General features: G+C 40.7%; 1 protein-coding gene across 1 annotated transcript; it reads right to left on the bottom strand.

Moving 5' to 3' along the window:
* Window positions 1–25347: 25347 nt before the first annotated feature.
* On the bottom strand, window positions 25348–42664 carry LOC149224275 (uncharacterized). The gene is made up of 3 exons (XM_089388138.1): window positions 42587–42664; window positions 42342–42481; window positions 25348–25767 (listed from the first exon to the last, which is right to left on the bottom strand). Exons 1-3 carry the CDS (start codon window positions 42662–42664, stop codon window positions 25353–25355), a joined length of 633 nt encoding a protein of 210 aa, XP_089244264.1. The 3' UTR covers window positions 25348–25352.
* Between the last annotated feature and the right edge of the window lie 29425 nt (window positions 42665–72089).

Below are 72089 nucleotides of genomic sequence, written 5' to 3'. Positions count from 1 at the left end.
AACAACATGCAAAAAGTTGATAGGCCAGACACCTTTCCGGTTAGTCTACGGCAAGGAAGTCGTCATGCCCATGGAGTACATTGTACCTAGTTTACAAATAGCAGCGGCGACAGGCATGGCAGACCATGCGGCTTTGGAAGAGAGGATCGCGCAACTGCAGGAACTGGAGGAGGAGCGATTTCTGGCAGGATTTCATCAGCAAGTACAAAAGCAGCGAGAGAAGGCTTGGCATGATCGTCACATCAAGATGCACACATTCAAAGAAAATGATCTAGTATTACTATATGACAGCAAGTTCGACAAATTCCTTGGTAAGCTCCGCATGCACTGGTTGGGACCTTATTTAGTCAAAGAAGTTACAGATGGAGGCACGGTTGAGCTTGCTAAGCTCAATAGAGACCCCTTCTCGGGAAGAGTAAATGGCAGTTGGTGAGCCCCAGTATTGTAGCAATAATGCTGCAACTCCTGGAACTCCCTTCTTTAATTTTATCAACCCGGTAGTTCGTAACAAACTTGGAAGCGACGGTGCTTTATGCACAAGTACTAGCTTTTGCCGCAGCTGTCACTTGGTCAGCTGGCACAAGTCCACTAGGAGCTTAAGCCAGCTTCTATGAGCTCTTAGAAGAAGCTTTTTAATTGATGGACGAAAGCTAACTCGAAGGAAGTTAATCTAATTATGAAAAGAGATTGAAAAACTAAAGGAAAATGCAAACCCTAGCAAACCCTAATTCTACCAGTTAGTCCTACTGATGCAAAGGAGAGAATGCAAACTAATAAAAGGGATGCCATTGACTTCTAGGAAGGTAAAATGCATGTGTCTAAGTTATCACTATCTGAAGAAAACATCTTTTTGTATTTTTGAATAAGTTGTTAGAATTATCATGCATGTGCTTTTAACTGTTTTTGACTGTGCAGAGGTGGATTGGCAAGAGGAAATGCTTGGAGGAGGTCGGGAAGGTTCAGAGAGGGCCTAAGGGGTCCCTAGCACCCTTCCAGAGAGTTTCATAGAGTTTGGCTATCAAGAAACCTCATTCGTGAGCTTCTACAGGAAGTCTGCAGGGGTTCTACAGGATGTTCAGGAATTTCTACAGGATGTTCTGTAATTTTTCTACAGGATGTTCAGAAATGGGATTTTGGAGCATGGATGGAGGGAAAAAGATGGAGGAATGGGTATGGAGGTGAGATAAGGGTGTGAGGAGGTCCAAGACTTGGTGGATGGAGCTAAGGAATGGCGAGGATGGTTCGATTTGTTCAAGGGAGAGTGAAGCAATGTCGCACAACAATTAGGGTTATGTGAGCAAATGTGGCAAACGTGAGGTAAGGATTCTAAGTAGAGGGTGGAGTGGATGGTTCTGATGGAGAATAAGCAGGTGGAGTGGTACAGGTGCTCTGCAAGTTTTTTTTCCAATCTGAACCAACAAAGACTTGTAAATTCAAAGACTTAGTTACGTTGACCTAATTTGCTAGCTGTCAATAAAGAGAATGAACAGAAGTGTGACCTGCAATGAAACCATGTATTTTAACTCATGCAACTAAGCAAACGAAAGTCTGAACTTGTAACCAACTTCTACACATGAAGATCAAACACTATTGATTGCATGGCAAAGAAAAATCAGTGTTTTTGTGGGCATCAAAGTCATCCTAGTCACAGCTCCTGATCCCACTGAGGGAGAGGTGAAACCACAGATGTTTGATGGCCCTTTTCTTGAAGCTTTCTCTATTAACAACTTATCAACTAAATATGAGCATGAAAATCTATTTTACTCATCAAAAACAACCCCAATAACAAAACAATATTTAAATCTAAATAGCAGATTTTATTCTAAGAACGCATCAAAGACACATGAAAGTAAACAAAGGAGGTATTGGGCACTTGAGATGGGCCCAACCCCAAGAGCTACAGCCTCCTAAGAGATATTTAGAACTGGTGCAAAGCTGGATTCATCTTTATTGAACAAGAAATGTTACATTCCAAAAACTGTCCACAAGGAGAACTTGAATATGTGCTGAAAGCAAAGCTAATCTACTGCCTAAAAATCGAACCACAAACTAGCTAACTTCTGCCTACAACATGACTAAAAGATGACTACAAAATGACTATAAAGTGACTAACTACTGGCTACAAAAATGACTAACTGAAATGAGGCCCTAAGCCCTCTTATTTATACAAATTGAGAACCCCAACAGTCCTCATAAACTTTAGGGACTCGGCTGCCCAAAACTTGCAGTTAACAACAATTCTACTTGACTTGCTTGGTTGCCTTTGTGTAATTGATTTGGTGGCCCTTGAACTCCGAGCTGATGGTGGAGAATTCGAGGTAAGGGCCCATAAATGAAGGGGACACCTTCCTAAAAATCCTCTCCCTTGTTCTCCCACGAATTTGGCTGCCAAGTGCTCATTAAGACCTTTGATTTTGTCTCCCTAATGACCAAAAAGGCTACACAAAGCACACATTAGACTTGTTGGCATAATGAATAACCCAATTCACTCTATTAGCATAAATATAATAAAAAACATGCAATAAACTAATGAGAATGGTGGATTAATTCGAATTAGGAGGTTGAATGAGCCCAAATAATTATCCATTTTTGGGGCTCATCATCACCCCCTACTGAAAGTGTTGCTCATCCTCTGAGCAACCAATCTATCTCCTCGTCTTTGATGGCCCTGGTGGCCTCCCTGTCATGCCAAGTTTCTGAAGTGATGTCCTCTTCTCGATCATGAAACCATGCTTTTCTCTTTGCTTCTTCCCACTGCCTGCTCCTTTTCTTAGAGAATTCTCAGCTTTGGTATGATAGTGCAAGTATATTCAATCAGATGGCAGCAATGGTGGTGAAAGGAGATGAAACCAGTGGACGATGGAAGAAAAGAGTGGTTGCATGCCTCCTCAACTGACTTCAAGCTTCAAATCCCTCTCCATAATCGATTCTGGCCTGCCCAAAGGCTCTACCGGATGTTTCTGGTGGAAATACAGAACTTCCTGTAGAAAGTCCTATAGCTTCCTGTAGAAGGTTGAAATATGACTAGATTTTGTTCAAACCCTGAAAAAATGAGTGTTCATGGAGGAGATGGATGTGAGGATGCCTAGGAACTTGGTAGGGACCCTTCTGCTTCTGTTGGGAGGCCCCCTTTCCGCATGGTGTTCCTGCAACCTGCAACAATTTCCAGGGATTAAACTTGTTTTTTTTTTTTCCTCTCTGTTTCTTCCTTCTTTTTCTTTCTTGCTTTTCCTCTTGCTTTTCCTGTGGCTTTTTTCAATTCGTTGATTGCATGTTGTACCATAGGCCTCAGGAATCAACCGAGTCACCACAATAATTTCAGGTTTGATGTCCAATCCTTGATGTTTTGTTCTCAGCAACATTTCATTCTCCAATGCACGAACTTGATCAAGTATATACACAACCTGTCCACCAGTATCTGGCATTCCTAAAACATTTGCTTGGCCAAAATAACCCTGAGGTGAAAGAATCACAACATTAAAGACCATAGGAATCCTTCCTAGAAACGTTTCTAAAGTTGATGGATCAGGGGCCTGCAGAGTCTTCAAGAGCAACTGAATCATATCCAAGACATGTTCTGCATTGTCTCCCCATCCTTTTTCCAATCCCATTTCTTGTAATTTGTATTCAAACTCTGTATATGGTGTATTCTTGGGGAACTTTTTAAGATGTTCCTCTGCCTTTACCAAGACTGAGCGTAGCTTGGACAACCTTTGTATTCTCTCATTCAGCATCAACTTCAGGCCTCTGTAGCTGTGTGCTCGAAGGAAATCCAGCAAGGGTTGCATGCTTTCTCTATCATGGAATAATCTTGAGGACAAATGCCGATTGAGAAATTGAACTCCACTACCAATGGAAGATGGTCTTGTTAGATGAGGAAAAGATTCATTGAAGGGCTTAAGGTCTAGCTCCAATGCATATTTATCCTTGACACTTTCATCCACAAGGTTCTCCTTGAATTCCAAATATTCAGCCACAAAAAGTTTTTCAACAGCAAGTTCATCAACATTGACACGGACATAATCCCACACACCAGGGCTTGGCCGTACTGCAAGAACAATCCATGGTAGAAGAATGATGGCCTCATGTGTGGACCTTAACACATCTCCAAATAGCCCATCTTTGAGCGTTTGAAGTTCATCATTCTCTCCCAATACCTCTGTTAGTCCATCTAATAAATGATGAGGCTGCCAAATCCTCTTCCCTTGTGCTACATATCTCTCTTTAGGCTCCAAATTTGATGAAAAAACTCGGGATTTTCTGCTCTGGAAGGCTTTGCTATACTTTCCTCTAGGACGTCTTCCTGTAGAAATGCCTGTAGAGTGCCCCTGCACCTCTGAGCGAGCCTGATACGCAACAGAATATCGAAGACAGGTAGAAAAACTCAGTGGAGGACTATAGGTTAACCGATTGTGCACACTTCAGTTGAGGATGTAGCAAGTGCAGATGAACAACAGTTCGTAAGTTTCAGCTAAGCCGTCTTTAATTGTTGCGTGATTTGTGGTGAGGTGGCAAAAACATGTGCGCTAGCTTTTCTAACTGCAGTGATGTTATGAACTGCATGTCTTCTTCTATTTGTTAATCATTTGATGTCCTGTGCACTGGAGTTCAACACGTCTACCACTGCCTGTGTTTTTCAACTTCCATGTGAATGAATATACACGCATGCTGCGTGATTTTTGCCTGGACGAGTGCAATCGAATATGGCTAGCTTCCTGGCTGAATCCCCCCATCTCATTCGTTCATGCAGTGCTTAGATTAGATTCATGCAATAGAGGAACAAGTTTTAGTCACGTACCTGAAGTCAAATTGTTGCTGTGAGGTGCTTTTTGCTGCTGCATGCATCTGTTTATGTGGTTGCATGATGGATCCTTTGTGCTATAAGCTCTTTGCTGTCTGATGTGTGGTTATTTTTCTTATGCAGGTATCCTCTAGCCGGATCTAAGCTGCAGGAGTTCGTTTCCACGTTCATATCTACACCCTCAAGCTGTTGTTGTTGAATTTTCACAGGACCAAAACTTGTTTTCGCCATTGCTCCCGAACAATATATCGGATCGATCTGAAACTTGCTGAACATGTTCCTATCATCATGATGCACCTCCCATAGCAAAATTAAGATCAATGGATGCATAGATTTCGAGAAAAATGGAAAATAGTTGAAGATTTTAGAGATCAATTTCTCGGAAATCGTGCATTGGAATCGGCTGAAACTGCTTGGGTAGGTTACTATCACCCATATGCATCTCCCCTTGAAACAGGTTTTGAAACGGATGCACAGATATGGAGAAAATGCAAAAATGGTTGAAGGTGATGGAGGCTGATTTCTTGGAAACCGTGCACCAGAATTGGCTGAAACTGCTCAGGCATGTTTCCATCACCCTTGTACAATTCCCCATAAAATGGTTTTGCAAATGGATGCACGGTTTTCATGTTATGGAAAAAACAAATTATGTTCTATGTATTTTTTCTTCAAAGCATTCTGCGAGTTTTTGCATGGTGAAAAAGAAAGAGCTTGGGCTGTGATGCAGGCATGGAGATGATGGAGGAGGAATTCGAAAATTGCAGGAGGACTTCTGAACCCTTGAGGAAGCTACCATGTTCGCCAAACTACTTTTTTCAATCCATTTTTTAACTTCTTGTAGTTTCTACAGGAACTTCCTGTAGAAAACACAGTTTTGAGGAAAGAAGCACAATGACATGGAAAAATTGATGGAGAAGGGGGAGGGATGGAAACATGGATGCTTGCAGGCCTCATGGACATATTCCCAGCATTCGGGTCCTCTTCGGAGGTCAATTTGGCTTTTTTTGTAAGCTTCCTGTAGAAGACATAGAACTTCCTGTAGAAAACACAGTTTTCATAAAAGAAGCACAATGAGGTGGAAAAAATGATGGAAAAGGGTGAGGAATGGAAAAATGGATGCTTGCATGCATAACCAATAGACTCTAAGCTTTAGATTCCCTTCCAAATCGAATCTGGCTCGCTTGAAGGTTCTACAGGATGTTTCCTGTAGAAATGCAGAACTTCCTGTAGAAGGCACAAAAATTCCTTTGTCTTTGTTTTGAGTGATCCTCCTGACCTGCAATGTCCTTCTTGCAACCTACAATTATCCAATGGAAATTAGGTTTATTTTTATTTCTCTTTTTCTCCTTTTTTTTTGAAAAACAACTAGGGCGCCTCATGGAGGTTTTCACCCTAATTGCCTGCCCTCGGCGCCTCCAAGGGAGGTTTTCACCCAGAGATCTTATTCTCTTTTCTCTTTTCTCCCAACCCATTGACCGCCTCATGGATGTTTTAAATCAATGGGCCAATCTAAGGTGCCTCCGAGGAGGTTTTCACCTTAGATTTTTATTTTTCTTATTATTTTCATTTTTTCCTTTTTTCCTTTTTTCTACCCTACCCTACTTGAAAAACAGAATCATTTTCAAGTATAAGAATACTTCCAATGGAGCCATGTGCACATCGAGATTAGAGACAAGATGATGTGAAGGTTCGAAATGCATGCTTTGACAGGTATCCAGATTTCAGAGACAAAATGATTTGACTTCGAAGGGATCAAACATAGTTGAGGAAGAGAACACTGCTGCAACATGGTGACTGTCTGGAACCATGTCTCAATATAGCTTTGATATCCTTGGTCCTTCTGCTGATCTGGATCATTCTCCATATCTTCTTCTATCATGACCTTCACATCTTCCTCTTTTTGTTGATCTTTCTCTTGAGTACATGGAGGATTTTATGGTAACCATGAGGGAACTCTCTCGATCTCTGATTATGATCTCTTCTCTTCATCAAGTGTAGCCCATGGTTCTTTGATCTCCTCTTTTGAATCTTCTTTTGCCGGATGTGGTCCTTCAATGCTTTCAAGATAATCTCTTTTTTGCAATGCTTTTCTTGAGCTATGGTGAAGATCATTAAGCTCAAGAGGAGTCATTTGGACATGTTGTGCCTCAGCTTTGCAATTAGGTTGAGCTATTCTAATGTGCAGGTTTGGAAATGGTGGTATCGGTAGTTGAGTGGGGGTGTATATTTGAGATGGATGTGGATGGGGTTGTGGTTGGGCAGGCATTTGGGGTTGCCTTGGTGGAGCAGGAGGTAATGGTTGTGGATGAGCAGGTGGTGGAGGAAAAGAAGTGAGAGGAGTGTTGTATTGGGGCCTCCACCCCTGATGAGGTGCATTCCACTGAGGCTGTGGCTGAGCATAAGAGTGAAACGAATGAGCAGCTGGTTGGGCATAATATGGATCTATGAAGGAACAAGGAGGAGGTGTGAACCAGGAAGGATGAGCAGGGGGACCCCAAGAAGGCATGAAAGTGGCTTGATAGGGGTCATAATAGGTCTCGGATGTCCCTTGTAGTTCCTGCTGATAAGATCTAGGTTCATGTGGCCTCCTTTGGTTCATATAGTAGAGTGATTCAGTGGCTCCTTTTGCCCTCTGATATGCAGCTTTGATTCCAGGCAAGGAAGGGCACTGATTCGTAGGATGGTATTCTTCACAGACGAAACACACTTCTAGGGAGTGCATTGGACATTCGTCCCTAGGATTCTTTCTAGTGCACCTGGGACAAAAGATGGCCAAAGCCCTCTTGGCTTCCTCTTGCTTCTTTTGGATCCACAGGGCATCCAATTGCATGGCAAGAAACTGCCTCATATCCCTCTTGAAATCTTCCATCTGATCTTCAAATTTGTCTTTGGACAAGGTGTTGCCCCCAACATTTCTGCTTGTAGCCATTTGCTCTAGAGGAATGGTTTCTTCTTCTTCTTCCCTTGAGGTTCTTCAAATATGTCTTGCTGTCCACCTAAGGGTTCTTTAATCACAGCCATCGAAGAAGAGAGAATGTTGGTTGTGTGAAGCAATGGGGGTGTTGTGCAATCATTTTTCTAACTTATCTCTACTCCTACAAGGCATGAAATGAAATCTTTTTGGTTGATTTTTGCTTTTTTCTACTTCTACCTGCAAAACTGAAATAGATTGAACTGCAACTAACTATCTTGCTAAAATGAAAATGCGGAATTGAAATGAAAGTAGGAAAGGACTATTCTATTTTGCTCAAATGAAATTGCAGGAATGAAATGCAAGGCTACGCTTGCGGAATTGAAATGCTAATCTACGCTTGCAGAAATGAAATTGCGGAATTGAAATGCTAATCTATGAAAGCGGGAAATGCATAAATGAAATTGCATAATGGAAATGAAATAAACTACTTAGCAGAAGGTTGTAGTGGAAAATAGAAGAAAAGCAGCAATCACCAATACTCTGACGCTTCCCCGGCAACGGTGCCAAAAAGATGGTGAGCCCCAGTATTGTAGCAATAATGCTGCAACTCCTAGAACTCCCTTCTTTAATTTTATCAACCCGGTAGTTCATAACAAACTTGGAAGCGACGGTGTTGTATGCACAAGTACTAGCTCTTGCCGCAGCTGTCACTTGGTCAGCTGGCACAAGTCCTCTAGGAGCTTAAGCCAACTTCTATGAGCTCTTAGAAGAAGCTTTTTAATTTATGGACGAAAGCTAACTCGAAGGAAGCTAATCTAATTATGAAAAGAGATTGAAAAACTAAAGGAAAATGCAAACCCTAGCAAACCCTAATTCTAGCAGCTGGTCCTACTGATGCAAAGGAGAGAAAGCAAACTACTAAAAGGGATTCCATTGACTTCTAGGAAGGTAAAATGCATGTGTCTAAGTTATCACTATCTGAAGAAAACATCTTTTTGTATTTTTGAATAAGTTGTTAGAATTATCATGCATGTGCTTTTAACTGTTTTTTACTGTGCAGAGGTGATTGGCAAGAGGAAATGCTTGGAGGAGGTCGGGAAGGTTCAGAGAGGGCCTAAGGGGTCCCTAGCACCATTCTAGAGAGTTTCACAGAGTTTGGCTATCAAGAAACCTCATTCGTGAGCTTCTACAGGAAGTCTGCAGGTTCTACAGGATGCTCAGGAATTTCTACAGGAATTTCTGTAATTTTTCTACAGGATGTTCAGAAATGGGATTTTGGAGCATGGATGGAGGGAAAAAGATGGAGGAATGGGTATGGAGGTGAGATAAGGGTGTGAGGAGGTCCAAGACTTGGTGGATGGAGCTAAGGAATGGCGAGGATGGTTCGATTTGTTCAAGGGAGAGTGAAGCAATGTCGCACAACAATTAGGGTTATGTGAGAAAATGTGGCAAACGTGAGGTAAGGATTCTAAGTAGAGGGTGGAGTGGATGGTTCTGATGGAGAATAAGCAGGTGAAGGAGTGGTACAGGTGCTCTGCAAGTCGTTTTTCCAATCTGAACCAACAAAGACTTGTAAATTCAAAGACCTAGTTATGTTGACCTAATTTGCTAGCTGTCAGTAAAGAGAATGAACAGAAGTGTGACCTGCAATGAAACCATGTATTTTAACTCATGAAACTAAGCAAATGAAAGGCTAAACTTGTAACCAACTTCTACACATGAAGATCAAACACTAGTGATTGCATGGCAAAGCAAAATCAGTGTTTTTGTGGGCAGCAAAGTCGTCCTAGTCATAGCTCCTGATCCCACTGAGGGAGAGGTGAAACCACAGATTTTTTATGGCCCTTTTCTTGAAGCTTTCTCTGTTAACAACTTATCAACTAAATATGAGCATGAAAATCTATTTTACTCATCAAACACAACCTCAATAACAAAACAAGATTTAAACCTAAATAGCATATTTTATTCTAAGAACGCAGCAAAGACACATGAAAGTAAACAAAGGAGGTACTGGGCACTTGAGATGGGCCCAACCCCAAGAGCTACAGCCTCCTAAGAGAGATTTAGAGCTGGTGCAAAGCTGGATTCATCTTTATTGAGCAAGAAATGTTACATTCCAAAAACTGTCCATAAGGAGAACTTGAAAATGTGCTGAAAGAAAAGCTAATCTACTGCCTAAAAATCGAACCACAAACTAGCTAACTTCTACCTACAACATGACTAAAAGATGACTACAAAATGACTATAAAGTGACTAACTACTGGCTACAAAAATGACTAACTGAAATGAGGCCCTAATCCCTCTTATTTATACAAATTGAGGACCCCAACAGTCCTCCTAAACTTTAGGGACTCGGCTGCCCAAAACTTGCAGTTAACAGCAGTCCTACTTGACTTGCTTGGCGGCCCTTATGTTAATTGATTTGGTGGCCCTTGAACTCCGAGCTGATGGTGGATAATTCGAGGTAAGGGCCCATAAATGAAGGGGACACCTTCCTAAAAATCCTCTCCCTTGTTCTCCCATGGATTTGGTTGCCAAGTGCTCATTAAGACCTTTGATTTTGTCTCTAAATTGACCAAAAAGGCTACACAAAGCACACATTAGACTTGTTGGCATAATGACTAACCCAATTCACTCTATTAGCATAAATATAATCACAAACATGCAATAAACTAATGAGAATGGTGGATTAAGTCGAATTAGGAGGTTGAATGAGCCCAAATAATTATCCATTTTTGGGGCTCATCAGCAGTGGCCTGAATCTCTACGCGGGTGGGCCAACCGCCTGACTGACCGCCCGCAGGACAGTCTCGTCGCTCCAACCAGTTGAAAGAGAACACGGGACGTTAAAGCAGGTTGGGGAGCAGCTGCGCCACAACTAGGGTGCGCATAGATTTGATCTGTCACAAGGGTCGTGGTTGCGCGGACAGGTCTGCGCTGCTGCATTGACAAGCAAAGAGGTGACCATTGTTGTAACTATTCATGACAAGATGTTTGAGTTATGGCGAAAGGGAGTGGGTGGCGGGAAATTAAGAGACGGGGTACGAGCCATATCTAAAACAATCTACTGAAAGCTTAGCATGAGGGCAGTAAAAAAGGCACGAGCCAACGAATTTGAATTTCGAGACACAGGGGGGCATCCACCGAATGAGTTACGCTTCTGAGAACCATAAGATATTGTGCCTTCCAGTCGCTATGGAACTATTCATTATCTACGCTCAAGGAGTAAGGCCGAGGGTTGTGATCTGGCCATTGGAGGTGCCGGGCTTTCTGAAAAGGACGGTGTTGATAGCTGCAGGCACCGCGCAGAGTTCAGCATCGACGGTAGGGGATGTGCCGGAAATTTATAGACACGAAGCATAATTGGTCCGGATACCGCTGCCTCACCCATGGACTAGACGAAGAACCATGAAAGATAAGGGAAAGGCTGTAAATATGGAGACAAATGGTGGAATTGTAGTTAATATGTCATCTGTTAGCGCTTGAATTTGGCCTCAGGCTGAAAAAGACAAAATCCAAGGCAACATCAAACCACTTAGCCTCGTAGCTAGCCCTACGGGGCAGGAGAGTGCTCTCTCCGGGTCTATCTCGGCAAAAGGTTTTCAAAGGGAGGAGATGACCAATAAAGAACATTGATTTTAGGCTAGTAAACTGATTGAGAAAGTTTGATTTCAGATTTTTAGGGTTTTGGTGGAAAACAGGAGGAGAGCAATTTTGGGTGCGGGAATGGGACACAGCTTTTGCAGAGGTCTTTTTGGGGCAAGGTAGGAGATTGTCTTGATGCCTTTGATTTAAGTGAATTAATAGGAATGACCGGTGAGGAGCTAAAGAGAGCAAGAAACTTTCGAGAGTTCTCTTTAGACAGAGGAAAACATAGATATTAAGCAAACTTAAAGGCAGAGCATACAAATTATGAATTCTACCTTAACACTTCATTTACTTAATGTGCAGAAAAGAAAAGTGGGAGAATGATACACATAACACACTTACAAGTACATGAGAGAAGCACACCATCAACACAAATAACCACAGGAATCCCAAAAAGTGCTGCAAAACCCTGGTCTTTCCTTTGCCAAAATTGCAGAGATACAAAGTGTAATACAATAGAAGCTTATCCCTCAAGAGTCCAACCTCTCCAACCTCTGAAAATGATTGAGAAAATACATAATATAGACCATTCCAACCCATTCCCTTGCCTCTAGGGGTCGAGATCATCATCCTAGGAGCTGTTTCAACCAATTCTAAACAAAGCACTATAATCTAGGCAGTCAAAACAACTTGCCTCTATAAGTTAGGAAACCAATTCATTCATTAAATTTTTGCTATTTTATGAATGAATCTTCTAGAATAGGTAAATAAGTGTCAAGTCAACATAAAATTACATCAATTACATCAAGGAGGGTGAAAAATCCCATCACAAGTCAAAACTGGTCAAAGTTGGGCGAATTCCTGAGCTGGAAGATGCAAAATGTGGAAAATATCATGATGTGTAGCGCGCCAAATCGCAACGCGTAGCGCGCCTTGGAGCCCACTTTTGGGGCACTTCCCGGCATCCAAACTAGGCACAAGTAGGCTTGTTGGAAAGGTCTGGATGTCTACTTTCCAAACCAAGTGGAATTTCTCAATTTGGTGTCCATTTGCCCCTCCAAAATTGCAATCTCCCAAGACTACTTCTTGTGTGTCCAAAAAGTGGTAGAAAGTCATTTTTTGCATGTTTTTTGACCTTCTGAGGGCTCAAAACCTGATGAAATGTCTTGGAAATTGCTGAGCAAGTGTAATTTGTCATGAAAAATCCAAAAATTCTGAGTTTTTGAGAAATGGACTTGACCATCTTCAGGGTAGCGCGCGGCGCGCTACGCACTGAGGGCAAAAACCTGTTTTTAATACAAAAATTTCAAAATTGACAAAAACTTCTCCCAATTTTTTGAAATTTGAGTTGGGGGCGTCTCATCAAGTACCATGCTCCTTCAAAGAGGCTTCGGCCAAAATTTGGAGTGGATCGGGCCTTTTTCTCCGTTTTAGTGCTTTGCTCAACCTCCTTGGATCTAGCGATTGTATTTTTGACATTTCTCTAAAACCATGAAACCTGTGTAAAAAGTGAAGGAGGTTTTTCTTCTTTGGTATGTTTTGGAAAAAAACCTCTCTCAGTTTTCCAAAATTCATCTTTGATTGCTCTGAAACATCTTTTGAGTGAAACTTATCCCGATGTGTGAAACAAGGAATTTTGTCGAAATGAAGCGAAATGAAGGGGATAAGAGGCTTCTAAATTCTTGGGGAAATTTTTGGAAGTAGGCAGGGATGCTAGGAAGCAGGGGAAAGTGGAATCGTGGAGATCGAGTAAGGGGAAGGGGTCCAAAAGGGCAAAACACAGGCCCAACCTAGAAAATTGCCAGGTTGTAGCAAGAAACTAGGGTTTGTGGAAAAATGAGGAATTTGGGGGATCTCAGTGATGGGAAGTGTTTGATAAGGTACATGAAAGATAGGGGAAGATGTATGAACATCTGAATACAAGTTTTTCTAGTGATTTGACCATCCAAGAGAAATTAGCTTTCAAAACCCTAGGAGAGGGAACTGACCTTGCCTAGGCGCAACTGAAGCATGAACAAGGTGTAAAATGACTCATTAGACACTGAAATGATAATGAAAACCCTATGAATGATGATAGACTCAGATGAATAGTGAAATAGACTAACATTTGGGCAATTTTGAAAGGAGTGAAATTAAACCCTAGACCTAATGCCTAGTGACCAAATTTTGCTTGAAGACTCACTGAAATGACAAAATTTGACCTTGACACTCTGAGACCACTTTGTAAGAGCATATTTGATCACTGGAGGAAGGCTAGAAAGACTGACACTAACATCATCTATGATGCACCTTGAAGATTGGGATCCCGCAGACAGCAGCAATGGTCTTGCAAAATTGCAACACAAGCTGCAGCAGAAAGTGCGTACAAAAGATACGAAATTGGAAAATGGCTGTGTTGGTACGAGGAGTTCCTGTATGCGGCACCCCAGCTAGAGCTAAAATCCTATGAGGGGGTGTTTCTATGTTAACCGAGCAGAGCAGAATGAGCAGTATCGGTTGTGTGAAGTGGTAGCGACACTGGAGCAAGAGCTGGAAGAAGCGTTGCAGGAGACAAAGAGGGAGCAGTACGTCACTCACAGGAAGGTGAACCGCGGAGCCTAGGCAGCGCGTATCACCGCACTGACGAGTGACTCGGGACGAGTCATGATGATTGTGTTGGGGGCCTGTTGGGTAGCGGAGGTCCCGCGTAACAGTTTTTGGGCTTAAAGCCTATAAGTTAGGATAATAATATTGTAAATCTCTTAAATATGCAGAGCGCAAAATGTAATAGGTCGAGTCAAAGGGTTGTCCGCCCAAGAAATAGTATAGAATAATAGGAAGTAAGTCGGCCTGCCCTTGGTCCGTGGACCATGGGAATGTATAAATAGAGCGTGGCTCTAAGGGAAAAAAAGTAGTTTTTGTTGTTGATAGATCTAAGTGCTATGGGTTTGTAAGGACAGTAATCTCTGCGTCTGTAAGTTCAAGTCGAGGGTGTTGTTGGGTAGATAGAGGCTCTGCAGCTGTGTGCACAAAGGCCTGGTAGAGTCCGCAGCTGTGTGCACGGACCCCTGCAGTTGAGTGCGCAGGGTAAATCTGGTTGTATTGGTGACAGAGTTGAATAAAGATAAGTTTGTTCTAAAATACTGTGTTGATTCTGAAATATTGTGGATCTCGTTAATTTATGGTTGATATATTTGTTTGATCTGTGCGTTTATGCTTATATTATGAGTTTATGCAAATCTATAACTTTTCTTGGTGCGCGAATTGGTTATCTCTATCAAATGTTTGCTTAAAGACCGTAAGAAGTAGATCTGATCTGTAACAAACTCAGTAATAATAAATATTAAGGAATTGCCTTGTTTCGGATCTATGCGGAAGCAGAGTGGCGCGAGGCCACAGAACGGTGTGTGGACCTTCCAGACCACATCAAGACATCCCAAGGGTGTGGAAACCTGGTTCCAGCACCCTCCCCTACTACCTCGAGTGAGACCTCAGTCTGCGTTCCACGGGCTGTTGCTATAAGGGCCAGTAGCTGTGGGATTTGTTTGGCTAAATAACTCTTCCGAACCTGGGTCAGGCCCATATAAGCCAACAAGGCCCGACATGTAATCCATGGAGATAGATTCCCAAGGTCAACTAGGAGTAGTTATAGGAGTATATAGGCCTCGCTTCTTGATGGTTGGTTTGGGGATGGCACAGGCGGTGCAAGATCTAATGTAGTTCCCAACATCATGACAAAGTTTCGGCCAATAAAAATACTTCTGCAATACCGCCACTGTTTTCTCTACTCCGAAATGTCCAGCGACCCGACTGTAGTGCCCCTCCCAAATCATCTTGGCACATTCACTTGAAGGAGCACAGATGTGTCCTAGGTGGCATAATAGTGCAACCTAAAAGTGAAATTTTGGAACTTGCTTCCCTTCCAAGAGTGTCTGATATGTGTTGCTAAATTCCAGATCACTCTGGTAAAGATGTGGCCACCCCTAAGTCTTGTGCCCACATGAGTTGAGCACAGCGATCAACGCCGTGACTAGTGGCCAGCTGAGGCAATCAACGACATTATTGGTGTTGCCCTTGTTATACTTAATGTTCAAATGGAACTGTTGCAGGTAGGTGGACCATTTCTGATGACGATCGTTCTGTAACTTCCCTTGTGTCTGTATGAACTGTAGGGGTTGGTGGTCTGTGTGCATGATCGTTTCCTTCACCATAATATAATGCTTCCATTGACGGTTGGTCGGCACAATGGAATACATTTCTTTATCGTAAGTGGGATACTTTCATATTGTGTCTGAAAGTGTCTCACTGTGGTAAGCCACTGAATGCCCATGCTGAGTAAGAACCGGACCAATAGCATAGTCGGAGGCCTTTTTCCCAATCTCAAATGGTTGTTGCAGGTCTGGTAATGTGAGCACTCGTGCATAGCAGAGGCGATGCTTCAACTAGGAGAACGGCTCCTGTTGGGTTTTAGACCAAAATAAAATTGCTTTTACTCCGCCCTTGGTGACTTGAATTAAAGGCCAACTGATATGAGAGAAACCCAACACGAACATGCGGTAGAAATTGGCAAGACCCAAAAAGTTGCGGAACTCTGTTAGAGTGGTTGGGGCTGGAAAATCCCGAATAACTTGTATCTTTGCTGGATCCACATGCACACCCTGCTCATTAATGATGTAGCCCAGATATTGAACCTGGGTTAGGCCAAAAGTGCATTTCTCCAAGTTAGCACATAGTTTGTGTTGTCGCAAGGTTTGAAGGACTTGTCGAATATAGTGGAGGTACTCTTCCCAACTCTGGTTGAAGATCATGATGTCATCTAAATGCACCACCACGAATGCATTGGTGAAGGGTTGCAAGATGTTGTCCATCAATCCCATGAAGGTTGCAGGGGCATTCGTCAATCCGAATGGCATGACCAACCATTCGAAAAGGCCCTCCTTGGATTTGAAGGTAGTCTTCCACACATCGAAGGGTTCGATAAGCACTTGGTGATAACCTGACTTCAAATCAATCTTGCTAAAATATTTTCCCCCCTTGAGCTGGTCCAGAAGGTCATCAATCCGTGAGATTGGGTACCTATTCTAGAAAGTGATTTTGTTCAACGCCCGATAGTCAATACAGAGTCTCCAGGTCCCATCCTTCTTCTGTACCAATAAAATCGAGCTCCAGTAGGCTGATGAGCTTGGCCTGATGTGCCCTTCCTGCAATAGTTCCTGAATCTGCTTCTTCATTATGGGAATTTTGAGGTCTAAAATGGACCTTCTAACAAAAATGTACAACCAAAATAAACTTTATAAGAACCAATAGGATTCAAGATGATGATGTCAACCATGGGGGATGATTCACCATTCTTGGAGTAAAAAAGTAAAAATATTAAAAAGTAATAAAATAATAAAACTAATTTTTCAACTCGTATTTTCAACTTATCTTCCTAAGGTTTACTCAAATTTCAAGCGGGAGTACTTGTTGGATGCAAAATTTAATTCATCATCCGAGGAGTACCCATGTTTCATACTTTCGATGGACCCTGCTACATGAAAAATGAGAAATACATGAAAAAACGTGATTACAATCACGTTTTTCATGTATTTCTCATTTTTCGTATAGTAGGGTCCATAGAATGTATGCAACATGGGTACTCCTTGGATGAGGAATCAAATTTTGAATCCAACAATTGTTTCTGCTCGAAATTTGAGTAAAGCCATAGGGAGATAAGTTGAAAATACGAGTTGAAAAATAGTTTTTTCTTTTTTCCCTCTAAAATTTGATGATGTAATCTAATATTACTTTATTATTTTCATTATTACTTTATAATTTCCTTGGGAGGCCCATTGTAGACCTCAAAAATCCCCTAATGAATCTCATCGTTCTCTAGAACAGAGCGTCAATAGATTGGTCCATTAGGCAGTGACGCGCCCGAGGTCAGATCGATGGAGTGCTTGACCTTACAATGCAGAAGTACCCTTGTAGGTGAGGCAAAAATTTCCCTGTACTCCTCCACGACCTTATCCGTTTATTGCTTCTGTGCGAAGGGGCCCTTCGTGGAAGCCGTGGCCACAACCTTCTCCTTGCCCTCAGGGCGAATCATAAGGAAAACAAATTTCCTGGTCTAGTAAATGATCTTACTGCATTGCTTTGCAGTGATCAAAGAGATGGCGGTAGGCGGGGCTACCTCTAGTATCCTGTACAACTTATTGGCCAAAGTAATAATCACAGAGCGAGGTCTAGACTCATATACAACATGTCGCTTCCACAAGTATGGTTGTCCAAATAATACCTCACAAACTTCAAGAGGAGAAACATCACACACTACCTCATATGTTAAGTGTTTGATGTTGTAGGGAAGGTAGCACTGTTGTCTGACGCAGAGATCTCGTCCTTGGTGAAGCCACCCGATGGTGTACGGCTGTGGATGTGTTGTAGTCTTTAGTCCTAGCCACTTCACGACCTCTACTAAAATGAGGTTCTTTTGGCTCCCACTATCGACAATGAACTATAGTGGAGAACCCTTCACCCATATCTGTGAGTGGCAGAGGTGTTCCCCCTCCTCTAGATCTTCAGGCTCAATCTTCTGGATCTTGGTATAAATGATCTGCTTCCCTTTTTCATTTCCCTTATCGGGTTCTGACTCAGAGTCGGAACATGTGTCTCATTCGGAGGCCTTCAACTCGGCCACGAGTGACTGCTTGGCCCGACACTCATTTGTGTTGTGAGTGAAGTTCTTATGGAACTCGCACCATTTTCCTCTGTCTTTTTTCTTCGTGGTGTTGTTCTTCACTTGCGGCTTCGAAAGGTTGTCCTAGTGATGGGCCTCTAAATTAGACATAAATTAAGGCTCATCTGACCATCTTTCAACACATTAAACCTCTATTTTTGCATTAGATAATATATTTTTAATTTTAATATGTACATTAGGAAGGTTTATGGATACTTGTATATTTGTGCCTAATATTATTTATTTTTGTGGAATATTATGAGACTATTGGGCATATTGTGGAGATTTGGAGGAGGAGATAATCTAGGGACTTGCTCCCTACTACAAGAGGATCAATATTAAATAATAAATCAACAAGATATTTTGGAATTATGGCACAGATTGTGGAGCTCCAATGATTGAGAAAATCTAGGAATGTGTTCCCTGCCATTTAATGCAGATTCCTAGTATTGGGAACCAGATCCACTAATCAAGGGATTTTGGTGGTGAAAGCTTCCTCCTTTTATGGGAATTGATTCATAATAATTTTTTATAAGTACCAAGTCGAAATTTCCTCTAGGGGTGGATTTTTATTAGTATTCTTGTGGAGAGAAATCGTATTTTTGCAGCTCCACTTTCATTTTCTGTAGGGATGTAATTGTATTAATAGAAATAATGAAGATTGGTGTCATGTTCAGCTTCTAAATATTGGTCTCCTTCATAGGAATCTGAGTTTCCTTGGGCTTGGCCATCCCAGGAGCCTCAAAGCCCTTTTGTATCATTTACTTTTCTTCTTTTCACTTCTTATTCACATGCATCTCTTGTTCTTGTTTTTTTCTTTCTATTTCTGCATTTAGTATTAATGATTTCTTGTTGTAAGATTGGTTTAAATGGTTGAAGTAAGTTATTTTGCAGGATCACAAGCACCATTTCATCATTGGAACAACTTTGGAAGGTCATATTAATCATTTAGTTTCTTGGATTAGTTTGCTCATTCCCAAATCCACATTTATGGAAGCCCTTTGTGGCAAATAACAGTAAATTTCTTCTATTTTTTAGAGCATGCTAACAAGTTTCAATCGAGTTGATTCCACTTGCATTAAAGCACAAAAACATTCTAGTTAATAACAAAAATTACCCCATTTCATTTTCACTTGATTAGGTTCGGCATTTGATAGATTTACTAGCTCACTAGTTCTCAAATTTCTAGATTTTAGACTAGTAATTTTCTGTCATTTTTTAGCATGGGTTAACGGAGGTCTTTTTGAGTGATTCCACTTGGAATAGAGACCTAAGATATCCTAGTCAATAACAAAATTTGTCCCATAAAATTTGGATTTTATTTGGTTGGTCATTCGGTGAATTATAACTCCATATAGAAAATCTGTTGATTCCCGTAGTAAACTACAGGAAACCCTATAGCTGTCTTCCAACATGTATATACTTTCCAATATTCACTCAAGAAGCTTAATTAGTTTCCCTTAAGGTTGAATAAATACCCCTAGGTTCTAAATCAATTATTAAGGAAAACTAAAGACTGCTTAAGACTTGCCTCTTTACCCATGCAAAACATTTCAGCGATTTGGGTTAGTAGACAACTTTATGAATTGGATAATAAAATGATGATTTTCTTGATTGCCACATCCAATAAACTATTTTAATTGATCTAAACTATTTTAAATGTAATGGTTGACATTTATCTTTACTTTATGTAATTAGAATAGGTTTCTTTCCTTGTATTTCCTTTCTTACAATAGGTTAAGGTTTCCATTTCGAGCATTTCATTTTTTGCAGTTAGTTTAGGATCTGACTTTATTACATGCACTCCATTACATCATGACATCAAAGGAAGAACACATTGTATGCTTCACATATAGTGTTGATACCTCTTAATTTTGTACGAACCCCGGGTTGATAATTAAAGTTGGTAGCCTTGGGAGTTGCAGCATTGTTGTTGCAATACCGAGGCTCGTCACTTTTTTGGCGTCGTTGTCGAGGAGGTATCAAAGTATGCATTGTTTTCTTTCCTAGTTGATTCATTTCTTTTTACTTTTTGTAAAAACAAAAAATATTTTCATTAGGCATCTTTCATTTCAAAAATAGAAAATTTCATTGCATTCGTATTTTCATTCAATTATAACAAAAAAAAATCTGCAACACCAAACCCCCCATTTGATCATGTGGTGCAATAAGAGCCACATCACCATTCATTTTTGCAGGTAGAAAGAGATGACAGAGAAGGTAGAAGAAGTGGATGGAGATGATGAAAATGAAAAATATCTTCTCGGATTTCCCATTCAAGAAATTGATGGTAGTGTGCACATGAAGAAGATACCTACATCTTTTCTTCCAAAATTTCATGGTCTAAGGTCAGAGGATTCGGAAACCTTTCTCTTTGAATTTGAAATCCCTTGTAGATCTTATGGTTACTTACTAAACACTCAAAAATTGAGATTGTTTTCGGCAACATTGAAGGATAGAGCTCTTAAATGGTTCATGAGTTTAGGGACTAATTCAATAAGATAATGGAATGATATGCAAAAGATATTTATAGAAAAATAATAAGATCATGATATTAAAGAAGAAATCTTTAGAATGAATCAAAAAGAAGATGAGAGCCTTGAGGATCTAATAGAGAGGTTCATGTATAATGTTAAGAGGGGAAAATTACATCATTTAGGATCAGACTAACTAAAAACCCTCTTACTTAGAATAATTAGGAATGAGTGGATTGATCTCCTTGATCTCATGAGTAGAGGTGATGTATACCAATTATCGTTTAAAGAAATTTGTAAAACATGCAAACACATATCAAGAGGAAGGGTAAGAATAAGTCAATCAACATCAAGATCGGTAAGTCAAGCTAAACTTGGAAATTTTCTTGATAACTTTAAAACAGAAATTCTTAGCAATCTAAGTGAACAAGTAGAAATGTTAAGAATACAAAATGAGCAAAAATAAGATGATGATATTTGTGTTGTCCATGCAGAATCACATTATTTTAAATATTGCCCCTCATTGCCAAGGTTGAAGTAATTTTACCAAGAGGGCAATGGAGCAAGTCAATTGCCCAAGCAACTATGTTATGTAGCTCCAAGAGGACCATGGCAACCTATTCAACCTGATATGATGCAAGAACCTAATTCACAATTTTAAGCTTATGCGCATACATCTCAAAGTAATTGGAACACACCCTTTCCTTGGCAACCTTGGTCATCTCAACCACAAAACCAATCTTGGCAACAAGATTGGCAAGGAACTTATGGGAGCCATCCACAATGTCCTCAATATTTTCCTCAATATCCTCCATACCCAACTCCATGTTATCCCTACCATCCACCTCCACCACAACCACAACCCCAACCACATTTATCTCAAATATCCACTTCCACTCAACTACTTGTACCACCATGTCTGAACCCATACAATGAAGTAGCTAAACACACTTACAATGTTGAGGTACAACACTTCCAAACATCTCCTCTTGATCTAAATGGTATTCATCTTAGCTTAGGAAGAGTATCACAAAAAAGATATTATCTTGATATCATTGAAGAACAACATACAGAAAAAGAAGATTCAAATGAGAAGACCAAAGAATCATGGGTTGCACTTGATGAAGAGAAAACATCAGAATCAGAGATTGGGAAAGTGCCCTCATGTTTACCATCAGATCCTCTATGTGTTCAAGAGAATAATCAGCAAAAAGAAGAAGATCTAAATTTCATGGAAGAAGAAGACATCCAAGATGATCCAAATCAGCAAGTGGACCAGGAGCATCATAACTATATTGAAATATGGTTCTAGAAAAGTGTCAAGTTGCAGCAACCCACTCTTCTTCAACAATTCCTGATCTCATCTCAATCAAAGAAGTTGGTCTCTCGTATTCAGGGACCTGAAAAAAGCATATATTTCAAGCCTACACGTCAGTTTTTTTGTCTTCTCGATGTGAACTTGGCTTCATTAGAAGTACTCCTACACTTGAAAATGATTTTGTTTTCTTCAAGTAGAGTGGGATAGGAAAAGAAATGAAAAATAAGAGAAAAAATAAAATCTCAGGTGAAAACCTCCTTTGAGACGCCTGAGATTGGCTCATTGATTGAAAACCTCCATGAGGCAGTTAGTGGGTTCGGAAAAAAGAAAAAAAAAAAAGAGAAAAAGAAAAGATCCTAGGCGAAAACCTCCTTTGACGTGCTTATGCAAACCCACTAATTGAAAACCTCATTGAGGCAGCTAGTGGGCATAAAAAACAAACAAAAAAAACTATGCTCCATGTATTTCTCTGATAAATGCAGGTGCTCTCCAACATCTACACGCAAACAAAACAAGTTGGCACAAAAAAAGAAAAAAAAATTGGTCAAAATTCTAATCAAAGGAAGTCAAACTTGGACTTTCTCCTCCTTTGCTCAGATGCTTTAGAAGGACCAAGGTCATGCCAATCCATCACCCTCATCTATTTCCACCATCCACTCATCATTCCCAAGCTTTTCCCATTCATTTTCCTTGTTGTTCTAAAATACTACAGGAACATTTTGTTTTACTATAGGAAACAGAAATACATAGAGCAGAAAATTATTTTTGTCATATATTGAAAATTATGCATCCATTTTCCAAGTTGTTTTAGGTGGAGATTCATATGGATGATGGTAACATGCTCAAGTGATTTTAGCAAATTCCATTACACAGTTTTCGAGAAATCGACCTCCATCACCTACAATTTTTTTTTATTTTCTCGATATTCGTGCATCCATTTACAAAGTTGTTTCATTGGGAAATTCATATGGATGATGGTAACATGCCCAAGCAACTTCAGCAAATTCCAGTGCACGGTTTCCAAGAAATCAACCTCCATCAACTTCTATCATTTTTATTTTTTCTCGAGATTCATGCATCCATTGGCCAAATTTTTTTATGGGGGTTGCATAAGGATGATAGCAACATGCTCATAACATTTTAAGTCAATCCATTCTATCGTTTGGGAGATATGGACAAAACCAGGCTACTACAGAAGGTGAAATAAAGTGTGGGAAAGGTGTTCAATGGTGGAATAAGGTATAGGGAAGGTGAACATCACCCATGGCCAAGCCCAACACTCCAAGAAGTTCAAATTTGACTAAGATAGATTGCTCATGGTAACTGGAAGATAGAGGTTTAGAATCACCAAGCTATGAAGACTTGTGCAGAAGCAAACAAAGGAAATTATCACATCTAGAGGACCATGGATCGATCATGAACTCAACAATATGCATACCTCTCCAACAACCATTAGGTAGGTACACGTATGCAATATTCTTGACCTCTTCTCTTGAGCAAATTATAGTTAGAAATTTGTTGTCAATGCATGAGAGATGAGGTTTTATAAGCTAAGGATGGGTCAGAAATCTTGGCCACCTTCAACTAGTCAATTGCAGCTCACTCCTTCACTCATGCAATGTGGAAAAACCAAATTAGGAAGGGTGATGATTTCGAGGAATCAGGAAAACAATTAAAAGAAGAAATTTTTGCAAAGGCCAAGTCACCACAACACTCAAATCCCTCCATCCACTTCATATCCACTATCTATCCATCATTCATCCATCCCATTTCTTAAGAAAAAATTAATATTTTTCAAGAACAAACCCTACACTCTGTCTCACCCTAAAAATTTCTTGAAAAAAACACATAGAGCATATCCTCTCCATTTTCACAAACCTACATTACTCCCTCTAAGGCCTAACATCATCCTCCAAACCCTTTACATCATTTCTCATCACTCCCATACAGTTAGAATACCCTGAAATAGAAGGAATGACTGCTACAGGAAAGCAGAATACTGCTACAAGAAATAATAAAGGAACAAATTATGCTAAAACCCAAAATGGCAGTGCCTAAGAGAGACCTAATAAAAACAGAGAAATTCAAGGCCATTAGGAAATTATCTAGGCCAAAAAAGAGAAGAAGAAGGCAAAAAAAGGCGAGAAGGCATTCACCGTCAAAATAGAACTCAAACTGCAGTGATTAAAAGAGGATTTCCAAGAGGTCTCTAATCTCTTTCTAGCTTTTTTCTAATGCATAAAAGATGTTATAGAAAGGGGAGAAAGGCATGGAAGTCAAGTTGAGAACCTACCCTAGGCTCAGACTATCATTTCTTCTCAAAACAGGTTTAAACAGGGTTTCTTGTAGTACTACAGGAACTGCTATAGGGTTTCATGTAGTACTACAGGAACCGCTACAAGGTTTCTTGTAGTTAGTAAAGGAATTACTACAGGATGTCCTAGTTCTCATCTAAAGGCGTTTTGAAGGTTTTGGAGGCGTCCAAATTGTTAGCCTCACTCTCTTGAAAATCAATAATAAATCCAATTAAATAAATAAAATCACGAGAATTCCTCAAACCAAGGATTCTAGTTTGGATGAGAGATTCTCTCCAACTAGCTCTCCTAAATTAGTGTGTAAGTTGAGAAATTGTCTCAACCAAGTGAGTCTAAGATAGACACACTATCTTAAGACCACTTGCTCATGTATTTAAATGTATTATTAAATTATTTGAATAAGAGAGAATTACATGAGCATGAGAGACCACATGATGGCTCTCTGCCTTTTCCGCCAATTTTGTTCTGTGTGTTAATTTGTTGTGCATATGGTGATATGGTTGTGTGATTTTCCTTCATGTGGTATCAGAGCCTTCTATGTGTGGTGGAGGGCATGGGAGAGCAGAGGGTGAAGGAGCCATAAATGGTGATGTTGCAGGCTGCATTGGAGTTACAACTTTAGGAACATGGAGTGAAGATGCTGCTAGACTTCGTTGATCTATCTGTGGGGCGGAGTTTCATTGTATTTTGTTGGACCGTGATTTATATCATGCAGCCAAGCCAAGGGTCAAATTCTTAAAAAAAAGGCCAACTATTTTCAAAGAGTCGACTCTAATTATCTCACACAGGTCCACGCTATAAGTGCCAGATCAACCAAATTACTCCATGTGCATAAGCAGCCAAAGTGGAAACTAATCATTGAGGGGTGGCATCAATTCTACTAATCATTGACTGGTGGCATCAATTTTATTTTGATGACCATCACATTGGTTGCCCATCACAATTGATGAAGATTTAACGTCCTGTGTGAGATCATTTTGGTTTAAAACGGTATATGCACAGCCATACAAGAATTAAATGGCCACAAGTTGGCCCCATAAGAATGAGACAGAGCCACATGTGGAGGATGCGATCTATCAACCATTGACTGAGTCAAATCAAACGATCGAGATTGCTCTAGGGGTGAATGCTTTCATTTTTTATTTTTCTTTTTGGTCGTGATTGTGTGTTGATAGACTTGATTTCTAAGCTTTAGAGATCCAGTTTATTTTGCCGCATGAATTAGGTCTCGGTTTGTTCCTGCTGCCACTATTGCCCCAAAACCACAAGCCCCATCAATGCAGCAGCAATAGCAATCGGCCACAGCACATTTGCTTCTTGGGCCTGGGATAGCAAAGAAGTTGCATAACGTTTCCACCAAGCTTCACAAGGAAGGTCCTTCCCACCACTTTTCTTATCTTTGGAAGCTACAGAAGAATCCGATGAGATATCATAATTTTGTTGTTTATCCTCGTTCACAGAGAATGGTTTTGAAAGACTAAAAGATTGTTCTAGTACTTCCTTCTGCGATTCGCAGATAACTTTATTATCGTCGGAGGTATTTGAGCTGCTCACACCACCAGCATCACTGTGAAAAATACTAAATTTCGCAGCAAGAACAACAATTTCATCGTCCTCAATAGGAGCATGTTGATGACGAGGCTCGATCCAGTCCAGTCCTTTGCTGGAATAGACTATGGGTTTGTGGAAACAGAAACTGTTGGGTATTTACTATGTTGGGAGTCGAATTAATTGTGGATTGTTGGCCACAACCTTTCCCATCGAAGATTAGAACTGATGATGTATTTTATCACTGGAGATTGTCTCATTATTCAGCTTCATCAAAAATTTGATGAGCTTCATGCTTGCAGAGCCTTGAGCGCTTGCGTGGAATATGTTTTGGAGTGGATGCGTGTCTCTCTAAAAAATGATGGTGCCTAATTTCTGCAATGAAGTATCACGCATGGTTTTTATATGCTTAAAGTTTAAAGCTTGAAATCTTCACTTTTTAAAAGTGATTTCATTGATTTTTTTTTATTTATTTTTTTAAGTGACTTTATTTTAGTGGAACTTTAAATAAGGAGTGATTGGTAATATGGAGTGATTTTTTTCTTAAGGGCAGCTTATTGTTGAAATCCAAAAGTAGTATTTTACTTTGAGGTAGCTTCAAGTTAACTTTAAACATATATTAAAGTTAACTTTGACGATAGAGCTTGGCATTATCATTGTTTTAGAGTCAGTTTTTGAAGACAATTTGACACCAAGGAGTTTTCAGTCTATGCTTGAGATGCCTCACTGAAGACATTGTCATGATGATGTATCTTGAAGGTTAATAAAAACATATCTTTTTGTGGTGATCGTTTCCTGGATCTGCCTGAAATTGAATAAGGGGATCTTAGGTACACTGTGGGTTGTGAATATGCTTGCGTGATTTGAGTCGAATTTGTAAAACGCTCTTTTTTTCTTATGCTTCAACAAAACAACTACATGCACATAAGAAAAGTTTACATATACAAGTCATCGATCAAGCTCCTGAAATCAACACTCTTATAATCACTTAAGTTCATAAACACAAAGCGTCACATCATCGACTTGATAAAAGTAATATTCTTTTGCTTGAAATATTGTTAAACAATCATGAAAAGAACAACTACAGTTTTATGCTTGTCCTTGAAAAACTGACATCCAAGATTCTTAAGAGAAAGAACTAAGGAATGCCAAAGAGAGAGGCCACCAGGGCCATGAATGAGGCACAATGAGGTCACTGAGTTGCTCAGAGGATGAGCAACACTTTCAACAGGGGGTATGATGGGCTCTAAATTAGACATAAATTAAGGCCTGTGCCTCTAAATTATACATAAGTTAAGACCCATTTGGCCATCCTTCAACACATTAAACCTCTATTTTGCATTAGACAATATATTTTTAACTTTAATATGTTCATTAGGAAGGTTTATGGATAATTGTATATTTGTGCCTAATATTATTTATTTTTGTGGAATATTATGAGAATATTGGGCAAATTATGGAGATTTGGAGGAGGAGATAATCTAGGGACTTGCTCCCTACTACAGGAGGACCAATATTAAATAATAAATCAACAAGATATTCTGGAATTATGGCATAGACTGGGGAGCTCCAATGATTGAGAAAATCTAAGAATGTGTTCCCTACCATTTAATGCAAATTCCTAGTATTGGGAACCAAATCCACTAATCAAGGGATTTTGGTGGGGAAAGCTTCCTCCTTTCATGGGGAATGATTCATAATCATTTTGTATAACTACCAAGTCGAATTTTCCTTTAGGGCTGGATTTTTATTAGTCTTTTTGTGGAGAGAACTCGTATGTTTGCAGCTCCACTTTCATTTTCTGCAGGGATCTAATTGTATTAATGGAAATAATGAAGATTCGTGTCATGTTCAGCTTCTAAATCTTGGTCTCCTTCGTAGGACTCTAAGTTTCCTTAGGCTTGGTCATCCTAGAAACCTAAGATCCCTTTTGTATCATTTGCTTTTCTTCTTTTCACTTCTTATTCACATGCATCTACTGTTCTTGTCTTTTTTTCTATTTCTGCATTTAGTATTAATGATTTCTTGTTGTAGGATTGGGTCAAATGGTTTAATTAAGTTATTTTGCAGGATCACAAGCATCATTGCATCATTGGAACAGCTTTGGAAGGTCATAGTAATCATTGAGTTTCTTGGATTAGTTTGTTTATTCCCAAATCTAGATTTCTGGAAGCCCTTTGTGGCAAATAACAGTAAATTTATTCTTCTTTTTAGAGCATGATAAAGAGCTTCAATCGAGTTGATTACAATTGAATTAGACCAAAAAAACATTCTAGTTAATAAAAAAAATTACCCCATTGCATTTTCACTTGATTAGGTTAGGCATTTGATATATTTACTAGCTCACTAGTTCTCGAATTTCTAGATTTTAGACTAGTACTTTCTGCCACTTTTTTAACATGGGTTAACAAAGGTCTTTTTTACTGATTCCACTTGGAATGGTGACCTAAGACATCCTAGTCAATAAAAAAAAATTTCCATCCAATTTGGATTTGATTTGGTTGGTCATTCGGTGAATTATAGTTTCCTATAGCAAACCTATTGTTTCTTGTAGTAAACTACAGGAAACCCTGTAGCAGCCTTCCAACATGTATATACTTGCCTAGATTCACTCAATAAGCTTGGTTATTGTCCCTTAGGGTTGAATCAATACCCCTAGGCTCTAAATCAATTATTAGGAATACTAAAGGATGCATAAGACTTGCCTCTTTACCCATGCAAAACAGTTCAGCGATTTGGGTTAATGGACAACTTTTGTGATTTGGATAATACAATGATGATTTTCTTGATTTCCAGATCCAATAACTATGTTAATGGATCTAAACTATTTTAAATGTAATGGTTGACATTTATCTTTATTTTATGCAATTAGAATAGGTTTATTTCCTTGTATTTCCCTTCTTGCAATAGGTTAAGGTTTCCATTTTGAGCATTTCATTTTTTTCAATTAGTTTAGGATCTGATTTTATTAGATGCACTCCATGATCTGATTTAGAATATTAGTTTGCATTCCTAAGATCTTCCTCGGATCATAAACAAAATGCTTTCATTATGCTTAAGGATTCATCAATTTTTGCAAGTAAAATGAAGAGTTTTTATGTTAATTTTATGAGAAATTTAACATAAACCAGAAACTGAACAACAGCATAAACATATATAGAACATCATCAAAAACACATTACAACAAGCACATGATAAAGGAGTTCACCCCTCTTGGGCTACATCTCCTTGGTCCAACTTCCAATGGCTTGGGCCTCTCTATTATGCTCAAAAGTGTAAAAATATGTGTTTACAATGCTCAAATGCTTCTGAAACATGCTCCAATTAGTTTAGAATGTCCAAAAATGGCTATCTAGCCTCTTTTTGTATCCAATTTGGTGGAAAACTGAAGAAGTTATGACCTCTCCTTGTTTTCCCACTATTCGTTTGTTAGGCCCCTATACTACTAGTGTAACCCCTTATTGTTATTAGTATAACCCACTTATTATATTGATGTACCCATGTAGTGCCCATATTGTTACTATTGTGCCCCATAGAAGCCCACTATTGTTATTATTGTGCCTTTATATTATTATTGTTAGGTCGGTTGGATTATATTTTGACTCCTTAGACTCCTATATATAGAAAGGAGATTTTGTCATTTGAATCATCCAAGAATTGTTCATTTATGTAATGTAAAGGAGGTTGCCCCCTCGAAGAGGCTGAATTCTAAGGCATTGATCTATCTTTTCTATCTTTTCTTGAGCTAGTTTCATAACATTTGGTATCAAAGCTTTGGATTCTAGGGTTTCGCTACTCCAAACAGGTCATCGTGGAATTTTCGCTATAACTTTTTTTTTTGTGATGTTTCAGAATTCGCAAAAAAACCCATTTGATAAGAAATCGCGCTGAACCTTGGGTCCAAATTTCAGAGCTTTTCGCGCGATATTTGCGGAGATATGATCTGAGGAAGTTGGTCTTTTTGCAAACTCCTGAATTACATTTAAAACAAGTGACCTGGGGAAAATTGTCATCACTTTCTCTCTAGGGATCGGATTGAAATTTTGTAAGAAGGTATAGAAAGAGGACGGACTGTAGTTTTTTATGTATATCTTTTTTAGATCCAAAGGTCGAAATAGTGACACGTGGCACTTCATACAAGTTCGCTCTTTTGGAAAGGTCTATAATCAGGTCATCTTGGGAGATTGTGCATAACTTTTTCTTAGAGAATCCAATTTGGATCAAACTAGTGGCATGGGAAAGAGGACACAGAGGGCTACTATAGCTCACAATTTCAGAACTTAAAGATCCAAAAGTACAGAATTACTGTCGTTTCAAGGTCGAGCTCCTAAAATCAAGAAAAAGCAAGATGAGGAAGTTTGATGGCAAGGATCCGGTAAATTGGATACTTCAGATGGAGCAATATTTTGATCTACATGGTGTACAACTGTTACAAAAGGTATGTATTGCATCTTCATATTTAGAACCACATCAATTTTTATGGTACGAAGGGCTTTGTTCTCGTAAACAACTTGTTACGTGGTCAATTTTCACGGAGGAAATGATAGCACATTATAAGGATACAAAGAGCAACACCTTCTTTAGAGCAACACGACAACAATTGGAAAGAGTAAAAGGGCTTTGTGACATACTGGAAAGCAAAATTATGGAAACCAGGAAGTGTACCCGTCACAACTATAAAGATGGAAGTGTTGTTTCTCCTAGCCTTCCACAACCTACAAGGGTTACACCACAACAATTGGAAGAAAAAAGAGAAAAAGGGCTTTGTTACAATTGTGATAGCAAATGCACTAAAGGTCATAAGTGTGCTGAGAAGAAATTATTTTACATAGAATATGAAGAGTAGGAAGAAAAGGATCAAGAAACATCAAAAGAAGAAGATATACGCCAGGACCCCACCCCAGAGAAAGAAGAAATGAATCAGACCATATCTTGTAAAGCATTGGCAAGAATTACCACTCCTCAAACTCTCAAGATAGAAGGACATATCAAGAAGAAAAAGGTGCAAGAAGTGAAAGATCACATCGAGAAAGAAGAAATGAATCCAACCATATCTTGTAATTCATTGTTCGAAATTACCACTCCTCAAACTATCAAGATAGAAGGACATATCAAGAAGACAAATGTTCAAGAAGTGAAAGATCACATCGAGCATTAAGAAATGAATCCTACCATATCTTGTAAAGGATTGGAAGAAATTACCACTCCTCAAACTCTAGAGATAGAAGGACATATGAAGAAGAAAAAGGTTCAAGCAGTGAAAGATCACATCGAGCATCAACAACAAGTTCTCCAACTTTTAAAGGATAACATCACTTCGGTGCAAAATCAAATGAAACAATAGGTAAATCAACATCGTAGTGAAAAATGTTTTGATGTAGGTGATTGGGTATTTTGCTGCTACATCTCAAGCAAGCTATTTATGAGAAGGAAATGTTGGCAATACTACATGCACTTAAAAAATGGCGACCTTACCGAATGGGAAGACTCTTCAAGGATGAGAATGTGGAAGCATTGTTTTGTGCTATTTATATTATCCAACCAGATTGGATAAACGAAGCAAGGGAAGAATGGAAGAAGGACGAAGAAGTATGGACACTTATTCAAAAGTTGCAAAAGATCCCAATTCAAACAATATTGCCAGAAATTGAAGAGGAAGGAAAAATCATATTAGAACCTAGAGCAGTCACAGAAACAAGAACCCGACAGCTATGAAATCGATCAATTTCAGAGTATCTCATCAAGTGGAAGAACTTACCCGGTGAAGATTCCACATGGGAGGACAAGAATTTTATACAGAAGCATCAAGAACTACTCAAGCGTTGAGGACAATGCTTTTTGAAGGAGAGGGGCATGTTAGGCCCCTATACTACTAGTGTAACTCCTTATTGTTATTAGTATAACCCACTTATTATATTGATGTACCCATGTAGTGCCCATATTGTTACTCTTGTGCCCCATAGAAGCCCACTGTTGTTATTATTGTGCCTTTATATTATTATTGTTAGGTCGGCTAGATTATATTGTGACTCCTTAGACTCCTATATATAGAAATGAGGTTTTGTCATTTGAATCATCAAAGAATTGTTCATTTATGTAATGTAAAGGAGGTTTCCCCCTCAAAGAGGTTGAATTCTAAGGCGTTGATCTATCTTTTCTATCTTTTCTTGTTTTCCCACTATTCGTTCCACAAATTTCTCCACATCCGACAGGAACCCACAATTTCGCTCCAAAAATCCACTAACCGAGTGAGAATTTTGCCGCGCGGCGGGCCATAATCCGTCGACACCGACTGCCCATCACAAATCACAATCGGCGAAGTCCTGTGGTCTTATAGACTGTGAACCAGGTGGGTGATATTCGATTGCGATTCGGTGGACCTGACAAAATTCTTAACTGGAGCTTATAGTTGTATCGCGTATGGGATCCTTTCATAATCGACAGAGTATCGGGGTCCTGTATATGTGGGACTTTGCATCATGTTGCGATTTGAGATTGCGATATCACATCGCAACCCAAACCTGTCGAGGTCGATTATGTTGTGTCATGCGATATGTGTGATCGCATCACAACCCGATACCTACCGGGGGCCGATTTTGTAACACCTCCCTTTGCTGATATGTGATTGTGATCCATCGCATAGCGCATCCAGCCGATTCTTGAATGCCTTCCCGTCTACCTTATTGCATGGCAACTCTTCCCTGCTCGAGGGCCAATTTTTAACGATGACCTACCTGCAATTGCAATTTGCGACATGCAGGAGCCAATGGTGTGCCACTTGGCACCTCCTCATTCGCTGAAGGACCTTGCCACATCATCCAATCTTGCCATGTGAGGAAGTCAAACCTGAACTTTGACTTGTTATAACTTCCGCATATGAGCTCAAATTTGAGTGTCATTCATGTAGGTTTTAACCCCGTACAGAAATTACCCGCATACGAATTCTAAAACACAAAAATAAACTATGGGCGAGCACAACACATAAAACACATATACATAGAGATTTTCTGATGGATCCCAAAACCGAGACTACCAGATTAATTTTTCATTATGTTCCTTTAAATGTTACAATACATATTTATACATGTCGAAGCATCCAATACCATGGACCGAAAAACATCGTGTCCAAAACCATGGACCGAAAAACATCGTGTCCAAAACCATGGACCGAAAACCATCGCATCCAAAACCATGTGCGAAAACCATGCACAAAACCATAGGTAGGTCTGTCCAACCTAATATAGGGTCCAAAAAAAATTTCCAGGGGCACAGCCCGCCCCCCTCAAACCCCCTCTGTGACACCCCCGCTGCGCAATAGGTGCAACGTAGGGGGGGCTCTGCCCCCACTCTAACCCCCCGGTAAACTACGTGGCTAGTCGTGGAAAGAATATAACGCAACCCAACAGTTCACATCGTTGGAATCTAAATGATGAGCTCTTTGTTCTGAAGCTAAGTTTATCAAGATTCTGACACTTTGATTTTTGAGCCTAATTTTGAGTACCTGATCACTCCTCTCCACTGGAAGTCTTTTGGACCCCAAAAGGATCACTTTCAATTCTTCAGCAAGTGAGGGTACAATTCTCTCACCTTTCCAACTTCTATCCATTTGGTTTTTGAAGGAATTGTACCCTTGATCCCCACTCGAAGATAATCGATACTTCCCCTTTTTGATGTCCTTATTCTTCTATCAAGTATAGGGTCTTGCTGAAGCACATCAAGAAATTCTGGAGAAAAGTCTTCAATAGATGGAATTTGAATATTCTCCCCTTGATCTTCAGTCAAAGGAGGCTCATACAACCTTAAATTCTCAACAATAACAACAACATAAATTTGCATATATGAAGGCAAATCCAACCTGAAGGCATTGTTACCAATCTTTTCCAAAATTCGAAATGGACCATATCTAATTGGTTTTAGCTTTTTACCTTCTCTTAGGAGCCTCTCTTTGTTAATTTGAAGCCAAAATTCATCACCAACTTGGAACTTGTGATATTGACGATGCTTGTCGTGCTTTGCTTTGTACTTGCCTTGGCTTTTCTCAAGTTGTTCTTGAACTTTTTGGTGTACTAATTGGATTCGTTCAATGAACTTTATTGCTTTATCTATGTTGGTATGACCTTCAATATGAACATCTTTTCCAAAAGTAAAATCCAAAGGATATTTAGGCAAGTATCCCAAAAATTCCTCAAATGGCGAAGTTTGAGTTGAAGAGTGCTTGGCTCGATTGTAAGCATGTTGAATATAGTGCAAATGTTCATCCCACAAATTAGGATGCTTGCTGCAATATCCACAAAGAAGATGTATCACTGTTATGTTCACCACTTCTGTTTGACCCTCTGTTTGTGGATGAAAATTTGTACTCTTTTTCAATTTGGTTTCCATGAATCCCCACAAGCTTGACCAAAAATTCCCAACAAAGCGATAATCTCGATCACTAACAATGGATGTGGGCAATCCAAAATGCACCCAAACATTATGAAAGAATAACTGAGCAATTTGTTCAGCTGTAACTTGCTTTTTACATGGCATCAAAATACACATTTTGTTGAACCTATCCACAACTACATACAAATAATCATGACCTCTTTTTGACAATGGAAGACCTCCTACAAAATCCATAGAAACACTCTCCCATGGTCGTGAAGGAACCGAAAGTGGTGTGTACAATCCTAAATTCCTATTTCTAGGCTTACTGATTGCACATAATGAACATCCTTTAATAAAACGAGACACACTTTCAAGCATACAAGGCCAATAACAATACCTTTGTAGATGTGCCACCATCTTACTTACACCGAAATGACCAACAATAAGAGAAGTATGTGCCTCTCTTATGATGTTAACTCTTTCTCCCTGCATAATACAAATCTTTCCAAGATGGTACAACAAGTTATCATGAAAATGATAATCCAATTCCTCTACTTGGTTACCTTGACTCAAGCTTGCATAAACATCTTGAAAGTCATTATCTAATGCATATTTCTCAATATAACTTTCATGTAAAACAGAATTATGCTTGAGTAAAGTAGTTGCACTAACAATCGGCCTAGAAAGCATATCAGCAACTTTATTGTAGATACCTTTCTTATACCTGATTACCAAGTGGAATTGTTGAAGGAAACCCATCCATCAGAAGTGCCTTGATTGCTGCAACTTTGATTGAGATTGTAAGTATTGCAATGGTTGATGATAAGTCTGAATGACTGTTTCCTTACCCATCAAGTAGTGTTCCCATTTTTTCACACTTTGCACCAATGCATAAAATTCCTTGTCATACGTAGGATAGTTAATCACTGCACCATTAAAATTTTCTGAATGAAAATAGATAGGCTTACCATGTTGCATGAGAACTACACCCATAGCGTAGTCACTAGCATCTGTCTGAATCCTAAATGATTGTCTCAAGTCTAAAAGTGTGAGTACAGAAGTTGTATTGATATTTTGCTTCAACGCATCAAAGACCTTTTGTTGTTTGCCTTCCCACTGAAAAAAAAAATTTCACCCTTGTCAACACATGCAAAGGAGCGGCTATAAGAGAAAAATTAGCAATAAATTTCCTCCAATATTGGGTTGCTCCCAGAAAAATTCTTACCTCTGTAACTATCTTGGGCCTTGGCAAATTCACAATTATGTCAACCTTGGAGGGATCTATTTTCAACTCACCTCCTCCAACAATATGACCCAAGTAAACTAAATAAGTCTTTCCAAACTCGCACTTTGACATCTTCAGATACAACTGTTATTTTTTCAAGACATCAAGTACTTTTCTTACATGCATGACATGTTCAACACGAGATTTACTGAAAATTAAGATGTCATCTAAGTAGACTATGACAAATTCATCAAGAAATGGCCTCAACACATCATTCATCACACGCATGAATGTAGTAGGAGCATTACATAAACCAAACGGCATAACTAGCCATTCAAATAAACCATGTTTTGTTTTGAATGATTTCTTCCAAGCGTCTCCTTTAGCTATTCTAATTTGATGGTAGCCACTTCTTAAGTCTAGCTAAGTAAAATACTTTGCATCTTTCAATTGATCCGGTAAATCATCTATTTGAGGCAGTGTGTAACAGTTATTTACCGTAATTTTGTTCAATGCACGAAATTCCACACACATGTGCCATGTTCCATCCGTCTTTCGCACCAAGACAATAGGTGAACCACACGGCGAGGAAGATGGTCTGATGATCCCTTTATTCAACAACTCTTGAATTTGCTTCTTAATTTCTGCGCTTTCCATCATTGACATCCTGTACATAGCAATGTAAGGAAGAGGACAATCTTGCTGCCATTGTATCTCATGTTAGATTCCTCTCTTGGGAGGTAATCCCTTTCATTCCTAAAACATTTGATCATATTGGTTAACTACATCAACCAATTCAGATTTCAAATTCGAATTGGAACCTTTAAAAGCTTCATTATCAACATCATTCTTTGGTTTGATCATGAGAAGCATAAAATTCTTGCTCGAATTCACCAGTTTTTCATTTGCCTTGCATTAACAAGTGAAAGATTTGTTTTCTTGCTGTGATCTCTCACAATATATTCTACTCCATTTTTGAATAAATGATATTTGTTTTTATGTTGATGGCAAATAACTTTTCTGTCATAAAGGTATGGTCTGCCCAAAATGATTCCACAGATATCTAACGGCACAACGTCAAGCTCCACTTCATCTATGAATTTTGCAGTGATGACGAATCTCAGCTTACACTTTCTCATAACCTGAAATTGCGCATTGTCACACACCCATCCAAGCGGATATGGTTTATGATGTGGAATAGTTTCTAGATTTAAACTCTTGACAGTGTTTTCAGAGATAAGATTATCTTGAGAGATGCTATCGAACAACGTATCAATCTTGTTATTTTTTGAGATCACCCTGATGTGAAACAATTCTATTCTCCTCTTTTCATTTGGAGTTTCAATTTGCGAGTCTAAAGAACTAGTGCTGGTAATGGATTCCTTTTCTTTTAACCCCATCGTTGTGATTTTAGTTTCATCGCCCGATTCGGATCCCAAATACTCTTCTTGAGTTATTACAGTTGTCTTTTCTTTTCCTTTGTTGTTAAATTTATTTGGTTTCATTTCTGGATGAAGCTTCCAACAGTGAGCTTCATCGTGACCATCTCTGGAACAATGTTTACAGATTTTTTTCTCTCCTTCCTTTTTAATGGATGCATTTTTCTTTCCCTTGAAACCCTTTTCTTTCTCTTTACTCTTAAACAAATTTTTACTACCTTCTTCTGACATGTTTTTTCCTCTTGCCTCAAGATGAGTGGCTTGCACACACACATCATCTAGATTACTGGGAATAAACATTAAGATAGTATGCTTAAGGTAATTGTGTAAACCTCTTATGTACTTCAGTAATGTGTCATGTGATTGCAAATCTACACCTAACATCAGAGACCTTTTCTGAATTCTTTGGTGTAATCTTGCACATTTTGACCTTTAAGTTGTCTAAAGTTCTGCCAATTCATGATGGCTTTCTGCACATAAGATAGAGGGGAGAATTGTCTTTTGATTTCAACAATGAAATCATTCCAAGAAATAGATATCTTACCATGTTTTTTAATCTCCTCTTAGGTCTTTGATTCCCACCACACTAATGTTGCACCCTCCATTCTCAAGGAAGCTAACTAAATCTTTATGTCATCCTCTTGAAGGTTTTGAATCCTGCAATAGACCTCCAACTGACGAATCCAATTATCAAGCTTCTCTGCATTCACTTCACCATTATACATGGGCAACTCGAATTTAACATCAAGTTTTAAAAAAGGTGATTTACCGATTCCTTTTGAAGAATGATGATGAGTATGAGTAAGGGTTGTATTAGTGGAAGAGTGTGAAGATGCTTGTGAAGAAGAAGATGAAGAAGATGGTGGAGAGGGTGGAGGTTTGTCTCCATTCCCATTACCTCCTTTTCCATTACCTCCTGAAGAGTCTTCTCCTTTGGGAGGTTTGGAACTTTCTCCTTGCAACCTGCTATTCCTCTATTCATAGAGGACCTTCACCATCTATGTCATATCAAAGAAATCCTTTATGAAGGTCTTCTCATCTTCTGTCATGCTTGTAGTTTCTCCTTAATGAGACATGATCTCTGGAGTCTCAACTGCAACTTGAGGTTGAACTGGTGTTGGAGATTGTGGAAACCTTTCTCTTCTTCCCCTTGACCCAACTTCAGGGCTTCCAACCAACTTTCCTTCACCTCTTTTGAGTTTTAACCTTGTAAGCATGACATAAACTTGCAAACAATTAAATCCTTCTTTCACAAAACAAAACCTAGTGCTTTGATACCAAATTGATCTAATTTATAATATTAGTTTGTAGTGCTAAGATCTTCCTCAGTTATAAACAAAATTCTTTCATTGTGCTTAAAGATTCATCAATTTTTGCAAGTAAAATGAAGAGTTTTTATGTTAATTTTATGAGCAATTTAACATAAACCAGAAATTGACCAACAACATAAACATATACAGAACATCGTCAAAAACACATTACAACAAGCACATGATAAAGGAGTTCACTGCTTCTGGGCTATGTCTCCTTGGTCCAGCTTCCAATGGCTTGGGCCTCTCTATTATGTTCAAAAGTGTGAAAATATGTGTTTACAATGCACAAATGCTTCTAAAACCTACTCCCATCGGTTCAGAATGTCCAAAAATCGCTATCTAGCCTCTTTTTGCATCCAATTTGGTGGAAAACCGAAGAAGTTATGACCTCTCCTTGTTTCCCACTATTCGTTCCACAAATTGCTCCACATCCGACAGGAACCCACAATTTCGCTCAAAAAATCCGCTAATCGAGCAAGAATTTTGTCGCGCGGCAAAGGCAGAGGGAAGTCAAACTTGAACTTTGACTTGCTATAACTTTTGCATATTAGCTTGGATTTGAGTGTCGTTCACACCATTGGAATCATAATGACGAGCTCTTAGATCTGAAACTAAGTTTATCAAGATTCTGACACTTTGATTTTTGAGCCTAATTTTGAGCACCTGATCACTCCATTACATCATGGCATCAAAGGAAGGACACATTGTATACTGCACATATAGTCCTGATACCTCTTAAGTTTATATGAACCCTGGGTTGATAATTAAAGTTGGTAGCCTTGGGAGTTGAATCATTGTTTTCGCAATACCAAGGCTCATCACCTGGGTAGCCCTGCCTTGGCACTATCCTTTGCTCTACGGTTTGGGGGCACCTTTTCCTAATTTTGGATTCGCAGATCCAAAGTCCTGCTTCTTTTGTTTAAACTTCTGTTCAACCTTGATAGTGTATCGGTATGTTATGCCGAGCGAGGAAATGTCCAGGAACTCCATCTCGTCTTGGTTGTACTTGTGTAGACAACCGTAGTACTTGAGTACCAAATGTCATTCACAATCCTTGATACCTAGCTTCGTGTGAAGGGTATGGAAAACATTTGTGAACTCATGCACATCTTGGTCCCTTCCCTGTCGTACTATGGTCCACTTTATGTATTTATCTTCATAGCTCCCGACAAGGTAATATTTCTCCTTAATGGCGTCTCGTAACGAATCCCAACTGGGTGTGGCTAAAAATAGCGAGGGTTCACTCTCGTCTTTTTGTTCTCAGTAGGATTCCCACCAATCCTTGATGTGTGGGCGGATTTGAGAAATTAAAAAGTAATCTTTTCCCGATTGGAAAATTCATGAACTAAAAATATCCTTCCAACAAATTTAACCATTTATCTACGGCATCTGCATCTATCTGACACTCAAATATGGGAATATCGAAGTTAACTTGTACCTTAAAAGGAGCGGCACCTACAGAGTGGCTGTTGGATGAAGATGCGTCACCTGTGGGTAGTCGTTGACGAATCTGGGCAAAGTTATCCATCATCGAGTTCCTATGTTGCTCGAGGGCTTCCTCAAGCAATATTTTGAAAGGATCTCCTACCCCCTCGTCTTTATTTTATTCCACCATGGGAGGTCGTCGGGGTTTGTAAGGCTAATCTTGCAATGGTTCAATCAGATCGAGCCCTAACTCCTTGTACCTTGACCTCATTGGGTACATGCAAAGAAAAACAGAGAAAGAGCAGACTGCTCTGATACCACTGATCCGAACTTAAACGGGAACAAAACAAATTATAAATATAATCATAAATATAGAGATGCAGCATAAAAACACTTCATTTCATTAATAGAAAAATATTGAACTATGCTTACAAACGGAATGGAAATAAACTAGATCGGGCGATGGTAGCTTATCTCATAGAAGAGATGTGGCGGCTACATGTCTCTGAATTGTGTTACAATGAGGCTCCAAGGCATATTTATTATTGAGAAACAATGGAAACCCTAAACATCCAGAAACCTAACCCCAGGAGATGAAGCACCAAAACTGTGGGCCCCGTTTGGGTAAATTGGTAAATCAATTTCTTGGGGTCATAGATTTGGCATACGATCTTCGTTTGGTTATCATGATACCTCGTTTCAGTCTCTCTATTTTCCCTAAAAATGTCGTTTAGAGCCTCAAAACGGCTTCAGAAGTTCAGGACAAAAATAGTAAACTATGCTACAATTAAGGAAACTGAAAAACTGAAAGAGACAGTGTTGGGGGTCCGAGTGGAATAGGAGGGCGGCCACGAATATCCACCTGGATCAAAGCCCTATCGGATAAAACTTGGTGGAGATGGTTGGACAATCCACTCACACCTTGGGCGCTTATTTGGAAGGTGAAATATGCGCCTAACAACTCCAATGGAGATCTTATCGGGCTCGTTGGAAACATCAATGGCTCTACCATATGGAACCAGGCCTGGAAGAACAAAACCATCATTTAAAAGCATAACTTATGGGAAATTTGCAATGGGGAAAAAATCCTCTTCTCGGAGGATGCCTGGAAACAATTACTAGTCATGGATAGGCCAGATCAAAATGCCTCTCTCCGAACATCCATGCAAGGTAGAGGGAAATTTCAAGTGGCACACTATTGGAAGCTTAGCACGTTGGAAGCTAGGTGGAGAGAATGGTTGGACGATCAAGATTGGGAGCGCATGCTAGATAATATTGACTGGAATGCCTTTACCCAAACCATTAAAGGAAGGAAAATTGAGTTCTATCAAGGGGAAGATAAGCTAAGTTGGGGTAAGAACTCAATGGGGCTCTTCAATCTCAAAGACGCCTATGGATACATAGGCAATCACGATCAACTTTAGCAACATAAAAAATGGAAGATCTTTTGGGAAATACAAGTGTGGCCCAAAATCACCCTATTCCTCTAGTTGGTCATGTAGGGGAAAATTCTCACCTGGGACAATTTTTGGAGAAAAGGATTTACAGGACCATTGAGATGCCCTTTTTGTGAGTCTCAAGAGGAGACCATCAACCATATCCTAAACACCTGTGAATGCACCAACAAGATATGGGAGTGGACGGTTGTAGTTTTCAGAACTATAGACAGAGATAGAGCTTCCATACACATTACTCTCGAATATTGGAGAGCTAATATTCCCCCCCATCCTATGGTAAACAAAGCTTGGAACATTCTACCCAAAACCATTTGTTGGACACTATGGAAAGAGAACAACACCAGAACTTTTAAAAATGAAGAAAAGTAGGAGGAGATCCTCCTTACCTCTCTCAAGTAAGTGGTCTAAGAAATTGTTTCCATCTCCAAAATTCCCAGCTTTAATGGCCCACCCCAACCCATTGATCAACGAATTTTTCTCCTTATGGACTTGCATTTTCCATCTCCTGCCACCATTCACCCGATGAATGTTAACCTTGAAGCTCCCTATCACTGGTTCCCTCCCGAGAAAGACGTGGTAAAGATGAACTATGAAGGTGCTACCAAGGGAAACCCTGGGGCAGTGGGTTTCGGTGGTGTATTCAGAAACGCGGTTGGGGAAATCCTTTGGGTTTACGCAGGAAACCTAGGTACTACCACAAACAATGTTGCAGAGCTTCAGGTGTTGCATCATGGCCTCGCCATAGCCAAAGAACAAGGCTTCTAGCCCCTAATCATCGAAGGCAACTTGACGTTGGCCACCTTGGTCGATCGTAAAATCTAACAAGGTACTACCGTGACCAAGGTCATGGAAAACTGGAGGTTGATCAAGATGCTCCACCATATTAGCAAACACGTCAGTGATCTTAGTGGGCTCCATTTCCAAGTTTTCAGACGAAAGGCAAACAGATTGGTCGACATGATAGGAAACCAGGGTACAGTTGGAAACAACAAGTTGGACCCCCTTGCATGGAAGGACTTGGAGGAAGGTCCCCTCCGCTAGGAGTGTGAGGTTATAAATATCAAGGATAAAAAAACACGACACAATCACAGCTCTACAAGAGCAGGTCAAATCGCTCAGACAAGGACAATACGAGCCCCTTAACTCGTTATCATAAAATCCAATAGAGGCTTCAACTCTAACAATTTGCATGCATGAATGAATTTCCGAATCATAATGTTGATGTAAAATCCTTCGCTCTGCCTTTATTGCTTTGCACATGGCTCTAGCCATATTCAATGGCACAATTATAGCCAATTTCCTCCCTCACCACTCTGCCACCCATCTTGCTTATGAATACCCTGATCCCCTAGCTCCTCCTCATCGTTCTTTCTGCCTTCGAGCTTTTGCTACCCCCTTTCCCCCATCCTCTGCTCCGAAGCCTGCCTTGCATTACCCTGAATCCCCCTCCCTCATCATGGCACCTCAACGTTGCTTGACTCCTGCCTCTTTCCGGGGTAGAGTGAGAAACAATGAGCATTAGAACGATCCCAACATGAAGCGGAGGACCCGCACAAAAGCGTCGATCAGGAGAGTCACGCTGAATTACAATGTTTCGGTCTCTCTGGAAACCCAAGATGATATTCAGAATCTAGATCTCCAGTCTAGGAATATCAGATGTCGTCTTAGCAATGAGGAGGTTGATACATAGTTTGAATAGATCTCGTACCGCGGCTTCACCAGGGCCATGGAGAAATTTTACAGCCGAACTATTGAGCTTTCCTGGCAACTCAAAACCATGCTCCATTTAGCTCTACAGGAGCAAAGCGAGAACACTACAACTCTCGAGGTCAAGCTCGATATGTTGAATTACAAATTCATTGTCTACGTGGACATTTTTCATCATCGACGTTTTGTAACCAAGGACTTGCCTCACTAAGCGTTGTTGAGGCGCAGAATAGTCACCATGCAAGCAAGCGGAGGAGGAAAGTCGAGCGTTAAGAGCGAGACTGGCAGAGCTTCTACTAGTCACCAGGCCTCTGAGGACACCGCGGCCAGTAGCACCCCTAAAAAGTCGATAAGGTTGGAACAGGACCCCTCAGATTAACAAGTTTGATGAATTGTGCTCACTCTCTATTTTGGATATTCTCTATTTATTGTTTGTTTCATATATATGTTCTCTATGGGACTCATTCTCTATGGTTTTGGCCCTTGTCTGGCAAAACCAATGTTAAAATCATTACCACTGTTAATCCCCAAGATGATGTCAAGGATGTAAATTTTGTAACCAGATTTATTGACAATCACCTAGATGAGCTTTGACACTTGCATTCCACTCAAACCACGTTAAAGTGCAATTTTTGTAAACTTTGTAAGGGTGGGAAGCTCAATTTTTGTAAATTTTGTAAGGCCGAGAAGCATGAGAAATTTTTATTTTTATTTTTTTCTGTCAATGGTCGAGGCAAGGCTCTTTTAGATCATTTGTGCACCACATCTTGTACTTACCACATTTTAATATAATAGAAAAATGATTACTTACAAAAAAAATGTGATTCTGTGAGGCACAACAATAACAATATGGGGGCTACACTAGTATTATAGGGACCTAACATAAACTCCCATGGATATTCCTTGGACAATTCGTCACAACAGATCTGATAAAATTATATTTAAAAATGCAAGATCTACACTATTACAGTTTTATTTCTCTTTAGGTTTATAAATTGTATATCGCTATTAATAGCGTATGCATGCGAATTGAAATTATGTAGAAAATAGAGAACATTGAAATAAAAGATCACACACACATTTGACACGGGATATGACCTACGAAACCCTTTCAAGAAAAAAACCTAACTGGAAGGTCGGGCCACTTTTCTCTCTTTCTTTGAATAGAAAATTCCTTTGAGTACTAATAAGTATGGCATGTGGCCTCTGAGCTACTACAATGCACAAATCATCTATGTTCGCTCTATCTCATATCCCTCTTGGTTATTTTTGGCTCAGCTATGGAACCCCTTTTCCTCCTAGTCGCTTGATTATAACATAACCCGATAGCCTACTAGTGGTTAGATTTGGCTACGTCAACTCTTAACCAAAGTTAAAATATAGACTCTTATGGAGTCTTCTTCATCATAACCATGTGGCCAGCCTCTTTTCCATGAATTATGGGGGCTGATGTGGCATCTTCTCGAATTATGGTGGTGAAAACAGGAAGGTCAACTTACAAGTAGCATAAATTTTGCATACGAACTATGATTAACGCAATTCTTGTGTTGTTGGAAAGGTCTCTATGTTTATAATAGTGAAAAAATATACTACATAAAAGCTACAAATTTTTACCCCCAAAAAATGTTGTTTAATGCCTCAAAATGCTCCTAGAAGGTTTCCGACCCTAATTTGTCAAACTGGATCTCGTCGGTACAAAGGGTGGTGCGAGTTGATTCCTCCATTTTTTCCACTCTGAAAACATCAAGATGGATGGCAATATAATGATCCAATCCATATCAAGGTGGGGTTTGTGACAACCCTTTTTTCTATTCCCCTTGTAATTATCCTTGTGAATTAAAATTCATGTAAATATTGTGGAAATGTAAACACAATGACAGACTATGAGGAGTGGACACCGATTCAGAGCTTTGAGGATGAGTCACTTAGTAATTGGTTAAGTCATGGTTGTTTATTAAAGGGACATCAGCTTGCTAACTAGGTTTTAATGGCATGCATGGCAGGTAGGGAGGTGGAGTATGGGCTTCCCGAATGGGGAAAAAGTCGATACCCCCTCTATCATTTCTTGTGGATTGTGTTATGTATTCAACACACAAGATTCATGAGGGGGTCGACGAGGAAGAAAAGAGTCCATAAGAAAGAGGAACTACACATGGAGATTATTTGCATGGACATGAGATGACACTGCAATATGTGAAGGTGAGAAAAAGAGGATCTACATGTGATAAACCCAATGTGGGTGATCTTGGTATCAATCACATACATAGGTTTTTGGATGTGGGTGTTGTATGCTAGATTGGGGCATCCAGGAAATTTAAAGTAACTTGTGGAACATAGTATAACACTGGGACAAGCATTAGCAATGAAAGAGTTGTTTAAAGGGGAAAACATGTGGACATATTATGCTTCTAAAATCCTATGATGTGGATAAGGTGAAACATGTTGTACTTTGGACCCTTAGGTTGCATAGGGAGATCTTTGTATGTGTTTTCTAATATTTATGGGATTAGAAAAGGGATAATAGTGTGCTTTGAATTCCTAGGTGAGTAGGTGGAGACATTTGAGGATATAATCCTGAACTAAGTAGGTGGTGGCGGGGTAGTATATGGGTTCTTGGGTGATCTATTGATTGGTATCATTTTTAATTCCCTTGAGCACTTACTTCTCAAACTCTAAATTCAACTAAGGGGTGGTCAACTACAAGAAATATTGTAGTGCAATTGGGCCATGGTTCAGTGGAGAGTGGAATTCCCTCTCTCAGTTTCCAATCATTAAGCTATATTGATAGTTGTACAAGCATGTATTCTACTACACTATGTGTTGAAAATAGCAACAAGAAATGATAAAAATAGAATCCAGAATATTCTAATTTTAATTTGTCCTTGAATTAAAATTGTGAATCAAAATCGAATTTAGTCTCACCAGCTACTTGGAAATAATTGATTAATTCATTATGGATTAATTAGTTGGAGAAATTAAAGTTAGAAGTCTTTCTACAGTCATGCAACAGTTATCCCTTAAATTAAGGAGATTATCCCTTAATTAAGGAGATAAGATTGAGTTATATTTGAGTTGTAATTAGTTAGCTTAGTTTACTGAGTTAAGTCCAGTTAAATTAGTTCCAAACTATTTGAGGAACTAATTGTGAGTTATCAGTCAGTTGATGAATGCATGCACTCAACCAGTGTACTCCAGATAACTAAAGATTCCCTCATTAGAAACTCATGCATGTCTATTCTGAGAAAGACCCAGTTGAGATTAAAGTCAAGGACAGTGTACTATCAGTTTCATGTGTTTTCCTATAAAGGAAACTCATGCATGCAGTCAAGGCAAGTTTCCTTGAGGATTGCGCAATTTTGACAGTGTGTTAGAGCAGTGTGTGAGAGCAGTGTTCTACTGGGTGAAGGAGATCATCCCAGAGGAACTGTGCAAGGAAATAGGAGCTTGGAGGGCAGAAAGGAAGGCTTGTGAGAAGCCAGGTTTGCCTGTGAGCATCCAGGAGGATTGTACTGAGAGCTGGCTAGCTATGAGAGCTAAGGCTTTGTATAATTCTGATGTATTTCCACCTTGTATGATAATACAAATAGTGGGGTTTTTAGTTGAGGCTTTCCCCAAAGTATTTTCATGTGTATTGAATTATTGATTCTTCTTCTTCTAGTTATATTGTTCAGCTCTGATTCAGCTCGATCTTTAAGCTTTCGTAAATTGATAGTAGAAGTAGATTATAGTATTTTGCTTTGGTTATATTGCATTATTGGGTTAATCTACAATCAGATTTTCTACATGGTCTTAGAGGTAGATTTGTAGAGAATTTGCAGAATTTCTACATGGTATCGAAGCAAAGTTTATTGGAGCTGTGAACAATATACGGAGAAGAGAATTCGAAGTTGAAGTTTGGGGTTGCAGGTGCAAATCGAATTCTTATCATACTTCAAGGTTGGCCAATGGTGTTCTATGGCTTGAGACTCGAGTATGCCTTGGAAGGTAGTTCGAATTACATAGCATGGAAAGATCGCATGGAGGTTGTATTAGAAGACAACGGCTTGAAGGAATTCATTGATTAAGAAATCCCAAATCCAGGTTCAACTAATGCACAAGAGTTGGTTGAATGGAAGAAGTGTATGGCAAAGGCGAGACAGATTATCCTTGAGGGAGTTCGAGACCATATTGTCTCGAGTCTCCATGGGAAGGATACTCCATATTCAATGTGGAAGACATTGAAGGACCTCTACCAGAATAGTAGCGACCAGAGGAAATTGGCGCTCAAGGATAAGCTTCGAAGAATCAAGATGGAGAAGGGCGATACTATTTCCATATATCTGAAAAAGATCACCACCTACAGAGATGAGCTTAGCAGTGTGGGAATAACTACTGCCGATGATGATATCGTGAGCCTCACTCTCCTTGGCCTTCCAAAGAGCTGGAATAGCTACCAGGACTCTATGAATGGAAGGGAGAAACTACCAGATTGGGAACGACTGTGGTCGAATCTCATGCAGGAGGAGATCAGGAGGAGCACTCGAGATGGTTCTTCATCCAAGGATGATGATGAAGAAAATATGGCCTTAGCGAGTAAGGCAAGGAAAGGGAAAGGGATGGCTTCCCATTCCAAAGCGAATTCTTCTAATGGAGGGAAGAAGGGTGACAAGTCTAAAGTGGGATGCTTTAATTGTCATGAGGTGGGACATTATGCGACTAATTTCCCATCGAAGAAGTCCAAGAAGGGATATTTGGAAGGATCCGAAGGTGAGGCATTAGCCTCTTAGTTCGAAATGGACTTTACCCTCATCGCATGCATGGTGTCATCGATGATGGGTTGTTTCTGGTATCTTGACAATGGAGCCTCATTCCACATGACCGGCGATAAACGTTTATTCAGTGCCTTGGAGGAGAAAGACCTCAAGATGCGCATAGAGATGGGTGACGATGAAAGGTATAGTGTTTCAGGAGCGGGCACAGTTGTTTTTCAGAGGGAGAATGGAGCTCCTATCACCTTGACAGATGTGAAGTATGTGCCTAGACTGAAGAAGAACTTGGTATCAATCGTGATGTTAAAGGACAAAGGCTGTGATGTTGTCTTTAGTAAGGGAAGGTTTTCCTTAGACACATCACCATGAGACAGGTGAAATAGATCAGTTCACGAGTCAAGAACTTGTATGCCCTTGAGGTTCAAGATGCATGCAAAGCCTTGAGGAGCAAGGAAAATGTTAGAGTCTTGGTGGTTGAGAGGGAGAGTAAATTACCTCTCAACATGCAGCCATACCTCCAGGTATGAGGTGGGGCGACGTGAAGCAATAGTCTCAAGAAGGCTAAAATTGGGCAGGGTCCATTGAGAGGTTTTATCTCATGGATCCTACCTTACTACGGGAGCCCAAAGTACATAGTAACGAGAGGAATCAGTGGGATTGATGCAGTTAGAGATCAAAGTGACAAAGGCTAGAGTAGTCAAATACTAAAGAGCGCAGAGAAGGATTGACAACAGTGCAGAAAGGCAGAGTCAGCCGAAGCGCAAAGTTTTCAGTTGACAGAGGCAATAGCAGTCAGAGACTTTGATGACAGATGCATCATACTGATTCAGGTTGGATGTTTTTTTTGTTTCTGGAGTTGTTGGAGCAACAACACTAGAGAGAAGTGTTGCATGCATAACATTCCAAAGGTTCACGATCAGGATCGAGTTGAATTCCTTTCTTGTTGAGAGGGAGTGTTGAAAATAGCAACAAGAAATGATAAAAATAGAATCCAGAATATTCCAATTTTAATTTGTCCTTGAATTAAAATTGTGAATTAAAATCGAATTTAGTCTCACCAGCTGCTTGGAAATAATTAATTAATTCATTATGGATTAATTAGTTGGAGAAATTCAAGTTAGAAGTATTTCTACAGTCATGCAACAGTTATCCCTTAAATTAAGGAGATTATCCCTTAATTAAGGAGATAAGATTGAGTTATATTTGAGTTGTAATTAGTTAGCTCAGTTTACTAAGTTAAGTCCAGTTAAATTAGTTCCAAACTGTTTGAGGAACTAATTGTGAGTTATCAGTCAGTTGATGCATGCATGCACTCAACCAGTGTACTCCAGATTGTTGAGATTGCAACAAGATGATGGAGTTTAGTGAAAAGAGTCGCCTTCACTAAGTGGGCCCGCAGGCTATTTTTGGCGCAAGTCTATTTTTAGACTATGTCTATTTTTAGACATATGGATCATGTCTATGTTTATGGATGATTGATCAAGTTGGGAAAAATAGATGGACTTCTATTTTTGATGAAAGTGTGAGTGATCACAGTGTGAGTGATCAAGTCTATTTTTAGACTGGCTGTCAAAAATAGAAAAGTCAAATATTATTATCTCACAATAATATTTGGACTATAAACTTAATCTTATTCTCTTGGAGCACTTCAGTTTGAGCTACGGAAGTGGCACATGCAGCTGTCAAAAGGAAATTCGTTTTTCTTATGAGTCAGTTGAGTTGTTGCATGCATGACTTCAGTTAGAACTCAAGTGAGTTGAGTTTAGTGGACTGGAGGTACAGTTGATGGAGTTGTGTTCAGTTTAACTTAGTTAAACTGGTTGTAGTTAGTCTAACTGCAGATAGACTAATGATGAGTTGTTAAACTAATTATTAACTCATAATACAACTAAAGAATACATCAGTTAACTCAGTTGCATGTCAGTGCATGTTCAGTTCAACAGGGACAGGTGGTAGAGAATCAGATTGCTATCAGTTGTGACTATAGTTGTGCACCAGATCTTGCACAATCAAGGGATTGAGTATGCCAATGAGTTTGCTCACGTATTTGGCCCACATTTTAGCCTTTGCTCACGTCCACAAAGAGTGAGTGACTATTTTGCAGGTGAAAAACGAGTTTGGGAAGCCATTCTCATCAGTTCTTGAGCAGGTATTGAGCAGTGGAGGCAGGCAAGCAGTGGAAGAGATTTGGAGATCAGATCTGAGCTGTATTGTGTGTAACAGAGGTGGAGATACTTGTGAGAAGTATTATGTTATGTAATGTTACATGACTCAATCATTAATATACAGATAGTGTGGGGTTTTTAGCGAGATGCTTTCCCCGTGATACATACTGTGTTAATGTGTGAATGCTCTTGATGTTTTATTGTTATTGATGCTGCTATATTCTTGATCAACATAGAGGAGCTTATGTATTGTGTATGTTTTCCGCATTAGTACATGATCAGGATAATCTCCATCGAATATGTGTTAAATTATTCAAAAGTTTCTACATGGTATCAGAGCTAGATGATTTGTAGAAAAAAATTTCTACATGGTATCAGAGCTAGATAATTGTAGAAAAAGTTTCTACATGGTATCGGAGCTAGATAATTGTAGAAAAAGTTTCTACATGGTATCGGAGCAGCTTGATTTGTAGAAGAGATTTTTACAGGATATCAAGCGAGGGTTGATCGGAAGCAGTTGAGTTGGTAGCTGGTGGAAATTCGAATTTGCAGCAGTGTTGTTGAAAATGTCTTTCAACGGATTGCAAATGTTATTCCAAAGCAAGAGCGACCTGGCGCTCAAGGATAAACTCAGTAACAATAAAGGTGAGAATGGATCTTCATCAAAGGTATCTGATGAAGAGAATTGTGCTTTGGCTGCCAAAGCAAAGAAAGGGAAGAGCAAGAAAGCTTCTCAGTCTGGTGCGATAGGCAAGAAGCAGGATATGTCCAAAGTGAAGTGTTTTCACTGTCACCAGCATGGACACTATGCCACAAATTGTCCGCAGAAGAAGAAGAACAAGCAAGCTGCTGGATCTGCAGGGGGAGAGGCTTTAGCTTCTCAGTTTGAGCTTGATTTTTCATTGATCGCATGCTTGGTTTCAAGTGTGATGGGATCAGTGTGGTTCCTGGACAGTGGTGCGTCTTTTCACATGACGGGAGATAGAGATTTGTTCTCTGATCTGGAGGACAAAGATCTTGGAGTGCACATCGAGATGGGCGATGATGGTAGATACAGTGCGACTGGTATCGGTACCATTTCCTTTGAGAGGGAGTCTGGTAAACCCTTTGTATTGAAGGAAGTCATGCATGTTCCAGGATTGAAGAAGAATCTCATCTCAGTGGAGATGTTAGAAGACAAGGGGTATGATGTTGTTTTCAGCGAGGGAAAGGCCTTCCTGCGCAGCAAGACAACTGGTGAGACCCGGAAGATAGGGGTTCGAGTGAGGAACCTTTATCAGTTGCATGTAGATGGATGCGCAGCAATGGCAGGCAAGGCAGAAGGATTGGTGAGCCGGGATGATGGCGAGTTGTGGCACAGGAGATTGGGTCACCTTCACCATGGAGCCTTGAAGATACTGCAGCAGATCACTACAGGGCTTCCTAAAGGCACACTTGCGCAGTCAGATCAATGCAAGGGGTGTACTTTGGGGAAGTTTGTGAAAGCCACCTTTCACGAGAAGGATAGTCGCGCCACGACGATCCTTGAGAGAATTCACACAGACGTGTGTGGACCTTTCTCAGTTGCTTCGACAGCAAAACACAGGTATTATGTGATTTTTGTTGATGATTTCTCTCGTAAGTGCTGGATCTTCTTCATGCAGAAGAAGAGCGAGACATATTCAAAGTTCTGTGAATTCAAAGCACTGGTCGAGAAGGAGTCGGGGAAGAAGGTGAAGGCTCTTAGGAGCGATAATGGTGGTGAAAACATCTCGGACGAGTTCAAGGATTTCTGCAAGGCAGAAGGGATTCGTAGAGAGCTCATAGCTCCCCATAACCCACAGCAGAACGGGGTAGCTGAGCGGAAGAACAGAACGATTGTGGGTGCTGCACGGGCAATGTTGCATGATCAGGGCCTACCCCTTCACTTGTGGGCGGAAGCATGCAATACAGCAGTTTATGTGCAGAACCGTTGTCCTCATAGGATACTTGGCATGAGTACACCCGAGGAGGCTTATTCTGGTAAGAAGCCTGATCTTTCTCATTTGAGGATTTTTGGTGCTAACGTTTACATGCATGTGACGAAGGATTCCAGAAAGAAGTTGGAGCCGACTGCAGAGGTTGGGATATTTGTGGGGTACACTGATACGCCCCACAACTATCGTGTGTATTTGCCAGACAGTGGTAAAACTGTTGTGCGACGGGATATAAAATTTCAGGAGGAGAAAGCCATGAAGTGTTCGCTTGAGAGGGAGATACACTTGCATGCAGATGAGGAGCTATTAGTTCCTAAGGATGAGCTTCAGGACGTGGATCAGCCACAGGACGAGGTTCATGGAGTGGAAGAGACCACTCATGCAGCGCCAACCATCAGAGGGCGAAAGCGCTTGACAGAAGCTGAGCGACTGGCTCAAGATGCAGAGAAAGTTGTAGGACCACCTACAGCGCAACGCAGGCAGAGACAGTCACCGGATCGGTACACTGGATACATGGCTCTTATGAGCAAGTGTGTTGTGACTGAGCCATCCTCTTTCGAGGAAGCTGTGGAGGATCCCGCATGGGTAGACGCCATGGTGGAAGAGTATGATTCTATTGTCAGAAACAGTGCATGGGAGATTGTTCCTAGACCGGAAGGGAAATCAGTGGTGGGTTCGAGATGGATCTACAAAGTTAAGCAGGCAGCTGACGGGAGTGTGGAGAAGTACAAGGCAAGATTTGTTGCCCGAGGCTTTTCACAGATTGAGGGGATCGATTATGAGGAGACCATTGCACCTGTCGCAAGGTATTCTTCCATACGGACGATTCTTGCTCTCTCAGCGCAGATGGGATAGCACATTCATCAGATGGATGTGAAGACTGTGTTCCTCAACGGAGTCATTGAGGAGGAGGTGTACATTGAGCAACCCGAAGGCTTTGAAGTCTTCAGCAGCGAGTCGCATGTGTGCAGGCTCAAGAGAGCGCTGTATGGGTTGAAGCAAGCACCACGTGCTTGGTACACACGGATAGACAGCTATTTCACAGGACTTGGATTCTCCAAGAGCGAGGCGGATCCGAACCTATACCAGATTGTGGTGGAGGGTAAGTTGCTTATCATTGTACTGTATGTTGATGATTTGATTCTAACGGGTGATGAGTTGTTGATACTGTCATGCAAGAAGGATCTTTCTACAGAGTTTGAGATGAAGGACTTGGGCCTCCTTCACTATTTCCTAGGATTGGAAATATGGCAGCGCAGTGGTGGACTGTTTGTTTCTCAGGGCAAGTATGCTCGGGAGATACTAGAGAAGTTCAACATGCATGGCTGCAAGCCTGTTGATACTCCTCTTCCTGGAGGTTGGAGGAAGGAGGATGCCACTTCGGGAGAAGAAGTGGATGCCACTGTTTATCGACAGCTGGTGGGGTCGCTGATGTATTTGGTCAATACACGACTTGATATATGCTATGCAGTTAACCAGCTTTCACAAGCTATGGTTAAGCCTACCAAGCTCTTCTGGAAGGCGGGCAAGCATGTATTGAGCCACTTGAGAGGCACATCGGGATATGGTTTGTGGTACAGACAGGAGGATGAGGTGAAGCTATGTGGCTTCACGGATGCAGATTGGGCAGGGAGCCCAATGGACAGAAAGAGCACATCAGGAGGGGTCTTCAGTATCAGATCGACAGTAGTTTCTTGGTACAGCAGGAAGCAGAGATCTGTGTGGATGAGGATGATCCTGGTCGGGTTTTTCGGGTCAAATCACATCAGGTACCATCATATCAGAGATTGTGTGCAGCGGAGGATCATGTTACTTTCGTACATTCCAACGGAGGATCAGGATGCTGATATTCTGACGAAGGCTCTCACCAGGAGCAAATTCGAGTACCACCGAGGCAGGATAGGGGTTGCTGATAATCCATATCTTGTCGAGAGGGAGTGTTGAGATTGCAACAAGATGATGGAGCTCAGTGAAAAGAGTCGCCTTCACTAAGTGGGCCCGCATGCTATTTTTGGCGCAAGTCTATTTTTAGACTATGTCTATTTTTAGACATATGGATCATGTCTATGTTTATGGATGATTGATCAAGTTGGGAAAAATAGATGGACTTCTATTTTTGATGAAAGTGTGAGTGATCACAGTGTGAGTGATCAAGTCTATTTTTAGACTGGCTGTCAAAAATAGAAAAGTCAAATATTATTATCTCACAATAATATTTGGACTATAAACTTAATCTTATTCTCTTGGAGCACTTCAGTTTGAGCTACAGAAGTGGCACATGCAGCTGTCAGAAGGAAATTCATTTTTCTTATGAGTCAGTTGAGTTGTTGCATGCATGACTTCAGTTAGAACTCAAGTGAGTTGAGTTTAGTGGACTGGAGGTACAGTTGATGGAGTTGTGTTCAGTTTAACTTAGTTAAACTGGTTGTAGTTAGTCTAACTGCAGATAGACTAATGATGAGTTGTTAAACTAATTATTAACTCATAATACAACTAAAGAATACATCAGTTAACTCAGTTGCATGTCAGTGCATGTTCAGTTCAACAGGGACAGGTGGTAGAGAATCAGATTGCTATCAGTTGTGACTATAGTTGTGCACCAGATCTTGCACAATCAAGGGATTGAGTATGCCAATGAGTTTGCTCACGTATTTGGCCCACATTTTAGCCTTTGCTCACGTCCACAAAGAGTGAGTGACTATTTTGCAGGTGAAAAACGAGTTTGGGAAGCCATTCTCATCAGTTCTTGAGCAGGTATTGAGCAGTGGAGGCAGGCAAGCAGTGGAAGAGATTTGGAGATCAGATCTGAGCTGTATTGTGTGTAACAGAGGTGGAGATACTTGTGAGAAGTATTATGTTGTGTAATGTTACATGACTCAATCATTAATATACAGATAGTGTGGGGTTTTTAGCGAGATGCTTTCCCCGTGATACATACTGTGTTAATATGTGAATGCTCTTGATGTTTTATCGTTATTGATGCTGCTATATTCTTGATCAACGTAGAGGAGCTTATGTATTGTGTATTTTTTCCGCATTAGTACATGATCAGGATAATCTCCATTGAATATGTGTTAAATTATTCAAAAGTTTCTACATGGTATCAGAGCTAGATGATTTGTAGAAAAAAATTTCTACACAGATAAATGAAGATTCCCTCATCAGAAACTCATGCATGTCTATTATGAGAAAGACCCAATTGAGATTAAAGTCAATGACATTGTACTATCAGTTTCATGTGTTTTCCTATAAAGGAAACTCATGCATGCAGTCAAGGTAAGGTTCCTTGAGGATTGTGTAGTTCTGACAGTGTGTTAGAGAAGTGTGTGAGAACAATGTTCCATTGGGTGAAGGAGACCATCCCAGAGGAATTGTGCAAGGAAATAGGAGCTTGGAGGGCAGAGAGGAAGGCTTGTGAGAAGCCAGGTTTGCCTATGAGCATCCAGGAGGATAGTACTGAGAGCTAAGGCTTTGTATAATTCTGATGTATTTCCACCTTGTATGATAATACAGATAGTGGGGTTTTTAGCTGAGGCTTTCCCCAAAGTATTTTCATGTGTCTTGAATGATTGATTCTTCTTCTTCTGGTTATATTGTTCAGCTCTTATTCAGCTCGATCTTTAAGCTTCCACAAATTTATAGTAGAAATAGATTATAATATTTTGCTTTGGTTATATTGATTATCGGGTTAATCTACAGTCAGATTTTCTACATGGTCTTAGAGGTATATTTGTAGAGAATTTGCAGAATTTCTACACTATGAATGTAACATGATGTTGTTAAAAATAATAACAATGGTTGTATAATCACTGTTTATGTAGGAATGGCACTAATTCCTATTTATACTTAATGATATGTAATTGTACATTTCTCATTGTTGATTTCTAATACTACTATGAGTTGCATTGCTAAATTATACTGTGTGAATCTTATTGTTAGTATGGCCAAGGTTATTTGTTGGTTTTCATATGTGTATTGCTTTTATGTTGCATTGCATGTTTTACCATCGGGTTGTTGGGTTGTGTTGTGCCCAACTAGGGTGTGGTGTGTTGTTGTTGTGCTTAACATGCAAAGCAGTGTTAGCCACCATCGGTTGGTCTTGTGCTTGGTAAGAGGCATGTCTAAAGGCTTATTTAGATAGGGATTTCATTGATAGCAATGGTTGAGCACTCACATGGAAATAAGGACTTCATTTTTGCAGGGAGTAGTGTTATGGACAACACTAATCCTCAAGGGATCATGGGTGTAATCACATATCTCCGTAAGTTTTTGAGTATGAGGCGACAAGATTGTGTCCAAGTTGAAGAGGTTAACTCATAAAGGTAATATTGCTTAGCAAAGAGTGCAAAGATAATAGAAATGTGGGATGGAGAAATCCCCATATTATACTGTGAAATATTAATTTCACGTTGTGTTGGAATGACCAAGGGATAGTTTTGAAAGGATGCTTAGAGTAATAGAAGGTGTGAGGCATGAAGTTATTCGTAACTTTCTGATCAGGTGCTCAAAAACTAGCTCAAATTTCAAAGTTGTTGGATTGGTGCGGAACCTAGACGACCGTGTAGTTCTCGACATCTTAAATTCGGCACAACTCGTTTTGTGCAAAACAAACTCCGTATGACTCCATAAACAAGTTTTGTTCACTTTCCCAAATAGGTGAATTTAAAAAAAAAAAGGACAGCCCAGTCAGCAGTCCGTACTACTGACGTGGCACTGCTTGGGAAGGTGATGTGGACATTGACTTGGTCAAAGAACTTTTCGTCTAATGAAAATCGTGCCAAGAGGCACATCCTGACTTGTCAAAATTCTATGGTTTTTCATTGGTTGAAATGATGGCCAACCATGCGCTGACACGTGGCCCAGTCGAAGGTCGCCACATGGTAGCCCGGGAGGCCACCAAAATTGTTGAATAGACTGGGCGGAGGCAGCGGGGGTTGAACCTGTGACCTCCCAACACACAACGGAGTCCAATACCAATACGCCACGCAGATATGACTTAACAATGTATAGTGGCACGTTCTATTTAAAGGACATGGGCACGGAGTTCGATGGAACGGGCCAGCCATGTGGGCCAGCCCACGCGATTATATAATTGCGCCATGTGAACAACATTTATGCTCTAAGCTGCCGCATTTTACATGACCCCCGAAGCTTGACAGTCGGGCAAAACCGCCAAGGTATCGCATGTGCACACTGCTTCTACTTAACCGCCAGGGTTTCGTGACCGTCAGAGGGAAGGGGACAGTGCCGGGGGCTAGCCCCTGGGCACATGACCCCCCCCCCCCCCCGCCCCCATATGACCTTGTTTTCTGATTTTTAAGCCTCAACGTCCAAATTAACTCTTCGACAAATCCGCCTACATTTTGGCGAATTTGGTGCCCCGTTAGTGGAAAATCGGGCGAAAATGAGCGTCGATGCCAGATTTTCGGCAAATTGTAGAGCGAATAGTGGAGAAACTAGGAGAGGTCATAACTTCTCCAATTTTAGACCAAATTTGGTGGAGAAAGAGGCTAGGTAGCCATTTTTGGACATCTTGGACTCATTGGAGCATGTTTCAGAAGCATTTGAGTATTGTAAACACATATTTTTATACATTTGAGCATAATAGAGAGGCCCAAGCCATTGGAGGCTGGAATAAAGAGATGTAGCCCAGGAGGGGTGAACTCCTTCATCATATTCCTGTTATGATGTGTTTTTAGTGATGTTTTGTACATTTATATGGTGTTGTTCAGTTTCTATTTTATGTTAAATTGCTCATAAAATTAACATAAAAACTCATTTTTCACTTGCAAAACTCATGAATCCTTAAGCACATGAATAGCATTTTGTTTCTAATCTAAGGAGGATCTTAGCATAACAAAACTAATATTCTTAATCAGATCATTTTGGTATCATAGGAATAGGTTTGTTTTCTGCAAGAAGGATTTAACTATTTGCAAGTTTATGTCATGGTTACAGGGTTAAAACTTAAAAGAGGAGAAGGGAAGCTGGTTGGAAGCCCTGAAATTGGGTCAAGGGGAAGGAGGGAAAGATTGACATAATCTCCAACACCAGTTCATCCGCAAGTTGCAACTGAGACTCCAGTGAGTATGTCTCATGAAGGAAAAGCTACAAACATGACAGAAGATGAGAAGGTCTTCATGAAGGCTTTCTTTGATATGACAGAGATGGTGAAGGTCCTCTATGAAGAGAGGAATACCAAGTTGCAGGGTGAAAGCTCCAAACCTCCCAAAGGAGAAGGTTCTTCAGGAGGAGGTAATGGAAATGTAGGTAAACCTCCACCCTCTCCACCATATTGTTCATCTTCTTCTTCACAGGCATCTTCACCCTCTTCCACTAACACAACCCTTACTCATACTAATCAATGTACCTCAAAAGGAACTGGTAAATCACCCTCACTAAAACTTGATGTTAAATTTGAGTTGCCCATGTATAATGGTGAAGTGAATGCAGAGAAGCTTGATAATTGGATTCGTTAGTTGGAGGTCTATTGCAAAATTCAAAACCTTCAAGAGGATCACATAAATATTCAATTAGCTTCCTTGAGAATGGAGGGTGAAACACTAATATGGTGGGAATCAAAGACACAAGAGGAGATAAAAAACAAAAAACATGATAAGATCTAAATTTTTTGGTTTGGTTTCATTGTTGCAATTAAAATACAATTCTACCCTCTAGCTTATATGCAGAAATCCATCATGAATTGGCAGAACTTTAGGCAACTTAAAGGTCAAAATGTGCAAGATTACACCTAAGAATTTATAAAAAGGTCTCTAATGGTAGGTGTAGATTTGCAATCACAAGACACGTTGTTGAAGTACATATGAGGCTTACACAGTTACCTTAGGCATACCATCTTAATGTTTAATCCCAATAATCTAGATGATGTTTGTGTGCAAGCTGTTAGTGTCAGTCAGTTTTGCTTATCACCAGTGATCAAATATGCTCTTATAAGGTTTTGTTAGGGGTCTTAAGTCAAATTTTAATCATTTCAATAGGTTTTCTTAATAAAATTTGGTCACCTGCTAGTGTGTCTAGGCCTATTGCTTCTCCTTCAAAATATTCATGTTCCGTTCACTACCATCACTCAGTTGGATGTGTCATCATTGAAAGATCATCACCATCATCTCAGTCATGTCACCGTGGTCTTCATTCAGCTCAGTGTCACCATTAGGTCATTAGGGTTAGAGTCATCAAAATTTGCCATGTCATTAATAAATTTGGCAAATGAAGGAGTAGTGATAGGGTTTTGCTCAAAAGCTTCCGTTCCAAGTTTAATTTATTCAAAATGATATAATAAGTTCAATGTTCTAAAGGTGCATATGAAAATTTCCAAGTTACAAAGTCTCCAAAGGCAAAGTGAAAATATATGGTGGGCCACCGTACCATTATCAAATTGACTTTAAACAGGCTATAAAGATCATCTCGTTCCTTTTCTCTCTCTCATATTCATTACTAAAGAGCTCGCATTCACCAACAAGTCATTTCCTCAGCATTTTTGCAGGCAGAAGCACTCCAAGGGTCATCCAAACAGTTTCGCTGCATTTTCTCAGGAATTCACTGTGGTTCCGAAAGCACTCACTGTGTTTTCTCTCCTACACAGAAATTATGCTGTGTTTTCTCTCCTACACAAAAATTACGCTATGTTTTCTCTCCTACAGTCACAACACCAGTTTTAAAGCGTTTCCAAAGCACAATCAAGCTTTTAAAAGCTTTCTACAAGTGGGTTCAAGTCTACTGACCCCTCCATAAGTCTTTTTCCCTTGTTTTCATATTGCAAAACCTATATTACTCCCTACACTGTGTTTTCATTGTTTTCTTAGTGGACTTTGTAGAAATTCCCTAGACCGGACCCTCTACCCATTTCCTCCCATTCCACTTCCCAAAGGTCCCTAACACCCCTACCCATCTCCCTAAATTTTCCTACCCTCTTTCCCCTTCCCTAAACCCTCCATCCTATCCCCTCATCCAAATCCCCTGTTTTCCTAATTAGGGTTTTACTTGCACACAGTCAAAATGGAGGAGGAAAGGAAATCCTGTAAAAAACGAGGTCAAATCTTGAGATATGAACCACTAAACACTGAGGAGCTGGCGTCTTCCCCAATATCCAAGAAGTGCTTTTAGGATGTAGAGTGTTTAGGGGTTTGTGGGCAAGTTCAAAGTGTCAAATACCATGACAAATTGACTAGTTTGTTTTCCACTCATTTGAGGAGAGATAAGGTCACTATTGCAGGTGTTACTTTCACTATTTCAACTGAAATCATAGCAGCAACCATAGGGATACCCAACAATGGAGAAAAATGGTTTAAGAACTTAGATTTGGGTTTGCAAAACTATCAACCTTTCATCAAAGGCCACTACAGACACAACATTAAGAAGGTTTTTCCTTTTGCACAACTCCTTGAGAAATTTGCTCCATTAATGAGGGTTATAATGAAATACTTTACATGTGAAGGAAGATTCTCAAGATTGTACAAATACCATGTCAGATTGCTCATGAATTTCACAGGGGAAAAGCCACTAAGCCTAGCCTACTACCTCTACAAAAGTTTAGCTAAGGTGGCAGAGAAGGTGCAGCATAGACAGAGTGACAAGGAAAAAAATCTTTTTCACCATGCCCTCATCAAGATTATTGTATTGCATCGACTTTCTCAAAATAACATCACTTGGGAAACATTTGTTCAATTGGATGTCTTGTTGTCTTCTGTTAGTCAATCTAGAAACCCAAGTACATCATCAACACCACCTAAGCATGTGAAGAGTGGCTCATCTAGAAAACTTGCCACTGAGAGGATACTGTTGTGGGGAAAAGTATCCGATGCGGATGACCCTATCCCTACTCTAAAGGTGACAGTCTTTAGCAACAACTGAAAGTAAAGCTTTGACGTTTTCCTTTATGAAAGTACAGAGAGAAGGAAGAAATGATTAACCAACCTGGTGTCCTTCGCTTAGTCGATCTTGATCCTCTCTCTTTGTCTCTTGTTCCCAGCTCCTTGCTCTCTTTGCCGGTCCAGCTACACACAGATCCTGCACAAAACAAGAGAGGAAACTACAAGATACATGTACTCATAACTGATGCATGGATTAGAGTGAATCAAATATACATGTAAATACAATACATCAATGCAATACAAGTATATAGGAGAACATGCAAAACTTTATTGATAGAAGTAACAGGGTTCTGAGAAGGTTACAACCAATGATGGCTCCAATCCAGCAGCACCTCCCCAGCAGCAAGAACTCTCCTCTTCACCTCTAGTAAAACAATCACCCAATAGCTCTAACTGTAAACCAACAGCACCTCCTTGCTTTACACAAAATTCCAGCCCCCTTAGACCTCATAGAAGAGCTCTATATATAGGAGAGAAGAAGAGAGGATGAGTCAGCTTGAGGCTGGCATAGAGCTGACTAGTGTCCTCTCCCTCTTCAGTTAATCTTCAGTTCTTGAGTCCACTTGGAGATCCTTGCTTACACATGGTGATCAAGTACCTCTTACTCATCACATGGCGAATCTCATGAACCAATTGTCAGTTTGGAAGCTTCCTGGGCAGTTGACACCTTGCAGGATGACTGTGCCACTTGGCCAATCTCGCCCAGCGCAGGTAGCCTTCATTACTTTTGACTTCCAGCGCAGGTACTAAGAGGGACAGTTGCATTCCAGCGCAGAAGCTCAGTGGAGCAGCTGACATGATCCAAAATAGCCTGTTTTGAAGTGTTTTCAGGTGGAGAATTGATTGGAAGTGCTGTTGTTTGATGACCTTGTTCTTTTAGGGGTAAGAACAACATGTTTAGGGACTGAGGATCCCTGTAATTATTGACATTTCATGCTCCAAGCTGCGAGGCACAAAAATGTCTATAACAGTTGCCCCCTAAAGTATGAGGCCGTTTATCGGGTGAAATGCTTTATCTAGATGATCCGAAGTTCGTTCCAGTGCTGAGGAGAGTGCCCTGTAATACAATACAATACAATACATTATTTTTCATTCTTTTTTCATGATCTAGCTGAGGCGGGCATTCCCATGCTCAGCTTTTATAAATACATTTTGGTACATATGACAGACGATCGTCTGAAGATAGACTGATAATTTTCTGCTGAAATTATCATCCTTTGAGTAGGATGATCATCTGCTGCAATGATGTACATGGCAAATGCTTTTATATTTCCTGAATATATATCGCAGCCCGGATGGATGAAACTAGATCCGGGGTCTTCAAACTCGTTCGATCTTCACTCTAAGTACAAGTCGATCCATGTGAGAATTGCGCTGAAGTCGAACATGGAAAGACATCGCTTGATTACCGGTCAATAATGAAAACCGTTAACAAGCGCGAGAGGAATCACCAATAATGACGATGACCCTCAAGGTACTGCAGTACAATTCACGTGGCGTGAATAAAGGACTTGGCGTCGAACGCCACGTAAAATCTTCTGGTCGAAGGTCATTGATGTATACCAGTCGCCGGAAGTGAGAAACTTGCCATTGAGGCATGCAAGCTTCAAAGTACTGATGGGGGTGTTCCTAGATCAACTTCTTGGATAATGAGCTGAAGTCGACAAGAAGCGATCCGTCAAGGGCGGGCCTTAATGAATCCCACATCAATGACACGAAACGGAGCTAATGATTTTAGTGGAGGTGAAAACAAACTGTGACATATGATCCAGGGTGGCGATCATGAATGGATGAAGGATAATGTATGGCAGTGGATGGGACACGGTTGACACTTTCAGAATGACCCCTCTTGAACATATAACGACACTGATGCGATGGATCGGTAGCATTACCCCAAATGTGGATGGTGTGGCGAGGACCATGGTGATGAGACCGGTGAATGAGACAACCCAACCCGATATGGTACGAAGGAAAAGTGTCATGTTCAAGAGTGACTTGCTACCATTAAACTTTGAATGTTCTCCCAATTTTTCCCCAGTCATTTCTGACCAGTACCTCTTTATTTTTGTCAAGCTTGAGGAGGATAACATATGCTTGTTCTATAACCCGCCCTTCGGGCAAGCCCATCGCTATGATTTAACGAGCCTAGCGATAGGGAAACTCGTTCTCGTCTAAAGACAAGTTTGTCGCTATTTAATCATTTTAACGAGTCTAACGACAAGGAAAACTCGGTCCTTTTCATTTTTAGAGAGTCTGAAAAGGTACAGAAAGTCAACTCCATAATTCCTTTTTCGTCATCTAATCCCTTAAGTCCGAAAAAGTATAAAACAATACAGAAGGGATGGCTGTTCGGTACTTTCACGAGCCGAACAAGACAAGCGCTCGATCTTTTTGTGCAATAATCCCTCAGGTCCAAAAAAGATTAAAATCTAGAGGAGGGATAGCTTTCGGTCGTTTAACGAGCTAGAAGGCCAAAACTCGGCAAACTTTTCATATTTTACGAGTCAGTGAAAAGAGCTCAAAGAAGACTCGTCTTTTGAGGAACGAGTGATAAACAGGGATAGCAACTGATTCCAGGTACAAATTGGAATTTTCCAATCACGGTAGTGTCACAAGGATGGCTAGGTGAAATCACTCTTCGCAGCTGTTCCTCAAAATAGGTAAACACACATATGGGGGTGAACGATCGGCCAAATGAAATGGAGGTGATGGATGAAAACACGACCAAGGCTTTTAAGGCTTATAAATTTACGATCGCAATGGTTATTTACCGAGATAGGTTCATTTTTTAATGAGCTTGAACTTTGGCGGAAAAACTCTGCTCACACTTTTCTATTTTTTAACGAGCATAAATTCCGTGGTAAAACTGCTCGATTTATGGTCAAATTTAGTTTTTTACTTTTACTAGCTTTTCTCTTTTCAAATGTAGTACTTCATCTTCAATTGCTGCAACAAATTTTGTTAGAAATGGACAATATTTGCATGAAAACGAGATTATAACCCTAATATTTAACTTTTAAACTGTGTAAAAAGTCATAAAAAGGGGTTTTTACCTCTCATTTACCATTTCATTTGCATTTTGCTTGTTGGAGCTCTGGAGGTGCCTCTTCTTCCTTGATTTTCACCAGCTGATTCCGGGAGATTCTGTGGACGATTTTCGGCGCCGTTTGGACCAGATAGGAGCTAAACCTTAGCCCTTCACTTTCATGGTTTCCTTTTTCAGATTCATGCATGTTTTTCAGAGTTTCTGGGCCCCAGGGGTTTCATTAGGGCGCCCTGGCATCAGCGCAGGTTCCCCTTTCGAAATCTGCGCTGTATTTCAGGCAGCCTTAAGGCGGACTGAGTTCCAGAGCAGGGGGAAGACTCTCTGCCTGCGCTGGGCCTAAAAAAGCTGATTTTGCATGAGTTTTTTGATGATTTTTCGCCAGATTTTCATCAAAATCAGGAACTTACTCCTTCTCTTGTTTGATTGTAGGGAACTTTTGACAAAATGTCCCTTACATGGCGAGAACGAGAACATGAAGCAGAGGACATGGTTGCACTCCATGACCCAGTCACGGTGAACGTGCTTCGGAACTGTGGCCTGCTGAAGTTCTTCCGTATCTCTAGCATGAGAGCACAGATTTCTTTACTGCAGTATATGCTTGATGCTTGGGATCCTGTTAACCAAGTATTCCAGATTAGGGGGAAGTCCTTCCCCTTGACCATAGAGGACATGTACTTCTTGACTGGGTTGTCAAGGCGGGGTGCCCCCATTTCTTTGTCAGGTACGGCTCGAGGGACTACTTCCACCAGAGACTATATCCGTCAGTATTGCCGAGAAGGTTCACAGCCGAGCAAAGACGACAAGATCAATATCCGTGACATTACTGACAGGTATCTCAGGTCCATTCTGTTCACCATTGGTAGGATGGCCGGTAGCGCAGCTTTACATGTTGCCAACAGATCTTATATGCAGCACGCCTTGGAGTGTCTCCAACCGAAAGTGTTTAACTGGTGTGATGCAGTACTTATCCAGATGAAAAGTCAATTGACCAAGGTAAAGGACGGGGGGCTGAAGAACTTTGGATTTGGTTCTATTCTGACTGCCTTTGTCTTGGAGAAAATCCCATTGATGCAACCTCAGTACATCTTGCTTGATGTGCCTTCTCCGACCGAGCCACGCATGCAGAGGTGGGTTGACCATATGTCCCGGCATGCTGGTCAACCTCATATTACATTCACTGAGTCCTTCTTTAGGTGGTTCGAGCGTCAGGAGATGGCATTTTCTGAGTATCCATATGTGGGTATGGACTACCGAGGTGATCCGGACTTGGTGCTTCCGGATGGCGAGCAATGGGGCGCTATTGGTAAAATCTCTGACCATATCACTGTTTATTGTTTTTATTCATGATGTTTACTGTTCAAAACTGATCAAACTCTTGGGTGCATGCAGATGTTGGTCCTGTTCGTCCAGTAGCTCGTCCACGATCGCCAGTTGCTGCCCCAGCAGCAGAGCCTGCTAGGAGAGTTGTTATTCGCGACCTTGGTGATACTGAGATACTTGCAGCTGTGCAGGAGCAGGTTGAGAGCCTTACTCGTGGCCTTCCGGATGTACAGATTGACGAGTTACCTTTACAGTTGCAGCGACACACCATCGGTGTGCCTAGACGATGGACTCGTCTCTTGCGCATGATCGCACAGACCGTGACGTACTTTCATGAGCACCACTAGGCTAGGGTGCCCCCTAGCATCTTTTTGAGTTCTAGGTCATACGACCAATTTTGTTTTGATTACAGCACATTATGTACAAATAAACAGCTTTATATATTTTGATTTTCGGAGTTTATTTCAGTTTATTTGTGATCCACTTACATAGCACCGATGCATCTCTTTTTATATATGTTGTAAATGTCTATCTAATACATAGTTTGCCAATGAATCTGTTAATGTGTTCAAGTTTCTGGAAATATGCTGGTATTGAATTGAATCAAACTCTCTTTCCAAAATCTTAACTCTTAGAAACATACGATAAATAGCTGGATTGCGGACTGAATATATACCAGTGAGTTGTAGTATCACAAGTTGTGAGTCTAGCCTAACAATTAGTCGGCGTATACCATGAGCGATGGTATCAGAGAGGAGTTCGATCAACGCACTATACTCAGCGATATTGTTTGTTGACCGTCCAATACACACACCTCTGAAACTCACTAACTCGCCGCTTGGATCAAAAATGGCCCCAGCTGCGGAGGACAAATTCCGCGTATTACGACTCGCTCCGTCGGCATATCCTACATATGTATCAGAATAATTCGACATCTGCAACAAACGAGAAGGGTGGATTACTACCGAAACAAACGTTTTAGCGAAAACAAAATACAACAAAAGCACTCAGGTTACTATTTAGGCATAGTAACGCTTGAGATACAACCCGTTACGGGGTTGCGCCAGCGGTATTCCGTCATAATCCATTAACTCGTAGGCTCCTTTTGCTAACACCCTTTTAACAATATAGGGACCCATCCATAAGGACTGAAATTTTCCTGCTCCTAATTTATCGGATTCTTGGTCGTAAAGCAAAACCAAGTCACCCTCAGAGAAATTGCGCGGTTTGACATTCTTGTCAAACTGTGCTTTGACTCATTTCTTATGAGCCTCGTTCGCCAAAGCGGCATCACGACGGTTTTCATCCAACTGGATCAATTCCAGGAAACGAGCCTCTTCTTCTGAGGTTTCGGGGAGGAGGTCAATTGCGAGTTTAAGAGACGAAATTTCGCACTGGATCGGTAAGACTGCCTCCAGGCCATACACCAATTGGAATGGTGTGAACCCAGTGGCGTTCTTTACCGAGGTTCGGTAAGCCCATAATGCTGAGTACAGGATTAGATGCCATCTTCTCTTGTGAACCCCGATCATCCTTTGCAACATACGCTTCAGGACTTTGTTGATTGCCTCAACTTGTCCGTTGGCTTGTGGATAATACGGGGTAGAGCTATCGTGCGATAGCCCTAGTTTGGCAGCTAACTCAATCATCATGTGATTGCGAAAATGCGATCCATGATCTGTCACTATAGCTTGCGGAACGCCGAACCTGGCGACTACATGATTGAAAAAGAAAAGGGCAGCTGTTTCACCAGTGTTATCCAATGTAGGCATCGCCTCGGCCCATTTGGTAAAATAGTCAACAGCGACTATAATATACCCATGCCCCCTGGTCGAGGTGGGGTTACATTGCATGAAATCGATGCCCCACTTGGCGAAGGGCCCAGCAGCAACTATCGGCTGTAATGGTGCGGGCGGTCCTCTGGTTTTGCTATCAAAGATCTGACATGCATGGCAACTTCTGACAGCTATTATGCAATCTTTAAACATAGTTGGCCAGAAATATCCTGCTCGTAAGATCCTTTGTGCTGTTGCATATCCAGATTGATGCCCCCCGCACGCGCCTGAATGACAATCATTCAGGGCTTTTTCGGCCTCCTCATGGGTAAGGCACCTCCTCAAAACCGTATCGATGCCACGACGGTAAAGTGTATCACCGACGATCATGTAGTCTTTTGATTGGTATCGTATACGTTTCCGTTCCGAGTGTGAGGTATTAGGCCTAAATTTTTGGGTTTGGAGATAAACAATGATATCTCCATACCACTCATCGCTTACTGATATCAGAAACAAATTTTCATCCACGATTGACTCTTCTGATGTTTCATCGTTGGACGACGATGGGAGATCGCATAATAATTCCGCGAAAACTAGAGCTTTCTTCGATTTGGATTTTACAAAATCTAAATCAAACTCTTGAAGGATAGCTATCCATTTTGAATATTTGCCCCCAAGCAACTGTCGCGACAGTATATATGTCATGGGATTGCAATCTGACAAAACGGTAGTTTTCCTAAAGAGGACATAATGTCGAAACCTTTGAATCACTTGAACAGCAGCAAGCGCTAGTTTTTCAACATAGGAATATTTACTTTCTGTATCATTTAAGTTTTTACTTAAATAATAGATAGGATGTTCAATTCCATCGACTTCTTGCACTAAGACCATCGCAATGGTCGTATCTGCTGCAGCTAGATACAGGTTAAAATCTCTTTGATAATCCGGGGCGTACATTAATGATGCTCTTACTAGACAATCTTTCAGAGCGTCAAAGGAAGCTTGCGCAACCTGGTCCCAGACAAAAGGTACATCCTTTTTCAAAAGACGAGTATAACCTTTGGCAAGTTCTGCGTAATTTGGAATGAACCTCCTCAGAAAGTTTGCTTTCCCTTGGAGTTTCTGAATCTGAAGCAAATTTGAAGGTGGAGGCAAATTAATGATTGCCTGAACCTTACGGGGGTCGAGACGAATCCCATCCTTAGAGACCACAAAGCCAAGTAAACGACCAGAACCGACGCAAAACACACACTTGTGCGGATTGAGTCTTATCTTGTAATGTCGGCAACGTAGAAATATCGCTCTCAGATGCCGCGGATGATCAGTCCGCTTCCGCGAATGAGCCGGAAGATCGTCGAGGTAAGGTTGAACAATGTTCTTGATGTCATGGAAGGCATAATTCATTGCCCTCTGAAACGTCGCCCCTGTGTTCTTTAAACCAAAGGGTAATTTTCGATAAGCGAATGTGCCCCACGGACAGATGAATGCAGTCTTAGACTGGTCCTGTGGGCGGATATTTATTTGATTATACCCGGAAAATCCATCCATAAAGGAAAAGATTTCACATCCGGCGCATTCATCAATTATCTGGTCGATGAAGGGTGTAGGGTAGTTGTCCTTTGGACAAGCTTTGTTTACATCCCTATAGTCGACGCACACTCTTATCGTCCCTTGTTTTTTCATAACAGGGACAATATTCGATACCCAATCGGTTAGAGGAACCGGGTAGATGAATCCAGCATGGAGGAGTTTTTCAACTTCCGCCTTAATGGCAGCGGTTTTCTTCGGATGTACCTGCCGAAGCCGTTGTCTTACTGGTTTGACATCAGGATACATTTTACTTTCATGTTCAACTATGCTCGAGTCAATGCCTGGCATTTCATCATATGACCATGCAAAGACATCTCTAAATTCGCGAAAGAGAGCACTATATATTTCCAGTTCTGAAGGGGAACAACTTTTGCCGACATGAATATTCTCAACAACATCAGATTTTGTCGAGATGTTTATGGCTATGGTTTCTTCAATATTGGATAGGTTTCTCTCTGAATCCACCGTATTTACAATATTTGTTAGGAATTCAAACACTGAAGGGTGGTATAGGTCGTGATGAGTTTCTTCTTCACACTCTGGAAGAATGGAACGATGGTGGTGATCATTCCATGGTGCCCCCTCAATCATCATTGATTGTAAGATTCCTTCGTCAGTCCCATGAACTTTTGACCATGGATCTAATGGGGTACCATATTCTTCGGACCTATCTACCCAAACGCTTGACGAGCGTTCATTTGGGCTCGCCTCCCATGCCTGAAACATTGATTGCTACAATATTTCAATAGGGCTAGGTGGCAATACCACTTGATGATCCATGACGACTTTGTCTTTTGCGACCTTCGATGAAGATACCATGTTGCATGTTGCTACAAACGGGATATCCACTATATGGAAAGGAGGTGGCAACGCGAAAGTTCCCATCATTGTGGGATCTTTTAGCAAGCCTACTCCGATATCTTTTATCGAATGGTCGCTCCCATGGATCAGGGGAATGCTTCCAGTAACTTGTGAACCATTAGGGAGGAAATTCTGTTGGTCGACGATCGTAATCCCTCCTTCAAATGGGAATGCGATCTTCCTAAAATATGTTGACACTACAGCTGCCATGGCATATATCCATGGTCTTCCCAGTAGGATGTTATAGTCAAGATTGCCATCAATGACTTCAACATCAATCTCTACTGTTTTTCCTCCTAGTTCAACCTTAAAGTTATTTAGGATACCGTACGGAGTGTACGATCTACCGTCAAATGCTTTCAATGTCGTCGAAGATCGCGACAAGGTTGGAGATCCAAGAGTTTTCCAGCAACTCATCGACATGATACATGTCGATGCACCCTCATCAATAATCGTTCTATGAACAGTTTTGTTGAGTGCTTTCACTTGAATAAGGAAAGCTAATTGCGCTGGTAACTGAGGATCATATCCTTTGTGATCAAAGGATACAAGATTGGAATCTTTAGGATCCACTCCACCAATTGCTGATAACAATGCCTGTCTTTGGGATGGGCAATTTTGTAGTACCTCAAGAGTCGACATAGCAGATGGCGATTGGGCCAAATCCTCCACTATATTATAGTGTTGCGCCGCTCTGGCGCGAGGGTTGAATGTCGACTTGTGGACTACTCCCTTAGGCAGCTTTATTGTTAATTCATGCGTGAGGGGGGGTACAACTTCTGCCGAAGTCGTTGTCGAACTACTGGGTTGATCTTTCCCTTTGTCGTTCGACACCGGCGGATTCCCATAATCTTTATTCCTAGTCGAGATCAAAGCATCACTTTGCTTAGAAACCGACAGCATAAGCACTTGAGACGGGGAAGCATTTCCACTATCAACCATATTTTGACCTGGGGCGGGAAACGGATCAGTCAACACAGCTGAAGTTTGGGAACTTTTTAGGAACCTTTTTAACTCAGCTTTGAACGGACAGTTCTTTGTTGAATGATTTTCATCGCATATTTGACATGGAGGAAATTGTTTCTTTTGCCCAGGAGGGTTTGAAGGAGTTTTTTGAGGGGATGATCCACCTTGTTTCTTCTTCTTCCCTTTGTTTTGTTTCTTCTTGCTTCCTGGTTGATTGGAGTTTTTGTCTTTATCCGTAGATACAGCATTTACCTCCGAAGCAAGAATCTCTTGATTTGCTTTTTGATTCGAAGTCTTACGGGCTTTCTTATTCGAATCCCTTGTCGACTTAGCGTTTGCAGTTCCAATCACGCCATCACCGGCATGAGAGTCACTGTTCGATCCAGGAGGAGGAGGGATTGAAAATTCTGGTCTGGGGGCATCAGGTATCTTATCATAGAGCGTGCCCGACTGAGTATACACTAAGTCCAAATATTGAGCACGAGCAATAACTTGCTCCTCTGTTACGACGCCTCCCTTGGCCACATCTTCTGTAATTGCCGGCAGAAGCGACTTTATAAACCACTCAGCTAATAGCTGATCTGGAACATAGGTCTTTACCATTCTGCGACGACGACGCCACTCATGTATATGATTAGATATATGCGTGGCTGTTGTCTGCTTGAAATTGGTCAAGATCTCTGTTCCAGTTTCGTACCTTATAGGTAACTGAAAGTGTGTTAAGAAAGTCGTGGCTAGGGAACTAAAATTGTCGAAAGAGGCTCTAGGTAATTCAATATACCATTTGGCCGCCGGACCAGTCAATGTCCTCTGGAAAAGACGAAGCCTTATCGAATCATCATTCAAGGTATTCGACGAACACCACAGATGGAATGTCATCACATGATTCGACGGGTCTTCGCCCGGATTTCCATTGAATTTAGGAATGTCCGAAGGAAGTTTGTGAGGAATCGCTGGCCACCAATGGGCATAGGCGATTGGATCGTTTGTCAAACGATGTAAATCTGGTAATTCTAAGGTCGCCACGAATGGCAACTGCTGATTCAGGTTTGGCGAGGCGTACCCTGGATACGATGGAATCGCCTGAGCAGTAGGCCTTTGCACACCAGCATAATGCAACTGATGTTGATATGACTGATATGGCTGGTGGGCTTGGCCACTGTAAAGTGGTTGGTTTAACCCGTTCTGAATATAGGGTTGCCCACTATTCGCAAAGATCTGTTGCTCAGACCCCTGGTACACCTGTTGAAACTGAGGTTGTTGGTATTGCACCATCCATGGTTGTGAAGCCATGTTTTGCTGTGCGACACTAACCGACGGACCAAGATGTGGGGTTATAGTCCCCGTTTGTATCTGTGTCGTCCCGGCAATTGGCGATTGTGGTTGTGTTGCAGGGTCAATAGGCTGTTGCATTACAACTTGGGGTTGACATACAACAGGCATCGATTGAACTTGCGACACGGTTACAATTGCTGGCGTCGTCGGGATACTAGACATAGGTACACACTGTTGCATGGAATATACAACTCTTGGTTGTTGGGGTAACATAGGTACCCAACCACTCGTCGTTACTTCAGTCAAACCTGAATGTGGTTGAAAACTGCCGTATGGGTATCCCCCCGAAAGGGGAAGTGAAAGGGCATATTGCCCCCCATACGGTAACAATCCAGAGCTCAAGGGTGTAGATGGCCTTTGAGGACTGGATGGCCCAAAATGATTCCCAAAGGGATCAATTTGTCTAGTTTCAACATAAGAATTACCGGGTATTATACCGGAAGAACAAACTGGAACAGACCAAGTTGTCATAATAGTCCCTGGGTGGACTCCTTCTAGTTGATGAGAACTAGTTGGGACAGATGGTATGCCGGCAAACATCGTTGGAGTGGCAGCAGGAGCTTCTGCTGTCGCTGTGTCGTTTGGCACAGTTCTAGATGTCGACGGTTGTTCAGACATTTTAAGTCTATCCAATAAACTTCCTAACGATTCTTCAGGAACTTCCAGTGGCGATGGACAAACTTCTGATGCAGAAGGAAAAAGAGTGGTACCTACTCCAAAATGAATTGGAGTATTTGCTTGCTGGTCCTCTACGATTTCCTCTATTGCAATCAGACCAGGAGGAAGAGGCAGACCGTCAAGTCCGTAAAAGATTTCTGGTGCCGAAGAAGGGGTTGCTTCGACAGCGACAGT

The sequence above is a fragment of the Pinus tabuliformis genome, chromosome Q (genome assembly GCF_031772625.1).
Source record: "Pinus tabuliformis cultivar Carrire ecotype Pingquan chromosome Q, CPIR1, whole genome shotgun sequence".
Taxonomy (NCBI): domain Eukaryota; kingdom Viridiplantae; phylum Streptophyta; class Pinopsida; order Pinales; family Pinaceae; genus Pinus; species Pinus tabuliformis.
This window is presented reverse-complemented; position numbering and strand designations above follow the sequence as displayed.

Bases quoted from the DNA above. Each gene is read 5' to 3' on its own strand.
- LOC149224275 (XM_089388138.1), bottom strand. From the start codon at position 42,664: ATGGAGCATGGTTTTGAGTTGCCAGGAAAGCTCAATAGTTCGGCTGTA. The intron at 42,482-42,586 runs GTACGAGATCTA...TTGGGTTTCCAG, and splicing joins ATGGCCCTGGTGAAGCCGCG to AGAGACCGAAACATTGTAAT. The intron at 25,768-42,341 runs GTGCCATGATGA...AGTCTATTCCAG, and splicing joins AGGAGTCAAGCAACGTTGAG to CAAAGGACTGGACTGGATCG.